The following is a 72089-nucleotide window of genomic DNA, read 5'->3' as shown; positions in this document are numbered from 1 at the left end:
ACATCTTTTTGGGATTGTAAGGTTTGGGATCTAAGTCCGAGATGTGCTCAATCTTTCGCTCCTGGCAGTTCACGTTCAGGCCGAGGTCTGAAATTTGGAGATTGCAGGTGCAGGCAGTTGGGCAGTCTAAAGGCACGGGGGATTTGGTTTGATACGAAATGATCTGGCCATAATTTTGTGGCTTGTTAGACGGGATGCGGGACGTGGGTCTTGATTTTAATTTGCCTGACTGGCGAGGTCCCTTTGTGGGTCTTGATGAGGACCGAGCAATCCCAGACGAGGTGAAGGCGGCTGTGACTAGAGCTGGCGTGGTCCTATAGTATGCATCGGTGCTCAAATGTGGCAGGGGTGGCATCTCGTATTCAGCGATGGCCCTCCTCGGGCACAACTCCTGTTTTGAAACCTCATCAAGATCTCTCCCGTGAAGCCGAAAAGGGAACTCGCAAACAACATCGCCAACCAAAGCCGTGTACGATATGCTCTCCAGCCAGGTTTTCAGGGCGATCAGCTCGCAGGAGCAGTTCCACGGGTTCTCCTCCAGCTGCAGCTCCACAACGCTGTTCATGTGCTCCAGCAGACCTGAGTAGGGGAGCACTTTGAGCTGATTCCCCCGTAAGTCCAAATGAGTCAATGGTACATGCTGGAAAATGTTCACAGGCAAAGCAGATATTAAGTTGTCATTTAGAATCAGGACCTCAAGATGTCGAAGTCTGCTGAAGGCATTTGGCGCCACATGAGTGATGTAGTTATAATCAATTTGAAGATACTCCAGACTTTCAAGGCCAAAGAAGAACTCTTCCTTCAAGGCATCAATTTTGTTGTTGTTGAGATGTAGCCGCTTTAATCCCTGAAGTCCATTAAAAGCTCCTGCTTCAACCTCAGATATGTCATTATTCCCCAGATGTAATATTGTAAGTCCTCTGTACTCAACAAAGTCATTGGCAGACAGCTTTCTCAGAAGATTCCCTGTAAGCAGCAGATGATACTGGGAGAAGTGCACCGGGCTGATGTCTGCGAGACTTACTACTCCTCTGTTTTCACAGCTCACCGTGAGTATCCCCTCTCTCTCCTCGCAGGCACACAGTCTTTGACATATTTCTCCATAACTGCCAAACATCTCAACAGTGCACACTGACGTCGCGCTCAGCAAAACACACGAAATCCAAAGATGCATTTTCCCCGCAAAAGCCACGGCCCGAGCTCACAGTCCTGCTAAGATATCCTCAATGTCATCTAGAAACAAAAGACACACAAGGTGATGTGAAACAGACTTGCAGACTGCAACGGATGCAACTTCCACGCCTGCATGAGTCAAAGCCTCGTTTGCTGTTACCCAGAGGTAACTTCTGGCTGTGCGGCTGCTGATTTAAAATGGCTCAAACAAAAGCGGGGCAGAAAGCAACTCCTTCAAGCTATGTAAATAACACACACACACACAAAAAGCAAGGTCAAAGCAAGACATTAAGCGCGAAACAATGCTCCAAATCCGGTGCGAGGAGGATGAGACGTGTCGCGTTTGCTTTGTTAAGACGTGAAAGATGCAATTAAACACTGGTTCGGGATTTGAGGCTATGCAAATGACTGAGGGTTAGCTGGAATTCGTGCATCACAGTGCACGCCTTGTCAGACATGAGACAGCCCGCGTAATTTCTGCTTTGACTCCCGCTGGAAATGCATACATACATACCTCACGCACATTGATGAAGATGTGGGCTCGTTAGGTGTTCCGGTGGGTCTTTTCTTTTTAATCCGTCAAAAGAAATAAAATAAAATAAAATGAACCAGGGAGCCGGATCTAGTTATTCATCGCGGGCGCGTTCGTCGTCTCTAACGCACCGGAGAGGATGAAAGAAACGCTGATCAACCATAACTGCCAAATGCTTCTCTTTCACCACGCTGCGCCCGAGGAGACGCAGCTATGCCTGGTAACAAAGTTGCTTATTCTCTCTCTCTCTCTCTCTCTCTCTCTCTCCGTGGAGGCTCGTGCACGCACGCGCACGGACGCACGCTCGGCGGTCGGGAGCATGTCAAGTCATTTCATGCACAAAGAATCAGCTCACTGGAGCATCGTACAGAGATACCCCCCCCCCCCAAAAAAAAAAAAAAAAAAAAAAAAAAAGATGTTGACCTACCTACAGAAAAGATGTCCCAAAAAAATATCAATAATTCACCGGGGCTGGGCGCGCTCCTGCGCTCGAGCTTCTTGTTAAACCGCTTATCGTGTTATTTATCCTGAGAAAGAAAAAGAAAAAAAAAAGCCTTCACCGGAATGCCGAGTTACATCATATTTCTGTGTCCACCCTGTAACTTTAGGTACCAGACACAAAACACCGGTGACACTCTTAATTTCGAGCTGACAGCAATTGATTGCATCTCTCCAGCATCACACTGACGGTGCAGTTTATTTACATCCCTGCTGCTATTTTTGGACACGTCAAGTCACAGTGGCTCTGCTGATCAGCCCACCCCCCCTTTAACTTTCTGTCAGTATCAAAGCTGCCCATCAGAGGTCAGAGGTCGTTTGGGGTTGAGCGGTTTACGCTTCAGTCAGAATACTTTGCCAAAATCCGCGTAGCAGCAGACCCCTGAACGAACTGTCACACTGATCCCATTTCAACTCCTCAAAAGCAGCACTAAAGTGCTTATATGGCCTGCGCAGAGCAGCCTTAATAATCATGTCATCCGCTGCATAATGCACCAACACACCGGGGCTTTGCCTTGCTTTGCTGGGTATTGATCACTCTGTGCCAGCAGACAGCTTAATGGTGCAATATTTGCCTGGTGGTTTATCAAAATTAAACAGTAAACTATGAGTCAGAGTGTGACTCATCGGCCTAAGTGAGCGTGTTTTCACCTGAACTTAATGAAAACGAATCAGTGCTGGAACGAGTTCTCACAGAGGTTTGATTAGAGAGAATTATTCAACCCCTCTCTCCTTAATTTACCAGATGCAGCATCTGAGCTGGTGGCGCATGTTGGTTTGGTGACAGGGCGAAAGGTAAAGAAAAAGACCTGTCATGCCCCTCTCAACCTGACGCGACGGCACTCATGTGGAAACATGTCAAGCATCGTCGTGTATCTCTGTGTCCTCGTGGAGCTATATCCATCATCCTCTCCACTTGGCTCTTGCTCACATGGGAGGAGAGCAGGCACATCAGGGACACTGCCTGTGGCTCATATTAAAGAGTATGAAGGCTGTATTCAGCCTGCATGCGATTCATTTGTGCTTCTGTTTCCTCTGCCTTCAGAGATTTGCGCTGCATATTGGGCTAGACCCTCAGCATTAGCTAAACCCCATCATTACACCACTATTTTTGCATAAATTAGCATTTATGTTTGTTGCAACGTGATAAGCAAATTACGCAGCTGGCTTATATCTTATTTCACTAAAACAGCTGCCACTGCGAATATCTGAATGAGGGGTTTATATGTTGTTGGGTTTTTTTGGAATATAAGTGAAATAGTCTTTAAAATTCAGTTGTGTGAATTTTGATGATGTTCTCACATGTGTTTGCGTTACTCTGCCATGACACTGAACATAACATAATCTTCTCCAACTGGGAGCAGAAGACGGCACTCTCTCCACACACATACAGTACACACACACACGTGCATATGAAAGGAATCAGCATAACAAATGACTGGAAGAAAATGATGATGACTAACAATTATGTGCTCCAAGGTCAGAAATACACAAATGGAGTTGGAGCTGTGCCACAGAGGATGATGGGTAGTGCCTCTGATACATGTTCCTTACAGATGGTGTGTCAACGGCGTCCAGCTGGAGCGTACAAGAACACTCGGCATCCCAGTGAACTGTTCTGCTATTGTCTGGCAGGAACATTGCTGTCAGGGCTCTCACAAGCCTTTGTTGCATCAGAGGGGATGTTACAGAGAAAACAACTAGACAACACAGAGTTTATGTCAACACATTATGCAAGGATGTTTTTGGGGGGAGGGGCTCACAGTAATGGTTTTTTAAAGGTTTTGGCCCTATGAATAAATGCACAAGTGGTCTACGTATATATTGAAAACCGCTTTAGTCACCACTTCCTTATTTGGAACGGAAACAACCTGCGAGGAGATGGTCAGACGAGGCTTTGAGAGGCTGCTTCAAAGGAGGCGACTGAGGAAAGTGGGCTGCGAGGGGAGGACGCTGCAGACAGCCTGACACACTTCATCACGCATAATCTTTTGAAAACGTGTCCAGCAGGGAGGTGCAGTGTTTTTCAAGTCCCGGGTCCCAGAACTGAAGGCTCTGCTGAATGACAAAAAGAGGTATTTTATGTGAGGGACAAAGAGGACCCGCGGTGGGTAGAGAAGAAGCAGAAGAGGAAGATCAGGGAGGGCACCGAGGACAGGCTGCAGCGGAGGAATGTGAGTGGGTTTGTAGCGGCGTGAAAAACATCTCTGGGTACAAGAAATCTAACAGCAGGCGGTCAGAAAACATGCCCATCCCCGGCTTCCCTCCAGGAGGTGGGGGAGAAGAAGATGATGGCCACATTATCAGCCATCATGGACAACACCTCTCACCCCCCATGTGGATCCCTAAGTGCCCAGGGCAGCTCCCTCTATAGCGTGCAGCTCCATAAATAAAAGCATACTCCAACATGGTTTTCATCTCTGCTGCCATGGCGCTCCACAGACCATAATAATCCCCAGACAATAAGATGTAATTTTACACAATAATGGGTTTTGAACCATTAATATGAGCGTCCACTATTATTATCATCCAGCACTGTCTGCTCAAACATGTGTGCCGCTGTTGACTTTGTGGACGCTTGGTTCTCATTCAAATGCAAATTCAAATTATAATGGTTGCATCCTGTTTACCTAAAGCAGTCTGCTATCTATGAACGCTTCCCCCGTTTACTTCAGGACAGTCTCATAAGTCTTTTTTCATGTGTATGCGACACGGTGTGATGGGATGTATTTCTGTTGTGCACATAATGTGCACATGATGCGAAATCTTTTAAATTTCATCTTGTTTTCTTTAACCAACATGGCTGCTCTTTTCAGGAGGCTTCGTCGTGCTTTAAGCGACCTCTGCGCCCACCACAAGTCCACCAAACTGCACGCTGTAACCCGACCTCGGACATGTCTCCCAACACCTCCAGCCCGGCAGCCTGGACTCTGTGAAGAACTGATATTGAACTGGACTTCTTCCATTTGACCTTCAGAAGACTTCCTGTTGTCTCTTTTATAACTGGCATTTTCCCAACCGCAGCTTCTATTACACCCCCAGTCACCTGAGGGGGGGATGGTCTCTCTTTGAATTAGAGCTCCTGTGGTCTTTTATATATCTTTTTCAGAGTCCCGGGGTGTTTTTGTAAGGATGTTTCCTCGAGCTGGGTCAGGAGCTGCTGCCATCCTGAACCCATAAACCCTGCTGAGTTTTTGATGTCGTGTTAGCGGATACAAATAAACTTGACGACAATGGGAAAGCGCAGCTAGATTAAGTTTCTTGTTCACTTCATTTCTTATATCACAGCACAATTTCTATACTGGTTTAGCACATTCTTATGTTTTTATATACATTTTTGGTACATATGGTTTTTATGACCTGTAATATTTCGCCACCCTGCTGCTGTGTTACTATAATTTGCCCTTATGGGATCTATAAAGTTTGCCTTATTTTATAGGGGTCCATAATTTCACAAACTCATAACATTTTTATATCAAGAGCCCGTCGATAGATACTCCTTTAACTGTGGATGCCCATTCATGCCTTAGATGCATTTTATACCGTCTGTTTATGGTGTGAGTGGTAGAAAGCCATTCATTCTTTCCAGTTAAAGAAAATAAAGTGAAAATAACCCGTAGCTCTCCCACATTTTGTCTGAGGCCTCTGCTGTTCTGTGAACCCCCAGTGTGGACGCCACAGCTCGTAAATGAAACAGAATCAGACTCTTTGTTTTTATGCTGGCTGCTATGGCACCACCTGTTGGTCAAAATCAAGAAATACAAAAGGAGATGGGGAATAAAGGCAAAGTGAGGCTTGTACCTGAGAGTAAAAAGGCCTGTATTCAGACGTATCTGTACGTGTGAGTGAAACTAGTCGCCACAGTTCTGATAACCACCATCTCTGCCTGTAAAGAAAAGTTCTTTACACTGACGGAACATCACAAACGCATTTTTCTTCACATCACATCTTGACATGGCAGCTTCCAATGAAAAGTCTGCCTACTGCTGGTGCCGTACACCTGCACAAGTGGTTGGAAAGAAAAAAAAATCACTTTTCATCACAGATCAGGTCAAATGAAACTGCACCTTAAGTGTTCGGAAGATTAGATTTCAGACAAGAAAAGCTGGATTTCCTTTGGCTCGCTTAACATTGACGTGTGGCCTAAAGAATGCAAGCGAGGCGCCTGTTGAAGAGGTGAGTATACATCTGAAGCACCTGGGTCAACAAGAAAGACAATCATTGCCGACCATGGTCAGAGAGGGAGAGCTGATGCTGTCCTTCGTCTCTATGACATATGGAAGGAGGTTAAACTGCGGTAAATGGAAGTGACTGCAAGCAATTTCCCTCCAGTTATGTCCATTTGCTTCAGTCTGATCTCTGACAAGGACCAAGAGAAGAGAGTGATTCACAACAGCTGCAAGTGTGTAATGACTCAGCCGAAATCTTAGTTAAATATACATTTCATTGTAACAAAAAACACATTTCAGTGGCAATAATTGCACCCCCACTACGTTTATTTAATAGCTTTATTTGCAGGTTGCTTTCAGATTCACATTATTGACAAAAAAATAAGAAGGAATGAATAAATGAGCTAATTAAGCTACACAGCAGTATATAAAGTAATTCAGATTAGCCACACCTTTAGCAGCTGCAACAACAAGTGGTAAAACATTAATGCACCACTAATTATAATTATAAATAATTCAGTAATATAAATCTGAAATGTGCCGTCCTTGCACAATGAGTACTTTTGCTTTTGGTACTTGAAATATATTTTGATGCTAGTACTTACATCCTTAAATTATACTCCATTTACATTTCATTTAAGATCAGAGTCGTTCGTCCACCGCTGATCAAATGTCTGTTGTCGTTGTTTTCTTCTACCCTTTTCATTTTTTCTTATGTTTCCTTCTTATTCTTGTTCTTTTACCTTCCCCTACTCTCACTCTGACTCTCGCCCTCGTTAAAATTATATGATTGGGCAATTATCTTTTAGTTAACCTGAACCAACCCATGCAATCTAGAAAATGACGTGTAATTTTACCTCAAACCTCAAGGTGTCACTGCAGACTTAGGAAAGAATCTTGTTAGTTTACCTTGACTATTCCTTCCTTTGTTATTCCTGTCAGTGGTTGGGGTTAGGAACATCGAATGATTCACAGATGGAATGAACATGAAACCAATTTGGACTGAATATGTCAAACCAAGACTCATAGATTCACTAATTCAGTGTCGATGGACCATCTGATCAAATGCTCAATGCAAATCTCGATGCTTTGATTTGCAGTTTTTGTGTAAAGCGAATGGCCTCATTGTTCAAAAGCAGCACAGCGCAGAATCTGTTTCTGAGAGTATTTGACCTTTAAGTCTATCAAACACAAGCAGCACAGCTCGGGGAAATGTTCACTCTTAATTTGCTGATAAATTGGTGCTATTTGTTTCATTTTGTCGCACATATTTGAAGTAAAACACAGCAAACTTGTTCGTTTGGTTGCCCGCGACACTCATTAATTAGCGTTTAAGTAATTTAGCCAGGAACACAACGCATAAAATAATGTCACCACGCTCGGATGACATGTAACACCCACAACACTGAAAGCCACCACTTGAAAATCTGAGTCTGGTCGAGGAAATCAAAAGGCTGTCTGAAAGCACAGCTATTTACTGTCTTCACAGCTCCTGCTTGGGGCTGATGGGAGCAAGATAAAGTCTTGACATGATCACTAAGGTCAATTGCTGTGTGGTGTCTGTATGTAGCCAGATACCAGGAGGGCTTCCTACCCTCTTAATTAAATACTATTCACCTTATCTCAGTTCCTCATGCTGACACAACTCTCCCGCAAACTAAAGACATCTTTTCTTTGGCTTACAGATCAAATGCTAATGAATAACAAACAAGCAAAAATCACCATGCATGTCTAGACTGAACAACTGTGCTGCAGCTCTCTAAGGATTGCAAAAACCACACTGCTAATCTGATGCAGAAAGATCTCTGCGGGCTTTATCTCTGACTCCGATGACTCAAGAGCCGAGGTAATTACCTTGGTCAGAGAGGTCGTTGTGGAACATAATGGAAAAGGAGTAACTGTGCGGGGAGTTGAACTTAGTTACATTTAACCAAGCTGGAGCGAGGACACAAGATGAAATTGCAAGAGAAGAAAGAATATGTCAGCTGTGCCACGGCGTTAAATCAGTAACGGAGTGAACAGAGACACAGCCGCGTCGCATTGTTGTTCAATTACTGTGACCTACATGTGTGACAATCAAAATTTGACGGTTTTGTCATTTTGTCTTTGGAGTAATTGTTTTAAAATTAAATTCACACGGAGCTACTTTGTCGAGAGCTGATACTTTGCTTTACTTTACTTTCCCCCACAGAAACAGGTTGTTACAGAATTCCCCACAGAGAAGAGACAAACAGTGTATTGTAATAGTGTGGCAGCAGGGTACTTGAGCTTTATTTAGCTATGTGCCTTTAATTCTCAGGGGGACTGGGTGCAACGCTGATTGTTCAAAACCACAGCATTAAAAAAAAAGGGGAGACCTCTATGATGTTGCCACGGTAACACACATTGTGCCTTTAATGACAGCCTCTGCTCACATCTTTTGGTTGATAATTTGCAGCCATGATAGTATCCAACTTACACCACACTGATCCTCTGTCTATATTAAATAAGTTACGCGGCTGCATCTGTTTTACTCATTTTGTATGCATTTTGCAGTGGGAAGCATATTGTGCCATGCATTTGTTTACACATGATAATTAGCTCACAGTGTGGCCATTTGCATGCATGCTGTGTCACGTCGTGTGACAGTGTGTCTGCGGCGTGCTTGAGAGTTTTGCGCATGTTTGCATGCATGTCGCAACATGTGTTGCCGTTGCTCGGTGTTATGTCCCTGTTCCGCACCAGCGATGATCATTCAGCTGACCATCACCTCTCTCCCTGCTCCCGTGTGGATTTAGTTACGAAGCAGGGAAGAGCACGACATAAACAGCTTGAGTATTTCTATCACGTTTATCAGACCATCCACCTTCCAAACATTTATGGAGTTGCTTTCATTTTCAGCTCATATTTGTCTAGCCTCAGGCAGTTACCCAGAGTAATACCTAGTGGCAGGCAGGACTGAGTCCTAGTTGTACATCAGTGACGTATTAATGTCTCTACTCAATTAAGGTGAGAGTGCATGTTATTGAAATGTTGTGTTGTGAAATGTTATTCCACCTAATAGCTCAGGTTTCTTGCTGCCATTCATAATCAATATTTCATCTGGATATGAAACAGCCGGTACATTCATTTTGCCTGAATTCTCTGTATAAGATGACAGTCTGTGCTGCATACTTAATTGCAAATTCAAAGGATGAGGGGATAATAACTTGAGTCTGCATGATGCTTGCGCATGTGTGAATGTGTGAGAATCTGCAGCCGGCAATACAACTCAACATCTTCCTAAAATAGAGACAAATTTTCATTTTAGCACATTATCACCCTATTAAGTCATTTAGAGATTGGTACCAAGCACTCTCTTGAAAGCTCAATCTGTTCATCTCAGCACTGCGCTCTATAGATTTCAGACTTTATGGTTACCTTGAGGCATCTGTGTGTGTTTGTGTAGTCTCTTTAAAAAAAAAAAACAGTAAACAATGGTGCTGTAATGAGGATTCAGTAGGAACACTGTGCTATGAGTGCAGAGATAATTTTTGGAAGTTGAATTTTGGCCTTGGTGCACCTTTGCTCAAAGAAAAGGTTTGTGTATCGTTTAAGATCCTGGAAACGACATGCTTGACGCTTTTTCTTCCTTAAAACAATGTTCTTTTGGGATTTATTCTGACCTGTTCGAATTTCAAAGAGAGAATATTCCGGCTGGGGGCTACCTCGTAGGACCCCGAATACTTAAAAGGACCATGTACTCACATGTTTGGGGATTGTTTGGGGGCCCTGGATTTTACCAAGACTTCAAAGAATAATGGGATAATTATTGCACTTACCACCAGAGGGAAAGAGAAAGAGAGGCACACACTGAGACAGACAGGCAGAGAGAGAGAGAGAGGGAGGGAGGGGAGTGGGAGGGAGTAATGAGTGTTCAAAATAGGCAATAAATCTAATAGTGTGCGAATTGAATGGAAGTATGCTTTCACAGGAACATCAAATCTGTGATTATTATTATCAACTTTGATGCTGTGATCTTGTCTTGTTTTTTCTGCTGTTTTTTTTTTCAGAGTTTCATACTGTTTGAGTTTGAAATTGCTGTTAATATTTTTTTTTCCCCCCCACCATAGAGAGCTGAGCCCAGGTAGCGCAAGAAACAGCCCGGTGCAAGCGTGGCTGATAGCAGCATGCTCACGCTGATTAAATTGCAATCGATTTCTAGAAAATGTCAGGAAACGCTGGGGTCCAGTGCCATTTAATGTGCGTCAGATGAGACCTGAAGGTAAGGGTCTGTGTTATCACTCATATGTCACAGAATGTGGAGAATGACAGGATGGTGCCAGGAGTTTAATTGGCGTTAACATTTGTGGTGCAGAGCGCAGGCTGAGTCTCCCAGGCAATGCCCAGTCAATGCGAGTCAAGAGAGGCGCTCAACAGGCTTTGAAGGGAAGCAGTTGTATTTACTTACTGAGATGGATTTTGGGGGGAATTTTTATAAAGCCTTACAACAGTCTGGAGAGTGATGGAAGGTGTGAAGTTCAAAAGAAACAAAAACTGAAAACAATAACTTGAGTACACACAAATCAGGATCCGCCAACAGTGGGGCACTCCTGAGAAAAAGAAATCCTTAGCAGATAAAAACTGATTTTGTTGACTAATAAAACAGAACCTATGATCAATATGCCTGTAAATTGCTTTTGTTGGATAAGGCGCCACTAGAACTGAGCAAATATCATCATGCAAAATAGCCTCTCTAGCTCCGCTGGTTATCAAGGACCTATTCATACATGCGGCTATTATTGCAGCTGCAGAGATGAGCGCACAGGTTACTATTAAATAAATCGAGTGCAAAAACAAATGCAAAGACAAATGAAGAGCTACAAGACAAAGCAATTGACTTAAAAACATCTTGGCTGACAAAAACCATAAATACTAATTAGCCCACTAATTGACTAGGAGGGGAGGGCCCAGCCCTGGTCGACCTGCTTGGTTAAAGGTTTCAAAGACATGAGAAGATTATTCTTTTGGATTACCTAAATGGCTTTGCAGGGAGAAAGCCATTAATCAAAGGCACCCTCTGGTCAGGAAGTAGCTCCATTGAAAATATCTACAACCTTCTCATTTCGGCACGGAGATTTCTGGCGAAGCTATAAAGCACAGTGTCATGAATGACTGGCCCCACTCCAAACCCATTAATGATGTGATGATTGAACTCTCATTCGCAGAACAACCCAAGACACTCAAAATGTCACATCAGGTTTGTCAGCAAAGGTTGTTCTGACAGACCAAGGTCAGGCGCTGGAGATGTCGCTTGTTGACTTCCCGAGAAACAATGTGGAGCGTCATTTTATTGCAGCTGATAGACAGCAGGTGCACACACACCTCACAGACGTGGACCTTTAATCATTTTGTCCATGCATAATGATTTCTAGAGCACATAAAGGTGTCCAGGAAACAAATCCTGACTGATACGATATGTTGGCCCATTAGCTGCTGTCAAAGCAGAATAACTCCGACATATACTATACGGGCTACAATGAAACACACCGCACCATCAGTCTGAAGACGAATCTATTTCCCTTGAGAATCTGTTGTCATGAATTTCATGGTCATATGAATTTCCCTGATGATAAGTTGCTCTCTCAGCCTACGCCACTAATCCTGTGTTTCATTCATGTAAAACACTTTCTTCTGGATGTTGTCCTCCTTTGAATCGACTGGGGGGATCTCCAAAATTCCCACACGAAGCATGACAGATAAATAACATGGAATTCCGCTAGAAGTCGTCTCAAACATCAGATAATTTATTCTCCTTTTGTGTCCTTGTTGTTCCTCTTCTCCACAAGGGGTAGGAAATGCAAACATGTGTGAAGCAATGCTCCGCAATGAGGAGGAGGATCTGATGGAGATGATGCATGTCTTAAATGCATATTCTGCGCCTTTTACTTCTTGCATGTGTTTAATCAGGATTCTTTATGAGTTGCGAAGCTGCGAGAGTGATGATGGTGGTGTGGGAGGATGAGAGGGCGAATTGGATGTGGGGGAAGGTGTTTTGTGTATTATTTTGCATTTTTTTTCTCTATAAGTTGTATAAATGTATTTGTGCCTTTCTGTGAGGCTGGAATGAAACGCTAATAAAAAGGCGGTCACACAAAAGGCTTTATTCACATCCTATAAGCTAATTTGCAGCTGTAAGCTATCATTTTTCCTCAACATTTTGTTGTGTACAATGAGTGATAGTAGTTTCTTGCCTTTAAATTCTCTATAATTCTGGAAGATGCAGCGTTATTATATTAGTTCTCTTCCCCTGAAATGGCCAATTACCCTCTGCACTGCAGTGCTGATTCCTATCAGTTTTTGGCCTGTAGAGGGGGAGGACAGCCGCGACTTTCAGGGATCAGTGTGCCATCAGAGCCTCATGGGAGTAGTAGTTGTTGAATGCTGAAAAAAACTTTACATTAAGGTTCACATATTTGCAATTAACTAGTTGCTTATTAGCAGGCATATTAGCAGTGTAATGTCTCTTTATTAGTCATTATAATGTGTTTTTAATGCTTTATTCTGCATGACTATATTCTACTAGGCTATTAACTAAGGGTTTTCCCTCAATAACCTCCTAATTACTGCTTTTTGATAGTAAGTAAGTAAGTTGATGTACATTCATTACTGAGTCTTAGCCTAGTCCTAAATAACCCTGACCCCCAGAATAAGGCATTAATACGTGCTTTATAATGACTGATAAAGAGCCAACGTGCTACTAATATGCATGCGAATAAGCAGCTAGTTAATGGTGAATATATGTACCTTAATATAAAGTGTGATCATAATTGCTGTTTTATTTTAGGGTTCGGAAGAAGAGGTGATGAAGTCGTAGCAGCAAGAACAGGACTAAATTTGGCTTAGCATATTGGACAGAAAAAGCCAGTTATCATATTACAGCCTTTCAGGAAGGCTATAAAAGACACTCTGTGTGAGAAAATGTATTGTGGAGTTGGGGCCAGTAGAACAAAGGCTTGCTTGGAAAAGGGGTGAGACATCTGCGCTCTATGCAAAACTGCCTTAAGATAAAGTTCTTAAAGCTGGCTGTCAGATGCTGCACTGAAGTCAGTAGTAAAACTCCCATACACTCTAAGATTCTCCACTGCTCCCTTTTATTTCTTTCAGCCTGCGACAAACAGCACTGTCCAGGAAGGAGGGAGATATTGCCGTCCCCGCGTGCCCTTTCTCCCGCAATATTTTAAAGATGACACTCAATTCAGGTGTCAGTTCCAACCATTGTCACTTCATTATATGCCAAGTTTTCTTTTAGCAGGATTGTTATAGCACTGCGGTGGTTTCTTCCCAACTCGCCGTTTCTCTGACGCACGTTTTCTCGACTGACGTGTTTCCATCAAGGTCGAAGGGAAGGGGTCATGAGAAGAAGAAAAAGAAAAAAATGAGAAGGGAAAAAGCACAACATAGAACTTCTATAGAGTATTCAGATCCGGTCTAATCTCCTTTCTCAAGATGACGGAGGAAAAGGATCACACATGACGGAGGAGTCTTTATAATGGATTGGGGGGAAAAAAAGATGACGAGAGCCCACGCAATCACTCCACCCTCTGGTGCAAGAACTAAATCCCCAAAGGAAACTCCTCATAAACATTCAATTTGTTCAAGGATGCTCAAAATGTGTTCACTTTCTCATTTATTGTACCTTTGGTGCATATCCAGTGGAGCGCTGTGGTAGCATGTCGACCACTCAAATAACCTGGAAGCAGGTTTGCTGCCTCTGCCACGGCTGTCATGGTTTCCACCCAGGCCGTCCAATATGAGTCTCAGTCTGGATAACGAATGCATTAAATTAACTTTTTACTAATTTAATTTGATTTGGGTTTAATCAGTGGCGTGATTTGTTTGTTTGGATCAGCAGGAAGGTGCACAGAGCCGCTGGATTGCGGGATTTAAACGTCATGCTGGGTGGTTACGTTTCATATCCCTCACTAAAGGGAGAAAAAATAAGGGATCAAGGGAATGTAAATGCTCCCTCACCTCATCTAAGCCAGAATGAAACTCCACTTTGGCTGCCATTTTCATCCACACATGTGGAGTTTTCAGGAAAGGGAATGGTGAAAAGAACACATTTGCCTTCACAAATTGCATGAAATCCTGCCCAGGATTTGGTGATAAGGGTTGAGGCTTTGACGAGACACACACGTTCTGTCAGTGAAGCTTTTGATGCCGTTAATATTTTTCTAGCAGCGGTAAAATAAGTGACCTTGAGGAGGTGGTTGTCTCACCAAAGTAATAGTATTCAGAACAATTAGAGCTGGAATGCGCAGGCTTTTTTGTTGTTTTTTTTTTTTTCTGGGTTAGATGCGGTGTCCTTGTTGCAGACAGGCTGCAATGAGAATTGAAATCAGAGTGGATTGGACAGGAGGTATTGCATCAGGGTCTAATGTGGAGCCTGCAGTCGGTGTCAGTTAAAGCACGCATGCTTGAAACGGGGATGCAGTTCATTTTGGTTTAGCCGCCTCTGTTTTTGGCTTTGTTCAGGCTCTCGGTAAACAGTAAACAGACCACGCATGATCTGGCTTTGGACGTTTTACAACGCAATTATTTCGCGAAAGACCTATTTGCAAAAACCTAATTGAAGAATGTTACATTTCACTGCAACAAATTCTGGAAGGAGAGCGGGCCAGATGGACAGGAAGGAGATCTGTCTGAGCTGAGTCTCACTGTAGTCGTGGCTCTGGGGTCAATATTGCAAACAGTGTTTCGACTCCAACACAAACAGTTTTGATCCTGCTGCTCCTACTGATCCAAACATTTACTTATCCAAATTCACTTCCAGTTATAGCCTGAAAAAGACAAAGCAGGCCTTTGCCCGGCAGAGCGTGGATGCTGTTGGAAGATGTGACAAATGATTGATGACTTAGCGCTTGACACGGTTGTCTGTCAACCAGTTCTTTGATTGTGTTTTATTGCTTTCATGCCGTGCCCCCGCTGACACCAGCTTGAAATTCAGGTCAACATTTAGACCTTTTATAACCTCTAATCAGCATAGATGTAGCACCAAGCGAGCTCTGAAGTTTCTGACTTTAATTATGGACTATTATTATCAGTGTGGGATGAACACAGAGGTCACTGAATCTTTGCAAATTGATCCTTACTATTCGTCTTTTGTTCTCAGCTTAGACTATTGTTCTCCGTGAGGTTTCGGTGGCGTGTGAGACGGAGAAGCATGAAGAGCAGGGCATCTTTCACTCCTGCATCTGCGCTGCACAGCCTGTGTGAGCAGAAACCCTTGATGAAAGGCTTTATTGTCCATTAATAGATACTTCCAACGGCGGGCAGGCTTTTACAGGAAACTCATGTCATCATCTTTTTAGTTTGGTTTTCAGAAGGTATAGTGGCGATGAACAGGACTGAGAAGAGAGATATAATACCATTGCATGCAATTAGATTCAGACCCATGCAAGAGCTGAAAATGGATGATTTCCCAGGGGGTTATACTAATCCACTCAAGTGCCATGGCACCTTGTCATGCACTTCTTTAAACAAATCATATTTATATCCTGGTGTAAGGTCACACTATTTACATGCATTTCTGCAGCTGCCAAAATTATTAGAGTTGGCATCTCTTCTTAAAACACTATAGGCTGTTCTGGGTGGAAATTAACCTCAACTGGGCATTCATAATGAATCCATTATACATCTATAAATGCACAGTGCTACGCAGCAACAGAACCGCAGGACATCCGGGTCAAGTCTACGGGTCTCCAAATGGCATTGTACTCGATGAAAACACGAGAAAATGGAAACGTCGGCGTCTTTCTTCAACTCTTCAAGTGTGTAGTGAGTGTCATGACTGAATAGGTTACACAGAATCACAATGTGATCCACTGTAACAAGAGTGATGCTCATCATGCACAAACCTCTGCTGATGAAGCACGTGTAGGAGCTGTGTCAGTGGCCTCATGAGCGTGATTCTCATTCTTTAGATAACCTCACTGTTGGGTCAGTGTATGGAGGCGCTATAACTGGCCCTTAATAGTTCATATAGACAAACACTCTCATTATGAGTTTAAGAGGCTTGGCTTGCTGTGATATTTACCCGACTTGCACAGCGCCATGGTTAACCTACTTTGCTCATTCACAGAGGGAGGGGGCAGCTGGCAGCTGCGCATCATACTTTTATGCCAACGGACTGATCTATCTGTGAGTGAAGTGCTGTGATAGGTGGATAAGGATATTCTCTTAAATGCTTTATTTATGATGACAGTGCTTCTCATTTAAGACGGGTATCAAAGTTGCATGAAAACAGCTTAACCTATGTACCTTCACTGGGCTAATAGCCAGATTATCATTATCAAAAAAGCTGCCGGCGTGTGAGAGACAATCTGTATGGCTATATGTGGAATTTCCCAGACTACCAGTGGCTGCAACCAAGCTTTTAAAAGTCTATGGCTTTTAGTTTTCTTTGCTGATTTGTAACCAACAGATGACCCAGAAAACTGTGACATGTTTAATGTTATACTGACTAAGCTGTGCAGTGTAGTCATAAAACTGTGGCTTTCTCATCCCTATAAACATTCCTTCTAAAGCATTACAACGCACAAAAACTGAAGCACATCAGTAGAGTGGAAAATCCATGTGCACCTACAATAAACAAGTCAAAATAGCCAATTCTCGGAAGCGCCGCACCCCAGAAGAAAGCTGTTTGTTCTTGGGCAGAATGTTAAAGACAGTGGAGGAAAAGGCAACTGAGGAGTAATTAGACCTCCAGTGCTAATTTAAGGGTTGAAAACCTAATAACAAAATAATTATCAAAATCATAAATTATTAGTGTTTGTTCACTGGGATCAAGGGAGTTTAAATGTTCCCTCGCCTCGTCTGAGCTTTGTGTGTTCTTTTCACGTCTGTAATCTGCTCTGATATTTTACATAAAATATGAAGACGAGTCTGAGACAGGTAGCCCATTCAAGTGAACTTTCATCTCTTTAAAATGCTTTGCTTATACATCTATTTCTATTTATACACATAAATGGTACATTCAGGTCTTTTCAGTTATTCTGGCCTGTCAGACCTCTGTCGGATGGACCTTTGCTGGGAATTATGCGAGGTTGCCAAACTCTGCATACTAATAATCATAAAGGTATAAACCAACTGAACCTAACAGGTGCAATAAAACAGGAGAGTGAGGGAGATGTCAGTCGAGCACTCTTCTGCACACCCCCGCACAGTCATCAGGCGAGGTTTAATCAGCCAAAGTAGGTGAAAACACCTGCGTGGACCATGGGTGTACAAGGGCTTTAATGTCAGTGGAACTGCTTCAAACTTTTAAATGCAAGAAAGAACCACTTTGCATTCTTTTTCATCCATGTTTGCTTATTTTCTGTCTTGTGGGTTTGATGTCACAAATGTAATGTACTGTATGAGTGCTTCTGAGTGCACTTAAAGCAAAGTTTTGTACAGCCACAGCTGCCGTGCAACACAGCGATGAGCAACTCTGACAAGAGCAAATAAATGTGCATTGACACTGCAGGCTGTTTCTGAGATGTTTCAGCTCTCTGCGATTTGATTTGGATAATGAACAGAAATGGATCGAAACTAGTATATAAAGTAGGAACCTAAATGCTCATAGAGTTGATTTGGTAATGCATGCAAACTCATGCAAACTTTAAAAAGGCCCAACTTACTCACACTGACACCAGCTCCAAGCAAGGTGGCTGTTGACTATGTAGTGTATGACCCAAAACATAGTGCGTCAGTGTAGTATGTCAAAAATACTAGGATGTCGGACTGCACCCAGCTGCATTTTGCAGTGTGCAAGCCAACATGTCAGCGCGCTGAGAGCAAAATTGTGTAGCTTTTCTTGTTACTTCATATTTCACACTGCAGTCTGTGATGCATGTATAAGCAAGAGGGTCAAAGTTCAAGGCGCAATCTTATGATGACGTACAGAAGTGTGTCTCAGTTGCATACTGTAAGCAACAGTACGCATTTGTAAGGGCAGCTGCATCAAGCACTAAACATAAAAAGCATGCGATTTGGAAAGCTGCATTATGATCTGCAGAGCTAAGTCGCACTAAACGCTGTTGACGACTCTCGACTGTAACGGCTATAAAGGCTATACAGGATGCTCCACAGGAGCCTTGTGAGACCCTTACCTTTACGTTTACCTTAACAAAGTCGAGCAGCTGAACAGCGTGGAGGCCTGCTGTGTCTGAAAAGCTCAAGGTTGGTGCCTACATGACACTTAATCGGCCCGTCCTATTTAACATCTACCATTTTCGGCAGACAGACATGTTTCACACTAGACCAAACTGTGTATTGATTCAATAAACTGTCTATTGATTTTAAAAGGCTGGCAATGTTTCTACTCTCTGTCTCTCTCTGTCTCTAGTGCCCCCTTTCTCTCTCTGTGTCTGAGCTTTAAATTTTCCATCTTATTTGTGATGGCAGACAAAGCACTTAAAGGGTGAAGCTTTTTGTGCTCAGGACTTTTGAGCATATGACAGAGCGCATTAGCTTTTCCACTTTATGCAGATATTGGCCCACTTTGTCACTAAAAAGGCGCGTAGAGGACTATTTTTGCCCAATTCAAAGTGAGGAAAGTGTGTCATGACCCAGTAACACATAGTGAAACCTGTGTGAAGTCCTGCCGGATCGCTCCCTCATGCTATATCCTTTCTTGGCGTTGAACATTAATCGTGATTGACAGATTGGCGTGCATTTGAACTCCTCCCAGAGGAGAACGCCATAAGTAACACCTCTTTTAACAAGCACTCAAAATGAAATGGCTGTGTAGTCGGGAATTTTTCTGTCAGACGGGGTCAATAAAAGGGGTGTTAATTCCTGTGGGTCTGAATGAAAACTAAATGCAGTCAACAGTGTCATACTCCGCTTAGAACGGGAGCAAAACAATGTTTAAAGGACAGTGTTTTGCAAAAGCCTCCCAGACTGCCCTGTCAAGTCTGTCTGCAGCCACAAAGGAAAAATAAATTGCGCAAGTGCAGCTGCTTCAGCACATGCATATCTTACTGCGCTACTCTGAATCCAAATTAAGGAAATCGTTGCTGAGTGGTGACAGTTGGCATTTACATTTATTTTTACGTCACAGGGTTCTGGATGATTTTACCAATACATTAATCCATTTGATCAACGGTGTTTTCTCTGTGTGTTTTCAAGTGGTTTTAATCATCAATCTCCTTTGACTGGTGTCATCATTTGAAAAGCTTTGTCTAGTTCTGAATAAAACTATTGCTTTTCTTGGCTTCCCAGTGCACAAGGATAAGAAGCTACAAACAAAGAGAAACAGAATATAATTCAATATCACTGAGTAACAGGATAATATTTCTCTGGAATTTTTATGGTAACCTCAATAAGGTCTGGTAAGATCTTGCATGGTTAAAACGTGTAAGATTTTCTTTTGAGATCTTACAATTTGCTTTATAAAATGAGATAAAACCGCAAGTCGGCAGTGGAGGATTGCATCTCTATCCCTGTAACTCAAGCAACCTAAAAAGATCCTGTGCTCCGTGGTCTCAGAACGTGAAACTGACTTTGAGGTTTGGAAACATAACTAAAACCCCCAAACTAAAAAGAGTAGTTTGATATTTTCCCAAATGTGTGTGTCTGCTTTCTTGCCGACAGTTAGATGAGAAGATGCTATGCTATGCTATGCTATGCTATATATATATATATATATATATATATATATATATATATAAGCATTAATCAGTGGGCTTCAATGGTGGTGGAGGGTGCATTTTGCGACACAGCCAGGCCAGCTGTTTCCCCCATGTTTCCAGTCTTTGTGCTAAGCTAAGCTAAGTGGCTGCTGTGCTGCAGCTTCATATTCACTGCACAGACATGAGCGCAGTGTCAATCTTCTCATCTCACTCCTGGCAAGAAAGCAGAGAAGCACATTTCCCGAAATGTTGAAACAGTCTTTTAATCCGTGCTTAAAGGAATTCAAATGATTCTTAAAGCCTAAAAATAAATCAGGAAACCTGTTAGTGTCGTTCGTATCATGTCATGTCAGTGTGATGCTTCTGGTGGTAAAGGAATATGACAAAGGTTTGCACCAGCGAGTAATTCTAGTGCACTTTGAATTCTTTCATTAAAAACGGATGCGTGCGTTAATGAATAACCAAATGAATAAATTAATTGTGTGTATTATACAAAGTGATTCTCAAAGTAGCACCTCTTTAACATTAAATTCAGAGGCGTCACATTTACATTACCTAATTGGGCACAGTTTTAGCTATTTATGTGCTAGTTTGTTAAAACAAATATGCAAATCAACCTAGAAGAAGCGTTTTAATATTTTTGCCCTGAAGGCGCGCATGCTGTGTTCAATGACATCTCTCAGTTAAAAGGAAAACTACACTCTCAATATTGTTTATGTGTTGCGTTCACTGTTGTTTCCCCACCAACAGTTCTCAGCCAAGTGGAACCATCTCCCATAGCATTTGGTGGAGGTGGAAGACAAGCTCTTAATCGGCTGTGTTATTGAATTATTGAATTAAAAGCTTAAGTACTCAGGGTGAGCATGTCAATTTTTCACAACTGAATGGTACACTGCTCATTCCATTTTCATCTGAATAGATCATTTGTGTATGTAAAATGTAGAAGAATGGAGGTATTACACAGATCAGTTTCATTGTCTGTAATTCCCTTTCACTGTGACTGTAATCATTCTGAGAGACAAGTCATATTCATCCAGCACTGCATGCTAGTCCTTAATCTGCATTCAGCTCCCCTCGACAACATAGCACTTTTTTTTTTTTTCAGGCAGCTGTACTGTAGTACAGTCTTAATTAAGAAAGGGTTTGCTTCAAAGCAAATTTTGCATAATTATGGCAGAAACCGAAGTTTAACCTGCTTTACATCCCTGTGATGTAAAACAATGATATAGAGTTAAGAAATTGGAGGAGTAAGAGTCGCAGCAAATGGTTCAGCCCTTCTCTACTTGACATTCCGCTCACCTGTCTTCATCCCCCGTGTTCTGAAACCCCGGGACTGATACAGATAAAATGATGTGATGTTTCTGTCTGTATTTCAATGGGATGAGTTGCTGTGACCCACGCAATCTCCCTCTCAAAGAGTATTTCAACTTATGCAGATGAGCTCATCAGAGCCGCCTGCTGAGATGAGACATCTAGGTCTGGAATTGTGTCAATACCAGCACCAAAACAAATGCAAATCAAAATCCAAATTAATGTGTTTTCCCTGAGGAGAAACTGAGTCGTACTTATAGTCAGCTCTCAGTAGATGACAGGATTCTGTTATCCCGAGCTCGCAAAAAACAAGGCATTCTCAAACCGCTCACCGAGCCAGGGTACAAAAGTCAGTGTCTCCAGATGGAGAAACTACACTAAACTAAGTAAAAAAAAAAAAAAAAAAAAAAACGGAGGCTTTGTGTGATTTTTTTTTTTTTTTTTTTTAAACAGAAAACACTTCTACGTTCTTCCAGGATTCTGAAGTTAAGTGATCTGTCTTGGTAAACATACACCCATGTTTATACTTAATCGTTCTATATTGACCATGTCAAGCAGATGTGGCGGATATGCTCCCAGTTTTCCAAATAGCATTACTCAGGTCACAGCAGCATTCATGTCCCTGTCTAATGCTTGCATGACTAAGAAACAGCTATGTGAAAAAAAAAAACAGCTTATGTTTGGAAAGAAGTGTGAACAATACACTGTGCATATACAGTAAAATGTCTCCCAACCTTGAAATCTCATCACTGAAGCTGCTACGTTTTCATTTGTTATATAATTCTCTTTCGTTTTTTTTGTATCTACTTGTCATAACCTTTAATGCACTATTTGTTCAATCCTTTGCTGCTGCAATGACCCACTTTCCCCCACAGGGATCATTAAAATTTCATTTTATCTAATCAAAGAATTCACTGTGAAAAGTGTTGGCTTGTAGCTGACAGTCGCAGCCGAGCGTTAGCTTTCACAGGTTTGCTCATGGTTTGTCAGACGCATTCGGAAATAAACCTAAAATCACAAGCGGGCATTAACTGACAGCAGCTCGGGTGACTCTGGATTTGAGAGTGAGAGTACAAAAGCGTGAGCGGGGTTTCCGCCTTGTGATGCACGTACTTCCAGTATAAGCAGAGGGAGTCAACTCGTCTTCTGTTGGGTGCACTAATACACAGTGCATGGTTTTATTTGAGTTTTTAAATAGAAATAACCGTGTAAAGTGTTGATTGTGATTTTCATTTAAAGTTCCCCCAACTAGGATCTAGACTACTGCAGATAACATGTGCTGGTATACAGTATAATAGCTACAATTGGCACGTTTGCAGAGTGGCAAGAGCTTTTTGTCATTAACACGCATTAAGCACCTCGTAGACATGAATGCACTTCTTTCACACATAGACATGACAGCTGCGGAAGTCGTCGCCAGTCAAAAATAACCGCCTTCCATGCGCACAGTGTATACAAATTTAATAAAATACACAACGAGTACAGTAGCCCACATTCACGTGTAAGCTCAGCTTATTTTCACATAAACTGCAGAGGACAACAATAAAATTACAAATACATTCTTAAAAAACTGTTTTTATAGGAACCTTCAATGGTTTTATGAAAAGGGACATTCCCTGTTGCACCACCATTAACAGTTCGTAAGACACTTCACTTTTGTATTTAACGTCACTGATATGTATTTCAGTTGCCTGTGATATTCAAAGAGATGTTCCTTAAACACTAAATGGAGACAGAAAGCTTCACTGTACAAAAGCAGACAGGACTCAATAGCTTAACAGTAGCAATTTCTTCAACAGCCTCACAAAATTGGAGCTTGAAATGTGTAAAATACAGACATCTAAATTGACAGGTACAGTACACAGTGAAAACACTTGAAGTCAGGTAAGCACTGAATCCCCCCCTCCCCCCGCACCTTCACAGCAGTCAAGGACACATATTTCACTTAAACACAACAAGTCACAAACTCAAAAAAACATACAAAGCAGATGGTTTTTGGTTATACAATGCGTGTCTGGACACCTCTGTGGGTCAAAATAAATCGCCTCTTGGTCATTAATCTGTGATATCATCATCACACCCCTGGCAGGTGAGAGCGAGCGGGATCGTCTGACCTGTCAGTTACCGGAGTCCAGCGGGTCCAGAGCGCAATCTGACCCCCCACACTCCTGGCTGATGACAGAGCTGTGAATGAGACTGCTTGACAGGGACTTAGGCCTGAGCTCGCAGGTCAGGTAGGAGGGCTCCTCCAATTCAGTGTGCAGTGGGGAGCACTGGCCATCTGGAGGTCCATAGGCACTGATGTCTGAACCGCCCTCCCTCTCCTCTGTGGACTCTTGGTTGGCCAAGTCCAGGGGCATACTATTCTTGGTGGGACTAGTGGACGCAGATGGACTCTCCTGTAGCGGTGGGCTTAGTGCACGCTGCGATTTTAAGTAAGGTTTGACATTGGCCACAAGGATTGTACTGTCCCGCTGTTCCTTTCCAAACGTGCTGAGGGTTTTTCTGCTGCTGCAGCTGATGGTGCCATAAATCTCTGTCTCTACCATGGCGTCCATTCCCACAGGGATGAAAAGGTTGGTGCGATTATCGGCGCTGTCTGCTTGGCTTCCTACCCGTAACTTTGGCATCCAGCATCTGTCAGAATGTCCCAGTGCACGACATTCATCGGTGCAGTGGACTGATTTGTCTTGCTCTGCAAAAACAGTTAAACATTTGTTATTGGAGCCTGCTGGGGCAGGAGTAAACAACATAAAAGAAAATGCAGATGACATTTTGAAGGATGAGCCACCATAATAAAACACTCCAGCGAACACAAATTCCAGCCCTATTCTTAAAATCCTGCTACCAACTATAGCTTCTTGGTTGATGTGAGATATTTAAGATGCATCATGAGAATGTTTCAGCAGCCTGTTGCAGCAGCGATGGGAGAGTTCAAATTTAGCAGTGCGGTTTTGATTACTAAAGTACAGATGCTTCTAGTCTAGAAATCACTCTCTCAATGCAGCCTTAAAGGAACAACGTCGTGCTAAGCAAAAAAAGTTTTCCTTTTTGTGTTTTGCTGGTCAGTGCGGCGATCGAGTGAGACATGAAGCTGTTTCTCGACGCTACTCTCAAACGACTTGTGTAGGTGTTTTCCTGGAAAATATCATCTGGTGCAGAGGAAGTGATGTGTTTCTCATTTACATTTCCAGCGGCAGCAGCAGCAGCAGCAGTTTGTGTGGAATTTGCAGAAAAAAAACAACTGTAGCATTTGCATGAGCAATTTGCATGAGCATGAGTGATATTTGCCATTTTCTGATCTGGAAGTTGTGAGAAACGCTGTGGTTGTAGTATTGTTGATTATCATATTGTCAGGGGCTCATTATTTTCTTTTTTCTATTTTTTCCAAACCAATTCATAGGGACAATTTATAGGTGCTTGTTTATGTGGAAAAAATGGTGAAAATGAGATATCTAAAATGAAAAATCAAGGCGAGGTTGGGTTTTGAAAATACCATTTGTAGCGCAAACACTCATTAGTTTGACCTTTGGTAATTCTTCTAATGACTCTGAGGGACTCTGGTGTGTTCTCAGCAGCTCATTTGCATTTCCTGCCCATTTTCCATTTCCTTTCTTATTAGTGGACGTTCATTGTGACCCGTCCTTGCCAAAAGAGGACCTTGTTTACTGTAGGACGCTTTCTTCTCGCTGCAAGAAACACAAATCATTTTGGAAGCGTGGAAACATAAAAAAGTGAGAATAAATTAAATTATATGCTTCTTTAAAACAAAATCTGGATATGCTTTGGGTAGAATTGGCAAAAATGAACAAAATGAGCAACAATGAGGCGCAAATATAGTCCACATTACACAAGTGTTACCTCAGGGCCACTAGGTTAACACCAGTAGTAGAATTTCAAATGAGGATGGTTATTAATGTCACTTGTTGCAAAGAAAACATGCAACCTTTCATTCTTGATTGAAGTGGCTCCCTGATTATCTCATGGCTGGAGCCGCTACAGCTGCATTAGTTGATACTGAACACAAAGCCAAACGCCACAGGACTGTACAGCATGTGCGAGGGGCTGCATATTAGTGTCAGCAGCAAAAAGTGGAGCGATGGGTAAGGCTGTCGTTGTGGCGTAAGTCAGTCTTTTACACTTCACACCACATCTAACCCTGGTAGACATGAAATAAGCACACAGAGAGTGACACAAAGAAGGAGCCAATTTCCATGGCGTTATGATGTAGAGGGTTTCATTTTTTTTTCTCCTGCAGCCATTACATTACGCTATCAGAATTAATTTGACAATGATCCATTGAGGTATTTTGCATGTAGAGGCATGAAGCAAAATGTCAAATGTGTCTTTGCAAATTGGTGGTAAATGACAGTTTTCCTTCATTTGTTATACATGAAAACCAAATGGCGATTTGATTTGTAAAAGTCTAAATTTATTCCTCCTGTTGTTCTGATGAATGATTTAGCATTAATAAGTGTGTTTTCTTTGCTGCGATGACATCCTTTATGCCGGCTACGCGAACAAATTCAAATAATGATCGCTGGATCAATCAGAATTTGGTTATTGATTTAGGTTTTGTGCATTGTTCTTCCTGTCAAAATCCCCAACTGTAATAATGAATGGATGGAAACGCACGAAGACACAGATAGTACACGACGCATCTAGAAATTCTCCCCGTCTGTCTAGGTGTCTCTCCCACAGGACCCAAACCTTCCTGGTAAAATATTATGACAGAAAAATCCAAAAAATTCTCACATTAAGACAGAATCGCACATTAACGCTTCGCACGCCGCCTCTCGTGAACCCATCTCCTCCTCTCATGGGACACAAAAAATTCCAACCAAAAGGTTAAACCTGGTTTTTAATGGGAATAACATTTCAGCAACATTTCATGCGATCGCAGCACATGGCTCGATACTACACTGATAAGCTCTCGTAGCTTTGGTCTATAAATAAGGCTTCTCCATCTTGCTCACATGCCATTATGTGATATCAAAGACAATGAGTAGAAAGTGACTAACTGCGAATGAGACACTTGATCTCTTTTTCAAACCTGGCCCCGATGAGGATGAGAATATCAGCCTGGAACAAGGGGAAGCTCCACATGATGGGGCGCTTCCTGGAAGAGGTGTGTGTGTGTTGAGGGGGGGGGGGGGTTCTCTTGTTCAAAGGCAACGGTACCTTCCTCGTTCACCAGTTTGCTAGCTGGAGGACGCACAACCCCAAGGGGGGAAGTTCAAACCCAAAAAGAAAGATACCATCTCGCACCACAACCCCCAAGAGATGTGAATACTAGCGCCATGTGCAGCACTGCAAGCTCATTTGCAAAGTACAGGCCACCACTATCAACTGCTGGTGCACAAGTCCATGAACACCCACACAAACACACACCCACACACACAGATGCAGCCATAGGACAAGATGGATCTGTTAATTATTCTGCAACTAGATGGAGATTTCACACGTTAAATGGGGCTGTTGACGTGACGGCGTAACTGTTGGAAAGGTTTCTTAAAGGATGCTTACATTAACGAAAAGTGCCATTTCTACATGTTCTCACGCATATTCTATATACCCTCATAGGCTACAAGTAACTTCTTTAGTACATTATGTGCTTTTATGTGCAGGAAAAAATTTTAGGATAATGGGAGTCATCATGTGACATATGTTATGTTGCCTCGATGTGGAGTTTGCAGGTCGAAATATATATATACATATATATAAATACAGTATATATGCATATTTTTGGGGAGATTGCAAATTGCACTGTGCGAAAAAAAAAGGCTCTTCTTTGCCTTTGAATGTTGTGCTGTTCTGCAGCTGTACCCAACTGGGGATGGCTGTGCACACCATCCGCCCCCTTTGATTTACGTACAGAACGTTCACATGGAAACACAAATGTGGTTTCTCCCTCAATGAAATCAAATCAGTCGCCTTTGACCGATAACACAACAGAAGCTAATCTGACATAAAATTCGAAACCTCGGAGCCTTTATTAGCGTGCCGTTAAATAATGTATGGAATATTACATGAATTGTGCTTATTTATTCAAAGCAAAGTGGTGAAATTTACATGAGTTGGAAAAACAATAGATTCAGTAATCTGCTCTGAATTTGACAGAGCCGGCTGCTGTTGGTGAATCAAAGTCCATTTCAAGAATCTGCAAAATGATGCTGTGCTTTTAAAGATTCTACTTTATTTTAGGCGGTGAAATCATATCTGCTTACACATCTTAACTGGATATTGACTATAGACTTTTATTGCATCTTGGCTGGATTTTGTCTATGTGTATATTTACTGACTGATCTGTTTGTGTTGTTTGCATTCATTGTTATAACAGAGTTTCTATGCTGCCTTCTTGAACCCATCTCTCTGGAAAAAGGGATTTTAATCTAAATGAGACTTTTATGTGGTGAAATAAAGCAGATTGAAAAGGAATATACGTGTGAATGTCTCATTTGTGATATAAATGAAGTTAGTTAAAGGGCTTAAAACAAAGTTAGATCACAATATATATATATATATATATATATTAAAGTTGTATCAGGTCAAGGGCCAGCTAACCAGTTAGAGAAACATGGTGATTATGGTTCAGGTAGTTGTTGTAAGTGATCATCACTGATTGGCTCCTAACCTCAGTATTAAGTTTGTGGTGCAACAAACCGTAACTGTGCCTATTTTCACATTACTGCAAGTTTGTACAAACCATTTATACTCTTTCTGAAACAAATCAAATTTCTGGGCTGCATACTGTGATTTTTTCCCTGTCATGTTACATATTATGCGAATTTACACTGATACATTCAAAGCATAAACCATTCTGGTGCTCTCTTTGTCAGGGCTGAGATCAAGAGAAAATTCGCATTTGAGTTCAAAATGCATTTTACATCAAAAGGGAGAACTAAATGATGGCTTTGATTTGGCAAAACCGCAACACAGATCCTGCATATTATAAGTGCTACGCTTTGAAGCATCTACACCCCAGATTACAGTTCTGTGGCCCTTACGTTTGTGTTTCTCCATCTTTCTTCTAGCGCCATAAAGAAAAGTATTTCTGAGGCACAGATACACAGGGCCAGAACAATAAGCATGAGCATGGGGGAGCGGGGAGATGCTGAATTCATTTCCATGCTACGGATCACTACTGCAGAGGAGCTAGCAGATGATGCTGATGCAAAGCGATGTATGTGCTTAGAAGGTTGAGCAAAAACACAGAAAGGTATTTTTGTCATTGTCCCATTTGTCTCGCTATACAACCAGAAGCAATTTAAGGATCATGTCTGCTTGTTTACATAACATTAAATTCCTAATGCTCACAAGAGATATGGATTTTTATTCTTTTTGCTGCCATAATCGCACCTTTATGGCCACACGGTAAACTTTTTCTGTGACAGAATGTTTTATATACTGTTAGAAGCTTTATAATTATTCAAAAACAAAAAATGCAGAGGGAAGCAGATGAGGAAGGGAGGGTGCTTTCATCTATTGTGCTTGTCATTGGCTTTCCATTTCCATTTTCCATTCCATCACTGAATAAAAATTTGGTTGAATAATAGCTCTAAAATTACAGCGTTACACAATGGCCTTATATAGTCCACTGCATTTACATAGTCACAGAATAGAATCATGACAAAGTGACAAAGTGGCTGTGATCTTATGGGCAACTGTGAATGGAACAATAACATGTTCTCAAAAACAAAGAAACTGCCTGCCCATTATAAATAGAATCAGAGAAAGCCTAGCAACATACCCACTGTGCATCTGGTGTCTGTGAGGGTGAATAAATATTCAGAGTGCATGATAGTGGAAGCTGCACAGGTGCATACATTACCTGTATCAAAGCAGCCAGGAGACTAGAGGGATGGTAAAGGTAAAGACATAAAAGCAATACTACTTAACCCACAAGCTTTTGTGTTGGTGCATTTGGAACTAAAAATCTGTGGTGTCTCCATTTTGGATAATAGCGCTATCTTGTCAAAATCCGCACAACAGTGGCTTTGTTGTTCAATAAATGTGCCTGTACGTATGCGCGCGAGCGGGAGACAGAAGGAGTGTGTGGGTTGCGGGGTGATGTTTTTGTGTGATCAGGTCTAACGCATAGTGCATAATGTAGATCTTCCATCTAGTGGTGAGCAGAGACTGACACCATTTAATGTTCGACTGACCAACCCGGAGAGAGAAAACCATTTAATGTAACCATTAGATTTGCTTTTTAACATTATTTCTAACATGCAAACAGGAACGGCAGCAACAAAAAAAACACCCTATTAATATTAAAAGCAATGCCCCACTTCTTTGCATTTCTGTTATCTTACATGTGCAGGTCTTTAAATTAACTGACATTGCCGTCAAGCAAGCGTCAGCGCCGCACATGTAAATATTCAGTCTTGCATGTACAAAACATCTCTTTCAATATGTGTCCATTTGATTGGCCTTAGAACTTGGGCTGAATCAGATTCAGAAATGTGCTGCGAAAAAATTGTGATTGAATTTACACCTCCCACAGAGTCAAGTTTGGTCTGCCATAATTCCTCATAGCACACGCGCTCACACACACACACACACACACTCACACATATACACACAAAAGTGAGAGAGAGAGATAGATAGAGAGAGATTCACACATCCGTCTGGCAGCCGCAAGAGTGTTTCCATCTCTGCCCTCCTGAGCATGCCACAAACAAACAGTTCATAGCAATGTAAATGGTGTGGAAAGTGCTGCATAGGGACCTGATGACCAGAGCCATTCTCTTCCAAGGCTCACACAAGGAAATGAGAAACATCACCACTTCACTCAAGTCCCCTATTATCTTTTATCTTACCAGTGAGAGTAGCTTTCATATTTTTCAGTTTATATCCACAGCAGCTAAATATATCAGTCTCTATCAGGTCAGGCAGGTTGCAACGGATTGACAATCATCTATGATTATACTCCTGGAAGTGCGGATTGTTTGAGATTTCGTGAAATAAAATTCAACATTTCTATTTTCAGTCGTAAAGCAAAGCTCCTCTCGAAATGGCGTAACCACTGCAAACCCGCTAATAACTGAGAAAATCTTTCCAAGCGAAAGGTGGAAAGACTCTTGTCACGTTGCACCAGAAATACCTGTCATTTCGCACTGCAAGTGTCTATCATGCTTCTCCTTGTCTCTGTCGTGTTATTCGAGACATGCATGCGGTGCATCTGTGTTCAAATAATGACGTGATCAAAAGAGGCGCAGACGGAGGTACACTTTGCCATGCATATGAGCTTGTTTGATGGCAGAAATCAGACAGAAGATGTTTGAACATTCTACCTTCAGCCAATGGACTCTTTCATCCTTTAAAGCTACCATCTACCTTCCACTCTGGTGCCTTCATGTCATCTTTGAAACAGCTCAGACTGCCTGCATTGCAAGGCAGTACAAAGTAACACTACCGGCATCTAACAACTGTGGGTTTACCTCCTCCATGTTAAATATTTGCCCGCGTTGGCTGCACCCGGGGCCCGGCGGACCTCTGCTTAAGACGCCGGCGAGCTGTGTGCACGTTCTCGGCGCATAGAGCATAAACAATGTCCGGTGCGAGAGTCAGTTAGGCATCTTCAAGATGTCAGGAAAAGAGTGCATCCACTCACCCTGTTCAAAAGGCTGGCCATTAACTGCTGTTGCTTTCATCTTGAGGGCCTCCCTAGCAGACGTGTCGCAGTGTGAGCCTTTATTAGTATCCTGGTCACTATCAGCCTGGTCACTATCACCATGGCCACTGTCTCGGAGGCTTGCTCGTTCTGCATCCTTAAATGTTGAGCTGCAGCAGAATAGAAGGAGGGGGGGGAAGAAAAAACACAACTTGCCATTACCTCTGCGTGAGCACTCCTATTTGATAGCCATAGTCAGCTGGCTTGATACAAGGATGAAGAAGCTAAATGCACTGGTCAGGAAGCTTTTGGATAGAGCTCTTACCTTTGAACAAATGGCTGCCTGCTGCCAGCATAATTGGGTTCTGAGGGGAAATTTTCCGTCTAGAAATGAAAGGGAAATAATATTTTCCATTGGCCATGTTAAAAGTTTCATGCAATTTTCAACAATAGCCTGAGTAACATGAGATTCAGACAGGGAAACCTATTTTTCAGGTTCTTAAATCTTTATTATAGCACCTGAAAGATGTCAATGAAAGCCATAGAGCACCTGCCAGTATTGACGGCATGATAAGAACAAATCTCCATTGTGACCATATGTGACTCCTTGGCAAGGCGAAGGAGGAAAGCATTAGCCAGTGTCATCGGCATCCTTTTCCCCCTATCTTGAGAATAATGTGTTTGTGTTGATCACACCCACATACCCTAGTGACTGGTGACAGTGCCAGGCCTTGTCATCTGTGTTATCATCTCCAAATGAGACTGTCTGTGAGACTGTCCTAGATATTTACATCGTTTACAGCGGATAATTCTGCTGTGCTAAACATCACGACAAGCCCATGCTGTCAAATTAGCATGTTAGCTGGCTCGTGCACACAACCCTGCCATCTCTACAAGGCGAGGCCGGACCCTATTAATGGCCTTATCGTGCCAACTTCGGATGCGGATGGGTGGATCTGGCCCATATTTGCGGGGAGCGAAAAATGCGATTGTAAGGTTATGCTGTGTGCATCTAGCTGTCTGGTGCACGTTGGTTCAGTAATGTGATCGGACAAGCTGCTCAAACACCTGTCCAATCCCACATTTCAGGCAGGGTTTTGTTTTCACTCTATAGCAGTGGATCTGGCAGGGTCACAGCAGCCTTGTTCAAGACTCACACTGTTTGCATGTCTAACTGAGAGGACTTTCTGATTATGCAGACCACCTGTACCATTTTGCAAGAGAGAGGACTTACAATGGAGCGCTTTCTGAAATGATTCTGCTTCCTCTAATGCAGTTAGAAAAAGCTCCCTTTCGTGAAATGCCATTTACAACAGATTAATACATTCCAACACTAAGTTGCCAGATCATGCAGAGAATATTTCACAATGTCATAACAGGGGAAAGAAAAAGCAATAATAATGATGTCTGCTCACAGTGACAGAGTTTCTTTTTTTTTCAGTCTATTACTTTTCTTTTGTCAGATTTGTATGACAAAGCAGCGTGTGCAGATAAGGGAGAATAAAGGGCAGATAAAGAATACGGTGCAGCATCCTCCTTACCTGTATCACTGACATCCTATTCGCTGGAGTGTCTGCGCTAAGCCCGGCAAAGCTGGAGTGGCAGCCTGCCCTGGGGACTGTCAGGCTGTTTGGGGTGGTTTTCAGGTACATGACCTCTGACCTGGGCAGCGTGAGCGGCAGAGGGCTCTGGTAGTCAAAACATATTGGTGAAGTGATGAGAGAAGGGCTGCTCACCACATTCATCCGGCTGGCAGAATCTCTCTCCTCCATCTCACTCTGCACCAGCATGATGTCACTCTTGTTGATCCTTTTCTTTTTGCCTTTCCCCACTGGAGGATTGGAGTACTCAGCCATGCGGCAGTTATAATTCCCAGTCTCCTTATCTTGATGCTTGGACTTGACAGCGATGGCGGTCATGACTGCTAAGAGCATGACAGAGATAATGCAGAGGGTAACTATGAGGGGCAGGGATACATCCCAGTGCTGCTGTTCCCCGCTCGCGCTGGAACCCCCTCCCGCTGCCGTTTCTGTGTTCGCCTTAATGATCAGCTTAGCCACGGCAGATAAGGGGGGCTTGCCATGGTCAGTTACCTTCACCACCAGCTCAACCACTGGGGCGACCTCCTCCCAAAGAGCATGAGCAGTCCTGACCTCCCCTCCAACCGGATCCATCTCAAACAGGTGGTCGTCATTCCCCTCTGTGATCTCATAGGTCAGGTGGCCGCTCTCTCCGTGGTCGTGATCCACTGCTTTCACTGTGGCCACAATGTATCCGATACCTACGTTTCTAGGCACTGGGATTTCTGCTGTATCATTCAGCAGAAGGGGTAAAATGATAACCGGGAGATTGTCGTTGACGTCGAGGACGTTGACCCTGACTGTGGAGGTGCTCTCCATGTGAGGCGATCCTCCGTCCTTAGCCTGGACTTTGAACTCAAAGGATTTCGTTTGCTCATAGTTGAAAGACCGTGAGGCATATATGGCTCCATTGGTGGGATTAACAGACACGTAGGTGTACACTGAAACGTCTCCGATATGTGACGGAAGAATGGAGTACGACACTGTTCCGTTGCGACCTACATCTGGGTCGTGGGCCAGAACGGAGCCCAAATACTCCCCCGGGATGTTGTTCTCAGGCACCTGTAGCACGTAAACTGTCTTTGTGAAGCGTGGCGCATTGTCATTCTCATCCAAGATTTTCACAGTAAACGACTTAGTGTAGTTCAAAGACGGGATCCCATTGTCCCTCGCCACTATTGTCACATTGTATTCGTCTTTCATCTCCCTGTCCAGGGGTCTGTCTGTGAGCAGCGTGTAAAAATTGTCATTGTTTTCCTGCAGTCTGAAGGGCACGTTACCCTGCACCCTGCACTGAAGTTGACCATTTCGGCCAGAATCTTTGTCTGTCACCCTCACCAGCGCTATGACAGATTCTGGAGGCGCTGCCTCGCTGATGGCTCCCTGCCGGACAGAAACAAAACTTATTATTGGCGAGTTGTCATTTTTGTCCAGCACTTTGACAGTAATTTTACAGTGGCCTGGTATCGGGTTGGGCCCGAGATCCTTAGCCTGCACGTCAAACTCTATGATTGGATTATCTTCATAGTCAATTTCTCCCTGGACCTTGATGACGCCAGTATTGGGGTCAATGGAGAACAAATCTTGGATTCTCTCAGATGCATACCCAGTGAAGGAATAGACCACCTGCCCGTTGCTCCCCTCATCTTGGTCGGTGGCGTTTAAATCTATGAGTACTTTCCCAGCGGGGGAATTCTCTGCAATTTCAATCACATAGGAGGATTTTTCAAAAACGGGGCTGTTGTCGTTCGAATCAGTCACCCTGACGTTGATTTGCATGGAGCCTGATCTTGGATACTCCCCACCGTCAATTGCTGTGAGGAGAAGGGTGTGATGGCTCTGATCCTCCCTATCCAGAGGTCTCTGAACCACCAGCTCTGGATATATAGTCCCATCGCCCCTCACTTTTAAATCCAAAGAAAATGTATTGTAATCGTCTCTCGTGACCTGGTACGTCTTTATCCCGTTTTCCCCAGAATCTGAGTCATGTGCAATAGTCAGAGGGAAGCGAGTCCCAGCAGCTGCGTTCTCTGAAATATCAATATTCACATGATCTGAAGGGAAGCTGGGCGAGTTGTCGTTTATGTCCTGGATATCAATCTTGATCATGCATATTTCCTTGTCATTGGCAAACACCTCCATGGAGAGCTGGCACTTTGGGTTGCGCCTGCATAACGTCTCCCTGTCAATCCTTTGTTTGGTGAAGATTAGTCCACTCTCCGGGTCAACATCCACCAGATGTGGTGCAGAATTCTCCAGCACTCTGAAGTTGGATTTTTTCCCTCTCTCCATGGTCCCATACCCGGCATCTTTTGCTATATTACCTATAACAGTGCCAGGTCCTTGCTCCTCTGGGACGGAATAATTGAGATTTTTCAATGTCAGGGCTTTAACCCACAGCAGAAAGAAAATGGGTACAGAGAGACGCATCCCTTCAACTGGATATGCGGTGGTGGCAGACAGAAAAAAAAAAATCCTCGTTGACTTTCAACCTGTTGATTACGGCAAACCTAGAGGACTAAACCCAAATCAGGCGTGTGGTAGACGCCGATCCCCCACTAATTAGGCATTAAATCGATTTGTGGAGCGTTATTGCCGTTTCATCGATATTCCAACCTCTTTCACATGCCGCTCGGCTATGATGAACTCTTTCTGTAAACAAAGATGACCGCCCGACGACACCTTATGCATGAATTAAAGATCAAATTCAACATAGTGAGCGAGACACGCTTTGTTTTTTTTTCTCACAGGGGGGACTTAATGAATAATCGATGACTATAAAGTATTAATATTCCCCACTGCATCCAAGGTTAAAGCGTTTGAATCTCTGTGGTGAAGGTTAGACCGTAGCTTACAAAAGCGCATTGCCCTCATGCGACATCTACACCTAAGCTACAGCAAACACTGACATGCCCGTTCAAAATGCAGCATTGTCCGATGTTACCATTCACGATGCATTTACTTTTTTTTTTCCCCTCCTGTGCGGCACACTGTTGCATATGGGTTCTGCTCGTGCAGCACAGCCTGCCCATGCCACAAAGTGGAATAAAAGCAGGATACGGAGCCGTTAATCCCGTCCAACCTTTTGTGTGCGCGTCATTCAAGAGCATCTATGGCACGGCTGCGACTTTTGCCCGATGATTGTCCTGCAATCAGTCCAGTAATCCCATAATCCAGCCCAATTGGACCCAGTGCTCTTGCATCCTTCATTCGGACAATGCTCATCTGCACTGCCCCCGTGAACGCTGCCCAAAAAAAAAAAAAAAAGCAAAGAGAAAAAGAGAGGAAAAAAAACGCGAAACAAGGAGGGTGCCGGAAGATTTCAGATAATCAAAATTAATCGCTTTTCCTGCGCTCAGTTCTCTCCGCGTCAACTGTTGAAACCCGCTCCCTCGTTCGCAGTGAGATCTGACCGGAATCCTCTCGACGCCTTTATGACAGACTCCGGTGTCTTTCTTGGTGCATTTAACATAGTTTCTGATCGTCTTCCAGCAAATGAGTGAGCAGTGACAGATCTTGCCTTGGGGGGTTTCTCCAATAGGTCTGGCAAGATCGCATGAAGAAGGGCTGTTCTAGTGCTACGTGATTCATTTACTGATGTGCGCGCGCGGAGCAGCAGCAGCATCACAGGCAGAACGTGCTGCTGGTGGATGTTGCTCCTAATACATGTGGATGTGAACTAGGGATTATGAATAGATCGATGAAATGTGTTTGGCTGGGATGTAGTGGGAGCAGTAAGGACCTGACAAGTGGTCAATCTCGGGGAGAAGTGGATCAGATGGGCATCTCGGCTTGGAAAACGTGAAATGCAAGATGACAAATTTGTTTTTGAGAAAGATTAACTGGGTTTATTCCCCTCAGAGTGCTCTGCTCTCAGTATCAGTGCAGCTCGTTTGGATATTCACAGCTTCAGATTCTTATCAACAACTGAAAACAATACCACCTGTCTGCTGTATTGTACCTTGTTATCATTATGAGCCATAAGATAAAATAAGAGACAGACCGTGGGTGTTTTCAGGATAATCTCTGCAAAGGACATAAGAGAATTACTTATGCTTCGGAAAAAAAACAAGGCTCATTTCACAGCTCAAATATCACAGCTGTTGGTATAACCTGCCTCCTGCAGCTATCACACTTGCCTTCAGTAGCCTATCCACATCAATCTCAGATCTCATATTGAAGAGATGGACTGACATTTAGTTCACTCAGCATTTCGACAATATGGCATTTGCATTTTTATTCTCACTTGACCAGATCTCAGTGATGCGCGGGGGCTCCTTGGCGATGCAGGTAACCCTTGAGAGTGATTCTGAGAGGGAGCTGAGTCAACATTAGGGCAGGAGCCGTGTGGCCTGGTTCCTCGTTTAATTCCATGTAGCCCAGGATCTAAATCAACCTTGAGTTGTCCCCGAGTTCATTTCCATTGTCTGAAACATGGCTGCTTTCCTCCTCTGGGGAGCATCAACTTTGCCTGGCCAGGGTGCAGCCTGCATAAATTGGCCATTTCTGCAGGTAAGAGATAAGGACAACAAAGGGAAACTAATTATCATTCACTCTATGTTAAAACCTCAGGAAAGGACTGCTATTGACAATTGTGTCTGCATTGTCACAGTCATGCCATTTAATATGATCTGAACTCTGAATGAGAGGGCGGTTCATATCCATAATAAATAGGCCACATCCTAATGTGTGGCTTGGACTGCCTTGTTTTTCCAGGAGCTGACGAGTTTGTCATGGATAACTTTCCCTAATGAGGCCACCTCACCTGCACCGGAATGAAGCGCAATCTCTGCTGCTTTTGTTGGCACTAAAAACACTCGGATTGTGTTTCTTGTTTCATGACGAATCAATTTTTGCTTGAAAGCACATTATTCTGCTGGTGTAAAATCATACCTGTTGTACTGCACAGAGGTTGAAATGACAAACACTAGCTATGCTCATTTAAGCACGCACGCACGCAATATCTCGCCATCCCTTTCATGTGACTCACTTACCACTCGGCGCAAGCATGATTAGAGGTGAGATTAAGTTGTTTATCATTCTGTTTTTGCGCCCGGCGACGGTTGCACCACACCTCGAGGGGCGCGCTGGAATACTGATGGCGGTGACTGGGAATGATCATCAGCACAAGTTGCTGATTCTTTGCAGCAGAGCAGACGCATGACAGAACAAGTTCAGTTTGGAAGAAATCTCTCCATGAGACAATGTGCAAACATGCTAATTTCACACATTAAAAGAAAACACATACAGCAAGGTTTTTTTTAACAGTTGAGCAGGATTTTAGGAGGGTTTTGTTAAGCCACAGAGGTAAACACAAGGCGGCCTAACAAAAGCAACATAAATTCCCCAGGATTGTCAAAGCAAACACAAATAAAAGTCAATAATTAAATACTAATCCTGCTACCATCACTGCTACCATGCTACCATGATAAATGAATATGGCTATACAGTTTCTTACAGTTCACTATCATGCATCTTCGACCTTGTGATAATGAGCCCTATCCTTGCCTAATCCATGCACTCCTCTGCAGAGTGCTCAGTGTAAAGGGTCAGTTCGCTCAGTGCACTCAGTTCACATACGCGTCAGTGTTTTGAGGAATCCACCTCTGAAACTTCTGCAGCACTGCAATGGAAAAATATATTTAAAACCTCACCAGCAGCATGTTTTCCAGACACAATTTCGCAGTTGCTTTGGATAATCCACAGATCACACTGTCCACACTTTCCATGGGGAGCATTTCCGTAGTAGAAAGTGGTTCAGATGAAAAGTGTCCACAGAGGCTGCGAAGATATCTGCAGTGAGCAGGGCATTGTTTCTAGAGGGACGTTTGCCGTTGCATGTAATTTTCAGACGCTTTGACCACCTGAAAGAAAATTAAATTCTCTCGCATTCCGTCGGGGTGGCGGCAGAATGGGGCAATTTGACACTGCGGCAGATAAAACTGACACTATGTGCACGGCTCAATACCACTTTGGGCAAGTGGGTAAATGTTTATTTTGTGGGCTGACTGTTTAAAACGATACTTTATCTGGTGTGGGGGTGTCCAGAAATGTCTTATTTTCATTCATTCAGTGTTTGCAGCACAAACTAAAGTATAAATGTGGTGATGCTGTATACAGTATTTTTCCCACAAGGACAAAACCAACAATGAAGAAATCCTACTAACGAGTATAGCCTGTATTGTCAAAGGCTGATATAGCTTATTCCTCTGAGCCATGGATCTCCATTGATGACCAAAGGAAGCTAAAAGCTTGTTAGTGAGCCGTCTCATAGAAAATGTATAAACTAGACTGTTGCATTGTGATGGCAAATGTAATCGCTGCCTGAATCATGTTCAGAGGCTGTTTTTTGGAGCAAATGAGCCATTTTTGTACTCTGAACTTGACATCCTGTGTCCCGTCTGTGGTCCTGTTTAGGCAACAAAAGCTCTTTGGTAAAGGTTATATTTTCCTAACCTTAGCTAATTCTATGAGTGCTTAAACACAGCCACGCCAAAAGGATGCTTTGCGAGATTAGGGATTTTGGCAGAAAACAAATGAAATCTAATGTAACTGAATATTTTACTGCTTTCAGCACCAATGCGTTTGCAACTTGCCACATCTGTTAATGAACAACATTTCCTCATTGTATTAATAGAAAGCGTGTTCCAACCTGGCATTATGTTTCCTTCAAACTGTATCTACTGCTGCAAATTAGCTTTGCATAAACGTAATGTCTCTGAGACACGGTTGACACCACTGCACTGGGTGTTCCTTCATTAAGATGATCATGGGTACCCTAGTTTATTTTCAGTCAATCCCACCATCCTGCTGTCATAACGCAACAGCGTACCAAATGTGTATTAATCCACAGCTGAAAATAGCCCCCAACAATTTGCTCTATTTGCTCCTGCTGGAGTAACATTTGCTAAAAACTACAGCTAGTGCGCAGCTGTTTTAGGACCTTATTTAGCTTTATTTTATTGTTATCAACCTGTAGGTGTTACTGTTTTCACACACTTGCAGTATACAGTCAAACCTAGACTGGCACAGTCCTGAGGCTGTGTTTAAAATGCAAATATAAATCCTAAAAGGAAATATAAACAATACAAATTCAAAGATAAAGTATTGTAAAATATGCATAACATAAGTATTAAAATGCTAAAGCGTGCAGTGGCTTTGTGTGAGCTGTTGACAATAACAAAACACAGAATATCACCAGCTTTGTCCTCTGTACTGGTGGGTTGATTTGTCGTATTTGTACCTGAACTGACATGCAGCAGGATTGTAATCTCGACCGACTGGCCGATTGTTTTCTCTTTGTGCTGGGGCGTCATAGCCCGGTGGTGTAAGGTGCGGATCATGTCATCACATCACCCCTCATTTGACACCAGCTGGAGACCTTTGTTGCATTCTGTGCTGCTTGCTTTTTTGTTGTGTATCTCTGTCCACTGTAGAATAAACGCAAGCAAATATAGGATCATCATTGGCTTCTTTACACATAGCATGGCCAGAGCTCAGCCATGCATTATAGGTGGACACTTGTCAAGTGGGTCTTCTGCAGCCACCCTAACAGGCAGAGCGACTGTGGATACAACAAAAGGAGCCTCACACATTTCAAAAGCCTTGTTATCATTATACATGTAGAATAAATTATTTTTGTTACAGACCAGCTGTGGATTTGCATGTGAATGCAAATCCTCAAGGGTCAACGTGCCAATTCTCCAACATTTCAATTCTGAGGCAAAACTCAGGAGTCGAGTCTTGCTCTCCAGAGCGTGTGGGTTAAAGAGTTGATGTTTTTGCATTAGATTTGTAGAGAAACTCTCTGGGGCTCCAGAAACGAAGTCAACCTTCTGCCAAATTATCAAAACTGAAAGTCTGACTTGAAGGCATTTTGGATTCTTCATAGCATCCAGTGGAGTTTCGGTTGGTGGTCGGTAAGATGGGTTTAATAAATTCTGAACCTAATCTGCATTTGTGGGGGAAGGAGCTAAGAGTGTGACTGTCTGTTGAGAATGTGCCTTTTAAAGGGTTTATGCAAATATGCACCTAAAAACTCTCAAATTACCTGCTCATCAATCAGTCTGGAAAACAAGCGTGTAATACACTGCTCTGATCCAAACACAGAACACATTAGGACTGTAAAACTGACGGGTGCTTTCTGGAACAGAATTCACATTCAATTCACATCAAACAGTTGCGACTGGACTCAGTTCTCAATTCTGAGGAACTAGAAGACGAACCCCCACAACCTGTGATGCACTAACAGACAATCCTTTGAGTTTCTGCACTGACAGTAAATGAAAAGCAGCCTCTGAACAACCAGAAAGTCTCTTTGCTTTTCAATGAGCCAAAATGTCAAACATGTGAAATAATCTTCGTTAGGGTCTAAGGCTCTAAACCTTTAAGTAAAACTAGTCAACCCAAGTCTAAAATGCTATCAGATCCAGTCAAATATCATCTGCCTCTTGTTAAGCTGTAAATGAGAGATGGTCACTGCATTGTAACAGTGCATGCATTGTAAATATTGCAGCCAATCCATACTATTTACCATTTAATCAACTAGGTTTTATTAAGGAATGCGGTTTTGTATTACAAATTAGTCAGGTAATTGTAAATCGCCTGGGCTGGAAAGGCTACAGTATTGCAGTTGTCAGGAAGAATCACACTCACAGAAATGTATTGATTATTCTTCTCAGTAATGACCTCATGTCCTAACTTGTTAAACTTCAGTAATCTGCAACCTACCGTGTAGCTTCAGAGGCTCCGGTCACGATTTGCTGCTCAAGAGTCTTCGCCTGCGATGATCATACAAATGCCATATGATATTTTTAAGTCTGAAATTTTGATTCAGGCCTTTGGCAAGAGTTGGCAGCTCGGTTTCTGCCTGACAAGCCCATTGAGCCGTCAGAGCGTCTGTGCCACAAGTCGCCAGCAGTGTTCACTTACCACAAGCCATTCAACACCTGAAGATCTGTGCTGGTCGACCCTGAACACAGATCTGACACCGTCTGAGACCGTCCTTCAACTGCTACGATCAGTTTCACACCATGTTCACGTGATGACAACGGAAAACAAACCGTTTGCGGTGAAAAGCTCTGGAAACTGCTAGTAAGTGGACCTATAGTTAAGATAATATTGTCAGACTGTTTTTGCGGAGGGGGATGCACAGAAACAACCTGAAAACAAAGCTAACAATACATTTGCTCCCACATGTAGCACTTAAAGTTTGAAGAAGGCAACAAATTATGGGCTTTGGTCCCCTACAGGGAAAAATCTTCTGAGTCACCCCACTTCGTCTTTGTGTAAGATTTTAAAACATAGTTTGACATTTCGGGAAATCTGTTGATTCACGTTTGTCGAGGCAGGTGGAAGATGAGATTGGTACTACTCTCATGACTGTGTGAGACTGGAAACGAGGTTAAGTTAGCCTTGCTGCCGGGTTTCTTCTTTCCGGCCCACTTCTGTGCAGCGTCCTCGCTGGTCGCCTGTGACCTCAGTGTGATGACAGGACTCCAGGTAGCCGAGAGCCACTGACTGGCATTCTTATATTTCAGCTTGTGTTTGGAATGAACAAACAAGAGCCTGTGTGTCTGTTCATGAGCTTTGGAGGTGCTGTTAGCTATGTTTTTAAGCTTGGACAGATCTAGGCTAGCTGTCTTCCCTGCTTCAAGCCTTTATGCTAAGCTAAGATAATTTCCTTATGTCTTTTCGACACTTAAAGCGCAGGCATGAGAGCGGTATCAGTAATCTCATCTGACTCTCAGAGAGAAATCAAAGGGCATTTCTCAAACTGTTGAACTATTTCTTTAAGAATGGTAAAAGTAGAGTGTAAAGGGTGTTATTTAATGGGACTTTGAGAGTACACAAGCTGAGAATAAACTTAACAAAGACCAATAGCAAATGTTTAAATCTATTTTTAACTGTTTTCTCAAACTCCGCTGCTCCGTTTCGAAGACTGGGTTTGATTTGTGCCACAAAAGATCCATATATTATCAAGATAAATATAACATGTGTGCCACTTTATTTCTGGGGCCTCTGTCTAAATTTCGCTGGGCTGAATCTAGTGCGCAGGCTCATGAAAGTTGTGCCAGATGCCTCGCCTCACTCTCAGCTCAAGTGTCCCACATACAGTGTGAGAGAATTGCTGGTTACACTGCTCTTAGGACTGGCAGAGAAGCAGCAGGTTAGGAAAAAAAACACCTCCCAGGAGAAATGATTCAAGGTATTGGAGAGCCGGAGAGGCGAATAAAGTGAATGCAATTTCAAAGGGGAAATAATGGAGGTCATGGTGTTTGATGTTCCTATGCTGGCCACGAAAATGACTTGGTTGACGATGGAATCAATCACACCTCCGTGGCACTGAATGTTAATGAAGATATGTTTAGCTGTTTTTTGTTTTTTTGTTTTTTGCATTTTTAATAACAGTGTTAACATCAAACCTAGCCATCCATTGCTCCAGACAGAATGAAGTGCAGTTATCTGCAGCCATGCAGGGTGATATCAGCTGACTGAAGCAATAATATTTGAAATGTGACGGGTGTGTGGTTTTTTGTTTTTTTGTTTTTTTTTTTGGTGCTGTTCTTCTCTTGTGTTTTTGTTGTGATGAGTGAGCACAAGGTCAAAATGGAGTTTATCCTCTGATATCACCTGCCAGTCCAGACAAGAGAAATGCTCACTCAAGGTGACATTACTTTGGTGTCTGTACTCAGCACGCCACTACATCTTTCATTTCCTGTGAGCTAAAATTTACAACTTATCCTCTGACAGGAGGAGTAAACATCTCTAATATGACCCAGGCGGTGATCTTCCAGGGTAAACAAAAGAAAACCTGCCTGAGCCGCCGCGATCCTTGACAATCCCAAAGAAAACAACAAACAAAGCACTTTTTTGCTTTTATATATTTTAAATATTTGACAAGTCAAAAGCCCTTGAAAAGTGCCTTTAAAATTTCAGGGTATTAAAGAATCAAAATGAATTCATTGTGAGATTTGTGATGTTAACAATGACTAGATTTCTGTATTCTGTGTTGGATTACTGGGAGGCGAGAGCCATGCTATGAACAGTGCTGACACAATTAGATGGAAACAATGATAATAGATATTTACAATAGGAGTGGTGTAGGAGAGCTCATGACATTTCCTTATTCTTTCTGCAGCGGCACTTTATCTCAGGCAGGGAGAGTTATTTAGTATGCAATGGATCAATCACCATCCTCAAAAAGTCATTTAAATTAACTTCTCGGGCAGATATCTATCCGGCAAAGTGGCCGACTGAGGCAAGGGACTATCAGAAAATTAAAAAGGACATAACATTTTTCTGTGTGAAATAGAACTGGAGCAAAACTGAGCAATCCATCGGCTACGCAAACATTCCAAGATGTTCCCTAACAGATTGCTTTTTTTGTGGCTGTTTTTCTTCTCACTCTTCCTCACATCCACGGCTCGCCATCCTTGTTCCGACAACACGTTCGGTCCCTGCACTGACAATCGGACCGGCGGCCCGCCGATTGCATCCTATAGCACGCCACTGATGTGGTAGTCATCAAAACTGTGACAGCTAAATTCATTTTTCAGTGAAACACTGTCCAACTTATTAATTCTTAATAAGAACTGAGGGTAAAACCCCTGCACGCAGTCTGGCTCAGTCTCTCATTTTAAATTAAGAGGAGTCCAAAGTGAATGTTTGATTCTTACTAAATAAAAATAAGCCAATGGCCATGCAGTGCATGTCTAATTGCAGATGAAGCATCAAATTAAAATGTCAGGGACTAGTTGGAGAAGCAGTGGCTGCACAGTTAGCGTTTGAATTTATGTTCGAGATTATGCTATTTTCAAGGAAGGTGTAATTTGTGCAGCAGCATTACCAGAGCAACACCATGTTATTAGTTTTGACAATTCTCACTCATGTAAATGTCGGGAAGGAAGGAAGACAGCATGCCACCTACTGGGATGTGAATAACCCATATATCTCACCACCAATTAGTATAAGGCTGTACTGTAAAGTGACAGGAAACTAATTCTAAATACTGTAGCGACATGAAAGAGGAGGGAAGCCATCCACAGAAGAAAAATAAACTGTCAGTCCCATACAGATAGGGGAACATCAACGGAGCCTTTCCAATTACTTCAAGGTTAACTGTGAACCACTAATAACTTCAGGGAACCGGAGAAACAAAACATTGTTAGCTAATTACATAAGCAAGTCATTTAGACTGATTGATGCAACATATTATTCTGTGCACCCTTTCTCTCTCTCTCTCTCTTTTTATCCCTCTCTCTCCCTAATTTTCTCTTCCATATAGCAGAGAGCAGCATAAAGGCTGCGTTTCCTTTGGCAGCTGTCTCCATGACGGCCCGCACTGACACAATGAGACACTCTCCCGGCTCAGCAGTAAACCACAATCAACTGGTGAACAACTGGCACAGATTTATCATCATCAGCTCAGGACCAAAGCTCTATGTGTAAGCTGACACACTCTGCAGATACAGAGCTGCAGGGACTGCCGTCGCCGTTTAAGACAGAGGTCAACCAGTCTGTTACTGAGGTGGGAGAGCGGCACTCGCTCCATGTGTGCATTTCTGCAGCGATAAATGAAATTAATATTCCTGTGGTGGCCGGCCTGATGGCACGAAACATTCTGCTTTTGAATTGGTCTATATAGACATCATATAACAAAGAGGCTCAAAGGGAGATCGTTTATGTTTATTGTTATTTTTTTGTTGCCTCTTCCGTCACTGAGGTAACATTCAGAACACTCTGTTCGCTCACGCACGCAATGCTACTTGTTATTTATAAAGATGCATAATAACAGCTCGTCCTGAGCACAAGCCCAACCAGGATTAGAGCTTTTGGTCCACAGTATTATCAATATGCTCGATAGGAATGTGAATTAGTTATCGCCAGTGTTTCTAAGGAATCGTGAATATGATTTGCAGTGAAGGCAGATGGTAGAATGTTAATTTGTTTCCATACTGTGTGTGGGTTTGGTTCACGCTTCTGTTTAAGATGAAGATTAAAGAGCAGAATATGGAACTCGTGGCACTGAATGGCTTGTAGATGTGCTTCAGCTTGAAAATGAGCACTCGATGCTCTGATTGCTGAAGCCCCTCAGAGTGTGCTCATCCTTTGTTTGTTCACCACACATGAATGCAACGTGTCCTTAACCCTCCAGATGATGCAACCCCGGGCTGAGAAAGAGAATTCGCCGGTAGCCCTTAAACGGGACAATACTGCCGAAGCTGCCATTGAAAGCAGGCGCCATACAGTGAGATGGCACTGACACACTGACACAAAACTATGCTTCTGTGATGGCATAGCAAGAGCTCATGAATTACACATGCCTGCATCAGCAAAGAAAGTCATTATGAACCAATAACACTGGGAATAAATTATCTAAACTGTTTATCTTGTTAAAACATATAGTTCTTATCACATTTTGGTCAGGTTGGTCCAGAGTGTAAATAATGTTTGGGTAGCCAGTAATGCTCTGAGGTTGCATAGCATGATGTTTCCCCCTAGTGGTATAAGAACTAAAATAGAACATACAGACATTGGTGATGTTGGTGCTGCTTTAGGTCACATGCAGCATTGGTTAATCAGGCAGTAATGTTTTTTTTTACCTTTGCTTCACCTGTGTGAATCTATGTTTGCCTCACAATATTCTGCAAAGGAACGTAAGAGATGATGATTGATTTTCCAACTTCTACACTGTCAGTCCCAACATAGCCAGTTTTCCTTTATATCGCTCACTAAGTCCAAATAATGAATGAATTCCTGCCATTTTCACCTGCCTGGGACTGTTTTGAACATTTATAAACGTAGGGAATTCTTGCAGAAATAATGCAAAAACAGTTATGATTGATGGGGCGGCTGAAATGGCTGGAAGACTTCTGCATCATAGCTGACAACATTTGCTTTGAAATAGGTTGTTTTTTTTTTTTACGATGATGAACTGATGTTAGTGCGGCACTTCTCTCTCTTTGTCATTACCTGTGTCTGACTTTGGAGATGCAAAAGAAATCTAGCACGTCCTATTAAAGCCATAAATATATCAAATCAATCAAATCGAACGACTACCTTCAAACCCAGGGGCCAACTATTAGTGGATTCAAAAAAAGCGGTATAGAAGCACAGCTGCTTGTGTTTCATGTCTCTAAATGTCTATTCATAGCTAGAATTGCTCCCAGATTTAGAATTGAATGGACAGACATAACTATGACTATGTTCTGCTGTATCTTGCAATCAGCGCTTCCAAGTTTAGCTGCACTTTGCAGTTCTCAGAATAGTTCGTATCACACTATAATGTCATATGAATGCATTGCAAAAACAACACACTATAAATGTGCTAACCTCACTCTTGAATAATAATAGCAATGGTGCAGCGGCTGAGCTTAAAGAAGCGCATATGATTTACATGAGGTTGCACCCAGTCATGACATAAGTCTCCAGATTTCCATAAAAACAGTACAGCTGAAGGAAAATGCTTCTATAAAGATGAAATGAGCAATTTCTTTGGCCGTCCATATTCTGAGTAGCCAATTTTCTTAATGTCTTTGACTGAATTTAGAAGTTTTTGCAATTTGACAAACCATTTCTTACTTTAAGTATAGGTCTCCTCTTTCTGCAGATATTACAAATCTAACCAGACATTTGAAGTCTACAAAACAGTATAAAACAGCTCGCCTTTTGCATACCAAAGCTGTGCGACAATGTAGCTACTATACAGATAAACTAGTGCAATTCAGAATCAGTATAATACCTCGAATTAATTCAAATCCAAGTGTGGAGACGCAGGGAGAGCAGTGGTGCGACCGAGGGCAGCACCATGTGACCACAGTCTCTGACACGTCCGATGCACAGGGCGGCCCGGTGGTTGTGATCCAAACCCAGACCCGCAGCTTCGTGTTATCACAGGCACAAACTATATGAAGTCATTCGGCAGAGAGAGAGAAAACAATGTTCTCAGCTCGGATTAGAATATGAAGAATCAAATGTTTATCAAATGATTTGAGCGTGCAAGAAAACAGAGGAAAGTGCGTCCTTGATGGGTGAATTTAAGGTTAAAGGAATAATTTGACATTTGGGGAATTAGATTTATTTTGCTCTCTCGCCAAGAGTTAGATGATAAGATCAAAAAAAAAAAGAAGAAAAAGAAACACTCACGTCTGTCCTTCAGTGAAGCTGGAGCCAGCAGCCGGTTAGCTAAATTTAGCATTGAGATTAGAAGCAGGGGGAAACAGCTAGCCTGGCTCTATTCAAAGGCCGCCCACCAGCACCTCTAAAGCTCAATAATTACAATATATATATCCTGTTTGTTTAAATCAAACAAAAAACAATGCGTACAAGCAAGTCAGTGCTTTACTGGGGGGTGATGTGCGGTGACTTCCTGGAGTCTCAGCTGGTTGTCTAGCAACCTCAGAGCCAGGCTAGCTGTTTCCCCTTCCTCCCAGTCTTTATGCTACGTGAAGCTAACTGGCTGCTGGCTCAGCTCGATATCGAATGGGCAGGTGTGAAAGTGGCATCGACCCTCTCATCTGACTCTCAGCAAGAAGGAGAGTGAGCATATTTTTCGAAGCGTTGAACTATTCCTTTAACTCACTGTGCGCGGAAAACGATTAATCAAAGCGAGGCCTCCGTCTGTCAGCGATCAAACGGGACCCAAAATATAAACTCCCGTTTGTAAGACTTCTGTCACGGTTCATTCACATGTTGAGGTGACTAAAGACTGAAGCACAGGTCCGTCCGGGCCATCACAGAGGATGATTTCTATCCCCAACATCCGGACAGTAATTACAGAGGGATGACAATGCCACAGTGATAGCATCCCACAATTTGGTAGAAAAGCTTGCTTTCGCCTTTTGCCTAATGTCTTAACAATCCCAAAGTATGAGGCATTGATGTGGGAGTGAACTTCCTTTGATATAACTTATTGTAAATGAAGCAGACAACGTCTTAATGGCAAAAGACACAGACAAAGCTTCTCCTCCGAGACAAACTGTCAGGCGGAAAACAAATGGTGTTATTTTTTTTCCACACAGCAGCCCTGCAATTCAAAGCATCCAAAAGTCAATATCCACACTTGGCAGTTGAGACAAAGATGAAGATGAGGCGCGAGCGACAAAACATTGCATTGTGGGACGGGCCCGAAGCACCGAATGACATCGATTCGGGAAGGCTCCGTCTTTACACACAGGACACGCCGGGGACTCGTGTCTCAAAGGCGAGTCGCTAAGAGGCCATAACAGCATAATCACAATCGTACAGCGAGCCGTTTTTGGTCAAAAATAAACCTGACGCCAACAGGTGCAGGGGCTAGAAATGACGCGTGCAGATCTGACACATTTGTCAGCGGACTACTGATGAGCTGAGAAGCGACTCCGAAACGCTCATTTTCCATTACCTGGGGAGATTTGAAATGTGCTGCGAGAGCTGCTGCAGGACGTTAATGTGCGGTCCATTTGGATGAGCGCAGTGTCTGCCAGCAATGGCTTTTCAAACAGACACACATTTTTATACCGAACTGTGCAGATGAACATACCTTGTGGCACAAATTGTCAGGTCAATGCACAACTATTTGACCTACAAGGAGCATATAAAGCAATGATGAAGGGAATCATATTGTATTGATTGATAAATGCATTTTCCCTTTCTGTGCAATTGGCTATCTGTCAGACCAGTGCACATCACTGGGGGCACAAATATGACCTCCTTTCTTATTGCTTGCCTTTTGTACCGCGTGCCCTTGAATCTTCAGTGGACTGCATGCCTAAAATGAAGTTATTCACTTTGCAATTTCCAGAGTGTAGTGACTTTGCAGTGTAGGAGTATTAAATAAAAAAAAAAAGGTGCATAGGACAGATTGAACAGGGAGCACAGTTTTTCAACATTGTCCTCTGTTAATGAGCCATGTTGTGGTAACATGTGAGGACTCTTTTGAGTGCTTTACAGTTATGTAAAAAGGCATCTAATCCACTCTATTCCAGCTTTTATCACAGCTATCAAAAGCAGAAAAGCAGGTATTTATGCTTATGCAAATGAGCACTGCTCTTAGCCCCCTTTTTCCTGCAGATGAACAGAAGAGAGAGAGAAAAATAATGGCTCAGCCTGCCATCAGTTTCCACTGATAGCTCTTCCTTGGCAGCAGTTTTGGGAACTATTTATTCTATCTTCAGGACTGGCCCTTAGACGGCTATTATGTAGTTTGTAACAACACTTTAGTCTTGTCTCATTTGCTTTCATACATCACTGGCTCATTTAAAGCGACCTTAAAAATAACGAGGACGGAATGCTGCGACAAACTTGCGCATGAGCGGATGAAAACGAGCAGGTATTTAATGTATATTTTTCAGGTAGCCTTCCAGCCACTCGACATGAGAGCAGAGTCTTAACAGCGGATGAAAAGCAGCATCAAAGCAGGCCGGTCCATTTTAAGTTGGTAATGAAAACACTTGGACTTCCCCGTGGACGCTGCGCCTTGATTGAGAGATGTATTTAATTGATTTTATCTTGCATAATTCAGTTACAGGCTTTCTTGGGGGGGATTGAATCTGTGTGTCCTGGATTTTACTCGTGTAAAATTCTGGTGCTGCTCTGTTTTGGGAGATGCAAGTGAGAAAATAATGCAAATTTGTATGCTGCTGCGGCTAAAAGCTCAACAACTGCATTGCAATGTTTGCGTCTGTTTGTTAGGGTTTTTAAGCTCATCAGTGTCTCATCAATAAATGATTCGGGGGCCGGAGACAGATTGTTATTCATGGTTGTGAAAGTAAGTGCACTCATAGTGACCAGTTTTTGCAGTACAGCAAGGCAAGCAAGTGCCTTATGAATGACAGAGCATTCAGTGGAAGAGCCACATGAGGTTATTTCACAGTATAGTTTGCCAGATTTGTTTTTCTTTTTTTTGCAGGTAAAGACAGCTACCTTTATATACAACAGATAAACATTTGCCCCTCATAGCAGCAAATGACAGTCAGGAATTTGTCAAGCAACCTAATACACGCTGTACTGAGTTGTTTACAGTGATGTAAATTATTTAGAGGAGCTGAAGCAGGTGTGACAGCACCCAACGTGATTCTGTCGGAATAATGGTTTATACTTTATTTTCCACTTGAGCACCAGCTCTACCCTCTCATTTGCATGCAGGAAACTCCGAAAGAAAAACCGAGCAACCAGGAGTCTTCAAAGCCGGTCTCCCAGGTAATGGAGCAGCTTGAGATTTTCCATCTGATCATCACTGACTGGAGTCTTGATCATGTAGATTCAAACTGGGGGAAGAGTTCTACATGTTTACAATTCAGACTGGAGCTTCAGCCGGCGAGGGAATACTGTTCGATCCTCAAAACACAATATTCCTCAATTAAACTGATGTGTCGTGTGATCTCGCTACGTTCGTCACGTTGTTGAAAAAACGCCATTTTTCATCATTTCATTCGTGCTTTTATTTGGAAAAGAAACACCAGCGTGCATCATAGAATACGGTGTGCTGGAACTTTAAATATATAACATGAATAAACATAGGCTGTACTTTATGAAAAGGAGAGTGCACTCAGTAGTGAGGAGGTATCTGCCGGGTTGATCACGGTTAAGAGGAGCGAGGAGTCATCGGTCAATGGTGGTAGAAACAGAGCAGTCAGCAATAAAGGTTTTTCAAAAACTCAAAAAAATCACTGCGACCACGAGACGCCCTGAAGCACACAGTCATAAATGTATCCAAAAAATATTAAGCTGATGGGTCCAGTAGTATGAGAGATTAGCTGCAGACAGATACACACACACACACACACACACACACGCACACACACACACACACACGCACACATACACACACACACAATCCCCTCCAGGCTTACACCTGGCGGAGTTGATAAATTCTTTCAACTAAAAATATGTACACCTGTTAACCATCTAGCAATAACCGGTTCTACAAATATTTACATCTTCCAGGTACATCTCAATTAGCTTATCAACACAGTTTTTAAAAGATAGTTGCAACCTCTAGTGCCGTAGCCACAGTTACAATATTTGGACTCTGTTTGCGGATTTCAGCGTCTCCGACAGCAGCCTCGCGCTGCTGCTGCTGAGGAAAGTAAGAAGGGAGGGTCCCGGTCCTGGAGAAGGTCTGCATGCTGCTCCTCGATTTTGGCCGATTTGTGCCATAACCAGAATCCTTCCAAGAGTGGGGGTACCCGTGAGGGTTGCTAAAGACTGGCACGGGGGAGAAGCCAATTGTGTATGCATTGTCTCTGGGGGCTCGGAAGCTCTGTGGTGGTACTGCGCAGTAGGTGCTTTGGCAGTCCCCGGACAAGCTGTTAGCAGCGCTGGATGAACCTGAAATACCAGTGAAATGGATAAAAATGAGGATGAGAAATTGCTGATGCAGGTGTCACCATTTATCATGTATGTCATTCTGTCGGATATTTGTGTTTAATTCAGTCAGGTGTGATATCAAATCTGCGAAACTCGGAGAGGAAAACTCACTTTTTAGCCTTGGATGGAAGGTGATGAAGTTCTTCTTGCCTCCGTCGCCACTGATATCAGAATCGCTGTCATTAAAGTCGCTGTCCCCTTTGCCGCTGTCCTTCACGCTCAGCTGGTCGGTGTTGCCAATGCCACTGCAAATACAATCAACAGATACAGTATGAGCCACCACTGCACCACATTAGCCTGATTATTGATGTCTTTTTGTCACATAGCAGGCCTGTCCCTATCCTACCCATCTAACCTCATTCCACAGGAGTGCCACCAGCAACAAAAGGCATGCATGCTGCATGTTAATTACCCTCTGTGTTCGCTCGGATTTGACTGTGAATGCAGCATATCCTATTTGAGAAAAGAAAATCACATGTAGTTGTCTTACCTCACTTGCAAGCAGTATTTGTCACCTTGCCACACAGATGTTGCTTGGAAATGCTTGGAGGGCAAGAACATCTAAGAGAACGAACAAAATGACAGCAGAGAGCTTAGTTTCCATTTCTGGCACAAAGATCAAGGCAGCACTTGGGAACATCTTGTGCATATGAAAATAAAAGATGAAAAAAAAAGAGAAAACACTTGTAGTTGACGCACCTTTGTCTCCGAGTCCCCGCTCCTCTCCTCATACAGGCAGGAGTCATCCAGAGATGAGGAGGTCCTCTCGTGGAAGAAGCCCCGCTGGCCGGAGTATATGTTTGGTTGTGCTGAGCCCGGTATGGGCATGGGCCTGCCGTCAAACAGACTGTGACACACGTCTCTCTTGGCGCCGCGGTTTCTCCCCCTGCGGCTGAGTTTGCATGTGATCACGACCACCACTATTGCAATCAGCAGCAACGCACAACCCCCACTGAGCATGATGATGACAATTAGTGAGCCGTCCAAGCTGAGGCCTTCTTCATCGCTCGACCGCAACACGATGACGACTTGGTCTTCAGAGGGCTCTGCGTCCGAGACGACAAACCTAAGGGTGGCGGAGCTGGAGAGCGGCGACCTGCCATTGTCACTCACTGCAATTTTCATTTCCAGAACATCCCCAATTTCGGCTGTCAGCCACTGTTTTAAAGCAATCTCCCCCGTGTCTTTGTTCATTGCGAAAAGCTTTGGGTCACCCTGTACAATGTGGTAGGAGAGCTCGCCGTTCACTCCCTCGTCCTCATCTTCAGCTGAGACGCGAAGGGCAAGGTAGCCGGCGGGGGCGTTGAAAGGCAGGGGGATATCAGCCGAGTCATTCAGAAGGACAGGGAAGGTGAAGTATGGATAGTTGTCATTCTGATCCACAACTCTGATCCTGATTGTCGACGTGCTCGACAGGGAGGGGGAGCCTCTGTCTTCAGCTTGGATGACCAGCTCGATCTGCTCGAGGGTCTCATAATCAAAAGACCTCAAGGTGTACAAAGAACCTGAGTGTGAGTCCACAGAAACATACGTGGACACCGGAGAACCTCCTGGCACCTCTGAATCTATCACTTTGTAAGAGACCTTGGCGTTCTTTCCCACATCTGGATCCCGGGCGACGACGGTGGTTACATATGAACCTGGGATGTTATTTTCCAGGACTGAAACTTCATAAAGTGACTTACTGAAGAGAGGGGGGTTGTCGTTCTCATCTGTCACGCGGATGGTGTACTGTCTCACTGTTTTGAAGGGTGGGCTTCCCAGATCTTCTGCAACCACGGTCAGGTTATACTCAGGGATCTTCTCTCTGTCTAAAGTAGTGCTGGTTGTAATCATGAAAGAGTCCCCATATGCCTGCTGGAGGGTGAAATGCTCGTGCCCGAGCAGGCTGATGCGCACGTACCCGTTGGAGCCGGAGTCCCTGTCCGAGGTGCTGATCAGAGCCACGAAGCTCTCCGCGGCCGCAGCCTCTGTGATGTAGGCGACGCCGTCACTGCTGGAGGTCATGGGTTTGATGCTGATTTCGGGCGCGTTGTCGTTCACGTCCACGACGTCGATCACAACTTTGCAGGTGGACGGGACGGAGTTGGCGCCCGAGTCCGAGGCTCTGATGCTCAGCTCGTACGACCTCCTTTTCTCAAAATCCACCAGCGCCTTCAAGGTCACGTCCCCGGAATAAGGGTCGACGTGGAAAAGGCGTCCGACTTCTGGCGATGACCCGTCAGCGAGCGCGTACATCACCTCGCCGTTCACACCGTCGTCCGGGTCAAAAGCGTGCACTTTGACAACTCGGTGGCCCACCGGAGAGTCTTCATTCAGCTCAACCTTCAGCGAACTGTGCTCAAACGTCGGGCTGTTGTCGTTGAAGTCCAGCACTGCGATGTTTACAGTCATTGACCCGGACTTGGCGTGCGCTCCTCCGTCTGTAGCAGTGACTTCGATCGAGTAGGAGTCCTCCACCTCCCTGTCGAGCTCCCTCACCAGCACCAGCTCGGCAAACTTCACTCCGTCCTCACGGTCGCGCACTTCAATGGCAAAGTGACTGGAAGGGGAGATGTTGTAGCTCTGGATGTAGTTTTCACCCACGTCCTGGTCGAGAGCGATCTGCAGGGGGAACGTGGAGTGGAGCGGCACGTTTTCCACGATCTCCAGGCGCGTCTCGTTGCGCGGAAAACGCGGAGCGTGGTCATTGATGTCTTTCACTTCGATCTCCACGTGGATGAGCTGAAACTTTTCCTGGGAGAAGGCCACAGTGTCGAAGGTGATGAAGCACCGCGGAGACCTGGGGCAGAGCTGCTCTCGGTCGATCACCTCGGCGACGCTCAGAAGTCCGTCAGTCTCCCTCATTTGGATCACAGAGGAGTTGTTTTCCTGCATGAAGCGGAACGACGTGTCGGGGTCATCAGCTGGATCGATCTTTAAATCTTGGGACAAATTCCCTATTTCCGTCCCGGGCGCATCTTCCTCATAGGTGACATACCTTGTAGTTGTGCACTGCACACAGTTAAATAAAGCAAGCATCGTGCACAGCCCAACGCCTGCAATGATGCGAAATCCCATGTTGAGAGGTTAGAAAATGCTGCTCCAAAAAGTCATAAGTGATGCAAACAGTCCACTGCTGGTGCTATGACAGGTCGAATCTCAACTGGGTTAAACTCTGACTTTGCTGTGGGACTATAAGCCCCGGTCTATGCAAATAGGCTGCCGCAATCGACCAATGGCCTTCCAGCGGACCACCAGCAGAGAAGCGTTTGGGCTCTGCAGCAAAATGCTCCACACAGTTTGTGTGTGCAAATGGTTTATTAGATAAACTGATTGTGGGGTTTAAATCAGGCTGATAACACCGTTGCTTAAGTAAATCTGCTCATGGCAATTAATTAACCAACTAAATCACTTAGAGGACTGTATTTGATAGGCCTAAGTGGCATCAGAAGAAGGCGAAGCCTACCTGTTGGAAGCCTGAAGGATTGATTGGAGTGTGTTAGTCAGCCAGTTGCAGGAAATTATGCGGAAGCTGAGGTGGAAAGAGATAAAAATGCAGGAAGAAAAATCCACATGTCAATGAAATTCTGATTGCTGATAATGTCTGACAGAGTAAACACGCTCACAACATCAGAAACTATTATGAGCAACACTGGTACCCTGAATTTATATTTGCTTTGCTGTACTTCAACCAAAAGTTGTACATCAACATGTACAAATGCTCAGTTATATATATATATACAAGTCCTGAGGTAACAGTCCAGAAACAGTATGAGCAAAATGTACTTAAGATATCTAAATAAAAGCACTAATGATGCAGAATAGCTGCTGTATTAGGCTGATATTATATTATCATATTATTTTTATTGATGCATTAACATGTTTCCAGTGCTGAAGTGGAGCTGGGTTTTAATTATTCTATATATATTGCATGTTGGGGTTGTTTAATCCATAACAATGCATCATATTATAAGATTATCATCTAATTAGTTCACAGTAATTAGTGAAGTTGTCACTATAGCTGTGAGGTAAATGCAGCAAATGAAACGTGCAGGATTTCCTTCTAATATGCAGGTGAGTTAAAGTATAATATGGTATAAAATAGAATCCCAAATTTTTTTCAGTACTTTTAATTAATGTAATGCTGAGTTACTTTCCACCACTAGGTAAAAGCAGTAGGAACACTGCAACAGTGGAGAAAGCACCTAATAATTGTGGAGCTGCATGAATTTCATTGTTATTCATATACACCTATATATTATAATCACACAGTCTCATCAAACACTTCACCCTGACATTTAGGCTTAATAAAACCCAAACCATGAATCCATAAATATTTATTTTAAGACTTTTTCCTCTCAATCAGACCTATTCATGTAAACACGGCCCATAAATAATCTGCATAATAAAGGAAAGGCAGAAATCTCTCAGTCTGTCGCGCAGCTGTAGACGATGTCTCATCCGCTCAAATAGCAGAGGAGGAATTTCAATGCAACGCAGTAAAGAAAACCCACAAAGCCAAACAAGTGTCATCTGATTAGTGTTGTGTTTCGGACACCCACAATGTTAATCACACATATCACTGTAGCTCCGCGTTAGAGGGAGAAAAAAACCTGCCTGCATAATCACGACCATCTGTATTGTAATAAATGCTGAAATGCACTTAAATTAACCTTTTCAACAATAGTTCTAAAAACAAGAGCCTCAGAAGTCAGGAGACAAAAGAAGTCTGGCAAATAAACTGCTCTGAATGAGTCCCCCTCCCACCTCAGACACACACACTCACACACACACACACACACACACACACACACACACACACACACACACGCTAGAAACAGCTCCCCTAGTGATAACAAAAGAGCATGAGTCAACCAGACCTTTGTCAACCATATGGGTGATTAGCTTCTGCTGATTAAAAGGCGTCTGTGGGCCTTCAAAGGGCTCTTGACACCTCTCAAAAGTTTGGAGCCCCCAAGAGGGCACATACAGGAAGGCGTTAAAATCACACAATAAACAGCCACAGAGAGGGAGACACTTGTGATACTGTGTCAGCGGGAGGTGATAAGGAGCTCTGCGCTGCCACATTCAAAGTGTTATACAAGTCCAGCTTTGCTTATGTGCTGTAACACCATGAGATCATTGGAGGCGCACAGCTACGACTCCCTTTAAATGCCATGGTTGACCATTTCAGCAGTATCTTCTCATCTGCTTTAAATACTGTTTCTGAAGGTTAAAAAGTGGCCGGCCGACAGACTCCCCCTTTGCTAAACATCACCGTGTTAATAAGATTAAGAGAATCTTTGGAGAAAATAAGGAAAACTGGGCTCACAGTTCACTGTAATATATACAAAGAAGCCAAGGCTGTCTATAACAAAGCAATATGTCTGGAAAGACTTTTCCAAGGTTATTACAGACGCTGCTGGGAACTGTAGAATACTACTACTGACCAGCTACTCGACACAGTTCTCTGCATCAAATTGTGAAGAACTTGCATCGTTCAATGTCAAAATAACCTCAATTAGAGCCAGCATTGCTGCTGATGACAACTCAAATGACCTCAGCAAACTCTGTCAGACAGATGTAACCATGCAAGGCTGTCACTGAGTCTCACTCGTCCATGTGTTGACCCTGTACCCGCAGCAGTTTTTAAGTGGGCGTTCGACAGTGTTTCAAGCCGTGTCCTGAAGATTTTAAATACATCTCTCTATGTGTCTCTCTCCCAGCAACATTTTCCAGTTACTTCTGGGGAATCGGCATTCTCAAGCCAGATGAATCCCTCCAGGAAGTTCTGGGTCTACTCCGGATGCCGGAACCACCTCAACTGGCTCCAAGTAAGCCTGAAAGGCCTCCTTTTTTTCAGCTTGACTTCCTGCCTCACACCTGGGGTCCACCAGCAGGTTCTCAGGTCCATTGTCACGCCACAACAGGCACAGATGACCTTCTGAACACAAGTCCGTGCAGCCGCCTCCACAATGGAGCCTTTGAACGCGGCCCACTCATGTGAGTTAAAAACCTCGCAGACAGGGGCCTCAGCCAGAGCTCCCAGTTCACCCTCACCACGAGTTCTTTTCTCTTCACCGCACCGTCCAAGACATGCAGCCGCAAACCTGGTGACATGACCACAAAGACGATCATTCCGGAGCCAAGTACGCTTATGAATCACCCTTTGCTCGAGCATGGTGCTTTATATGGCGAGCGCAAACAGCACAGAGGTCCAGTAACAAAGCACCGGCCTGGTTCAGACTGGGCAGGCCATATTTAATAAATGTGATAAATGTGAAAATTGATTTTCTTTTTCACATTAAGTTGCCCACTATTCTTGGCAAGAACACCAGTCAGCGTGAACAACACACAAACCGTCAAAACATTTTCCATCTGAGGGGGCCAATTCATAATGTATGCCATTGAAAGCTGCCGTATTTACATACTGAACTTGGAACGCGCTTCAGTCGGATCACATTACAGCAGAAGCGGATGTTGAGAGTTTGTTCTCAAATCCACAAGACACCAAACCAACAAGTGGTTTTCCCAGATGCTTGTATAATGTCACAAACCATTTAACTGAGTGTTGTTTTATGCGCTCGGGCTGGCCAATACAGAACCGAACATAAATCAGCAACCTTGCACGTTCAACAGCATTGAATCATCACTTGTGACGCTTAACACTGAGTGAGAAATATTATGACGCTGAGTTCAGTGCATCTCTCCTAATCTACTCCCTTCTTGGTTATATTTATTCGCTCTCTATCTCTGTTTTCATCCTTTATTAAAAACAAGATCAAGCTGAACATAGGAACACTGAGCCAGAGGGGGATCAAACATAAGATACTTTTCTGCCATTACCAGACACACAAAGCCTCCAGCACAACAGTCCCATGCTGGCTGGGTGTTGAAATCCAGGATTTTATGGCTATGAGGAGTCAGAAGGTAAGGCAGAATTATTAGCCAAATTAGTTGTTTGCCACTAAGAGGATTACACTTTAATCTTATCAAATGTCTCACGCACTTACCACTTTGTGCTGCAACGGTTTCAAGGTAACAACTGAGCAGCAGCTGCAGATGAAAATATTTCAGAAGCGCAGACATAATGACTAAAGCAGCAGCTGCACAGGCGCTGACGACTTTTTCGCCTGCGATCGTGTTCATCTTGCGTGTTCATCTTGCGCCCCACGCGTCCCCACTCGCGTGGGAGCATTTCTCCGATCAATGCGCCGCTGCAAGGTCACTGGAGGCCTGACCACAAGCAAAGCCTGGCTAACACAAGCGTGATACTTGTTTGTCACCTAAGTCAGGTGATTAATGCAGATCACGGCTTGATTAAGACGTGTGTGGTGACAGTAAGAGCATTAGAGCAGATTAATGGCTTTGGCCATCTGCTCCTGCACTGAGGTGATTTTAATTAATGGTAAGAATATTGTTAATCTCGAATTGGCAGTCAACATTGCAGCGATCACAATGATGGGCAGAAATCAGCCTGATGGCAGCCAGCCTCTGATCTCTTGAAGGCCATTTGAAGATCTGTCTGTCTTCTCCGCCTCACAGGCGCCACCAGGTAGGAAGGCAGGGGAAGCATTTGGTGACACTGGGAGCAGTAATCCTGGCATATGCCACTGGGAACAAATGTCTCAAAGGCCCACCTTTTGGATAACAGCCACCGTGCCACCCACTGCTAGCTGTCAGCTAGGACTTCTTTTTTTTTTTCATTTTCATAGTTTCCTGGTTGTTCCAATTGTGAGTCAAATATTTAGAGCTGCAGTAAAATGCTAAAGAGGCTTTAAAAATAGTGCTATTTTTAATGTTTGTTTTCTATTTTGTATGTTTTACAGTCTAATTTTGTCGGCAGCGCTGAGATTACTGTGGGGATTTTTATTTTTAACAATGCAAAAATATACAGTTAAAGTAATCAACAGGCGAGGTGGGAACTGTTTTATTTATGAGTTTTGGTCTGTCCGGGTTTATTCTGTTATGAAACTATATTAATCATATACTTGCAAATATATACACGATAAACAATAAGAGCACAGGCGCAGGGTGGAGCCACGGACATTCAGGTGGGTGCACAGACAAAGTGGAAAATGAGCATGAAGCACAAACAAGCTGTTGTGTGTAAAACTAAAACATGACAAGTATAAAAACACTAATTAGCTTTGTTTGCATAGTTTTTCTGGCTCGAGCTGGTGACAACAACAGAGACTGCTGTGCTACATGTTGCACCAGCTACTTAAACGGAAGTTGTGACATGCACGTTCAGTTAGCGTAAGTGCTGCATGCCGTCACAGATAATGCGAGCATTACAGTTTATAATCGCTCACCTCTGGTCATTCCATTCGCATTCATGGCAGGTTTTTACACTCTGATGGATAACATCATCCTATTAACTGTTCCAAAACTTAATTCTACTAATACCAAAAGGATCTTAATTAAAATAGAAACTGCATACACAAATTTTGATTGGAAACTGGCCATGCTACCATACGTGTGCTGTTCTCTGGCATGTTTTAACACCTGTAAATCGCCTGGTACCCGCAAGCCCTGCTGCTAATTACCTAAATGAGTCCTTCTGATAACGATACAACCTTGAAGAGAGATAGACATGCATTCATGACACAGCGTTTATTAAATTCAGACAGGCACAGACTTCTTGCTAAGGCTGGAAACTCGTCCAGCCATTTTCGGGCCAGCCCCTTATCAGTTTCCTCATCTCACTTTAACCTTAGGTGCTCTAATAAACTGGGGGTATACATGTCACGGCTCTGGCCGTGAGGGTCATGAGGAAGGTTTAATCTCGGCCATTTGGGCTGTCTGAAAGGCAGATAAAACAAGATTATCCTGTGCTTGGTATTGGCCCTTGGTGTGAGGAGAGGGTGGAAGCATGTGAGCAGCAGCTGTGGAGGTGCCAAATACTCAGACTGGCTAGTGGTCTCTGTTGCTTTTGGCACCTCCTGCAGCGTTACAGGCACAGATAACCCCCCAACCACAGCTCATCCTCGCAGCTCTCCAACTGATTACAACTGGCCAAATGTTTAACATACTGTCCCTAATCACACTTAACATTCTGTCACAATATGCTCCTAAATAGCTTTTAGGGCCATATAAATCACATAGGTACTTGTAGCCTTGATGCTATTAGGTCTAATTGTTTTTTCTCTTCCTGTTGGTTTCTTTTAGCCTCTGTAGCTCTGTAACTAATGCATTCAGATGATTTCAGGAGGGATGAAATCTCATTTGCACAGCTACTGAATTTAGGACATATGAGGGGCAACTTAAAAAGATGTATTTGTAAAACAAAGATCAATTATGGAAATAAATGCATAACATAAGAAAATCATAAAACTTTCTTACTATTTTATGATAGATTAATTAGTCTATTAGGGCCAAACATGAATAATACAGGGTTTGCCTGTAATAAGATCTCAGTGGACTCTACATGTTTTAAACAAATTCAGAACATTAATATGGATGCCGTGTAAACATGTTTCCAGGATTTTTTCGCGTTGGCCACAAAAGGCTGAGTCTATTAAGAAATTTGGAAAGACAGATTTTGTTGTTTAAATCTCCTAAAAGCCGAGGCAGATCAAAAGAGGCATTAGTATTCAGAGACAAACCATGTTTGGCTGAGGTTCCTCTACCCCCACTCAACTCCAACCATTCCCCACTGTGTAACTAATGCTCGCTGCCTGAGAACGATTGGAACAACAGTTGCTAGCTGCACATCATTATGCACAAGCATTTTTTGATATACGCCGTGGCCATATGCACAAGCAGGTACGCCACTGCAGCACACAGGAATATCTGTCATTGCAATTTAAGCACCGAGTGAAAAACTGCATAATCCTGCCTCGTCGCCATTAACAAAATACCTGCTACAGAATCATAATGACAAACAAAGCAACACAGGTTTTGGAATTGAGGCCAGTCCTTTCAAAATGGGGAGTCGACCCTAAAGGTTTGGATTAAAACCAGGGATGAGAGTGCCATCTACAGGTTGAAACTTTGCCATGGTAACATCAGATGGCTTGCAAGCAATAACAAAGCCTGGAAGCATGTACGCTTTTTCACACAATACTCTTCACACAGACACAGATCATTAACTCTCTCGCTAATAAATGATAAATCAATATTTGAAGCACCTGTTGGAGGCGACGTGTTGTCCTGACGGGGGCTAATTAGTGCAGGGGCAACCTGGAAATGCTGCGCCGACCAATTCGATTCAACTCGAGATCGGCTCGCCTCCTCTTAGTGTGAAGTGTGGCCTCGCCGTGTGTGCTTTATACTTTCTGTTGGTGAAAGATCCACTGTGGGTTTCAGTCCAATTATCATGACTACTTCACATTTCATGCTTCAGATTGAATTTCACCGCCTTAAGCTACATGGATGAGGGCCCCAAAAGATCAGCGGGCCTGCACATTAACCTCCAGTGATATTCTGTGTGTGATGATTGCAGGCACATATTTGACTTGACACAACCATATCCAACTTTCACTTTGATTTCCATTTTCCACGTCACCGCTGAACTGGTCATTGTAGATACTACGGTACTGAAAATCTCCTTGTTTCTGTGCGTCTGCGGCGAGGATGTACACACTCGTATTCCCACGGCTCATCGGCTGTTACTATATCAGGTGAGGTAAATACGAATTTGCGTGGTAGTCCGGGCTGTGAATAAATTTGATTCTCTCTTGGACGGTTATATTATTCAAAGCAGGGAAGATTAAGTATAGCCTCCTTGCTTGTGTGTGTGTGTGTGTGTGTGTGTGTGTGTGCACATGTAAAACTGTCTGCGCATGATTATATTTATATGTGCCTCTATGTGTGTGTGTGTGTGTGTGGATGTGTATGTCAATGGTAATTTGTGCCTTTTCAAGGACCAGGTCCCTCTCCTCCTCCTCCTTCTTGAATATATTCCACATCTCCATATTGCCATCCTAGAATGTCGCCTCCTTGAAGCAATTTCCTCTCAGCCATTATCTGATGGGTGAGAACTGTTTCCCATTGGCAGGTGCAGATGACACTTGGGCTGGGCAGGAGCTGGCTGTTAAACGTGGGACTGGCTCCTTACCAAGCTCCAGTCTGCCTGGTCCTGACAGCCCCCACAGGGCTGGCCACTGGGGGCGGACTGTTGGGCCAACTGGCCACTGAGGGGTGTAATCACTCCCTCTGACATATTTGGCACAAGCTCCCCATTTGCTCCACAACAGAAAGGCCTGTGTGAGCGCCTTGCTTAATCCTGTTAGGCCAGGAGATGGCAACATTGAGGTGGGTGATGCGCATTTGAAGCACTTCAACCCTGGAGTGGTTCATATCATAGGGGAGGCTGAAGGAAGCATGTAAGGATTTAAGAGCAGTGACAATTTATGAAAAACGTTCCACTTGATGGTCCTCTATTAGGTTTTACTCTGTGTTATTTTGTTCATAAGAAAAAACAAAATAATGGTGGAATGGTTGCAACACCACCATGAAACGTGACACTTTATAAGCTTCACAGATACAGCCTGTTGCAGGGCTATTGCATTTAATTGCATTATATGTAACAGTGCATGGCCACACACGTGTACGCTCTATTTTAAAAGCACATATTCACAGACAAAAGCTTCTTGGAGTAGAGATGGTGAACAATGTAGAATAGAGACAACACTCCCTTATTTTTCTGCCATTACTCAGAGTGCACAATTAGGAATGCAAAATTGCAACAAAGGCAGTGAAGAGGATGCCTATGGTGTTTAGCGTGTGCGTATGTGCACGAGTGGAGCAGAGAGATAGATTAATGTTGAGGGGCATCAGCTTAGAGGATGTTTTGTTTCCCCACTGTGTGCCGAGTGCAGAGGAGAGTTAAGGGATTCCAATCTGGTCGTCGAGTCCTGCGGTGCGAAGAATGTTTGGAGTGTGCTTGGTGATAGCGGACTCCATTACGGGGCTGAGTCTCAGGGTAGCCTGCCATTGTGCCGGCAAGCGAGGAGGTTAATCAGATCCCGGCTCCATTATGAATGCTTGCTATTTCTAAAGGGCTCTATGAATAGAATACTGTAAGCTCTCGTAAAAATGAATCTGGGCTCTGTGCTTTTACAGAGCAAGGCCTGATAAAGACTAGTGTTGGTGTACATTTGAGCAGATTTCACATTCTCCAGAGCAAAACCAAATGAGTGTTTTATGGGGGCCTACTTATTAATTATCTGAGATTAAGAAATTCTCGTTTCAGCTCCGCGGCGATGTTTTCCAAGTCTGCTTTGTTTGCTGTTGAGGGCAGATTATCTTAATTGATTTTTTTAAAGCATTAAATTAATTTCTTATTGTGAGTCAATGACATCTGCTTGCGCAAATTGGCTAGTATGTTATCAGTCCCTCCTCATTAAACCGGGACACTTTGCTAAACATACTTTTTATGCTTTCTTTTGTTGGCTAATGAGTATATTTTTAAGTTTCACGAGTTATCCTGCACATGTGTTCTGTTTAGTAGCTAAATTTATAGCTTTGCTGATAACCTTGGTTGGCAGGAAGGACCTTAGGATGAACCCTAACAGAGATTCATGTTCCCTGCTTTGAACCCTCCACACGTAGCCACACACACATGGCAGGCAGAGGGTCAGCAGCATCATTGGACATGCTGGAACACACTCTTTGGTTTTCTTGGGCTGCTGTGAGCTAAACTCACCAAAACATCAGCAAGAGGACGTCCTGGAGAACACCACATATCTCTGCTCCAACAGTCAGATGTAAATCTTTTAGATTAGGAGGCTGGTGAACGGTGCTCCTGTGGATCTGATGGTCCTGTGGATTTATGACAGTGTACCTAATGTCCTGTATGCTAATCATCTGAAGGGTCCAACTACTGATGATGGCACAGAGAAATGATACGTCAGACTTTCTAATGTTTTGTTGCTTCTGCCTCTATACTCATTTGTTTTTGGCCAATTTTCTTCACATTTGCTCCTGTCTCTTCGTCTCATTTGTCTGGTGAAGCACTTTAAAATACAGTTTGAAGAGTGCACTAAAAATGAAAGGGAATTATGAAGGCTGCAATTACATAGTGTGCTTTTGGGACTGGAAATATTTACCATGGATCACAATCCAGCTCACAATGTCGCATGTCTGAGGGGTGCAGTGAATGAAGACCACAATAAGGCGTGACTTTTGGGAATAATGCAAAGAGGAGATTCAGCAGTCTGCCATGAAGACAACACACACTAACTGTGATTTAGAGAGCAATAAACGTACGCCTAATAGGACAGTTCACATTTCACGCAATTTGTAGAAAATCTAATTTCTTTGTGAAGGCACAGAAGCTAAAATTCAACTAAGCTTTGCAGAACAACAGAGCACTTATATGGGAGGAAATGTGTTAACAGGCTAGACAGTCCTATTCTCAGCAAAGAGGTATTTAAGTACTGAAGATGAAGTGAGATGGAAAATCTCATTTCCATAACAGAACAGGAAAAACAGTCTGGCAGAAGGTGTTTTCTTTTTTTCTCTCTCTGCTGAATTGTCAGAGCAATCATGGTCGAGCCACAGCCAGGGCAGCAGACTAAAAGGAGTATGGAAGGGGGGGCAGGTTGGGGGAATGGGTTGAGGGGGTAGGAGGTTGAGCCCTCTTTCCCAAAACACATACTAATGAACTTGAACAATCTCATGCTTGCACACACACACACACACACGCAGCAGTAGATACACATAGATGCAGGGATGCACAAACAGTGCTTAGTCTCTGAGGAGCAGACAGTGAGCACATTATGCAAACAGAGGCTTTGTGTGTATGGCGCTGAACGTGCCTGTGTGTTGGAGAGAGAAATTAGACTGATTAAAAATCAGGGAAAAAAATCACAAACTGTTAGATGGATCTCCTAGGGGCTAATTAGCATGTTGAATCTTGAGCCAAAAACACACTGTTTAACAAATCTGGAAATGTAGGTATGTTCATGATTTGTTTTCTGAAATCTATTTTAAACGTGGCACATGTTTACATTTAAAATGCAAAGCGGTGCAGCACGAGAGCGTGCCATGGAGGAAATAAAAAGTGTGCGATGCATTTCAGCTGCAGACTCCCCCCCCCCCTCCGTACAATCAATTTCTTTGCCATGCTGAAGCTGAATGTGTAATGCAAGGGTCCTGTGTTCCTTTGGGGTACGAGTTATAAGAGTTACTGTAGCATGGAGTGAAGTAGAGAGTATGGACAAAGAGCAGGGGCCAGTCAGGCTGCAAGAATGAGATCAACTTTCATGTTGGGATCCAGGTAACAGCAGAGTACATTTTGCAGCTTCAGGAGCAGGAAATGAACTATTGTTAGCGTTTCCATTGTGAGTTATGTAATAGAATGACTAGAGGAGCCTGCAGGAGCAAAAATTGAAATGACCCCTCTCAAAACAGAATAAATATTTAATCCAAGCCGAAGAACAGACCATCCCAGAATGTTTTGTCCTTGACCAGAAGCTGAGCCCTGAAGATATTAGTTCAAGGGAGAGGACAATAATCAGCACACGAGCCGATTCTGTTCACCTTGTAAAAGGGAAATCCAAACAGTTCCCTGCTCTTCAATCTAACATTTATAAACTTTAGATTTTTAATGTACCTGCTATCAGCACAGTCAGCCAGCCCATATGAATATATTCAACAACAGACAGAGACAGCGAACAGAGGGAGATCTGTTTTATGTTTGGAGTGCAGGCGGAATATAGTTTAATATTTAAACCGTCTTTTCTACAGTCTGGAGCTTTCACTGGTGCGACTCGTGAATTCCTCTCTGTACTCCTCATGTTAACAGAGCAACGGTGCCCAGTAGGTTGAATGGCCGTGACATGACAATCAGTTGCACAGACATCAACTGTAGATGAGAAAGGCTATCGATGCAGAATGCATTCAAATTCCGTTCCGATTATCCAGAGCTTTAGACTAGAAATGGAATGCATGCATGATAGACTTCATAATGATGTTCGTTTATTCTAGTTTTGCTGCAGCAGATACAGTGTAGATTTAGGCTCCACTGACACTGGCCTCAGCTCTGGAGATGGATCTACAGCGCCGTGCATGAAAAGAAGAGAAGTATACTCCATGTTTCAGAGCACTATTAGTTCTCTGCTGCTGTGGTGGAAGAGTTGGTTTGTATTCCTGGAGAAAATCTGATGTTTGCAGTGAGAGGTTTTTACTGGCTGCCTCCGTCTTTGCTGGGAACTGGTGTCTCCGCTTAAAGCTGTATGGCCAGCAGGGCACACACTGAGCTACGGAAACAGCCACGAGCAATCCAGCAGGTCAGCGAAGCACACCTGTGCCTAATTAACCTTTGTGTGTCTGCATGTGTGTGTGCGTGTGTGTGTGAGTCGAGGTAGAAAGAAGGCTGAGGACCAAACCAGGGATGTACACCAGTATACAAGGCTGCTACCGCAGACTGAACGCCACATGAGGAACATTTGGTTAAAAACAATGGAGGTAACCGAGGTAGAGGAGCACTGATTTAAACATCAGTAGCCTAACCTACTACATTCATTTATAAATGAATAAAGCAGTCAAATGGTCAACTGAAGCGCTGTTACAAGCAGTTTTATTGATCGGATGAAAAGGATAAATCTGCAGGTGGTGCAATAAAAGAGGCAAAAAAGAGAAGACAGAAACTGACAAGAGGTTAACAAACTATCAAAACACTCTTCCTGTGTGACCCAAATTTACCACCACACACCTCTTCTCAGTAAATGTCATGAGCCACACCTACATGGAAACTGTCCCCGGTGCACCCCACAGTCTGCCACCATGGAAACCCAACAGGAGAACCAGTCTTAAAATATTTAAAGCCCACAGTGCTATAAAAAAAAGGAAAGAAAGAAAGAAAGAAAGAAAACAATCTAGCAGATAATAATCTGTGCTTGGCTGGAAATAAAAGACAGTGACAGCTAGACAGGAGTACAGCATAAAAGTGAATTATTTCACATGCCCTCTGGCTTGTACATACTGTCTGTTTCACAGATATTCACCCAGCGCAGACAGCTACAGGCCTGCGTGTCCTTGAGGCGCAGGCCCGGTCTCTACAAATCACTACACAAGAAGCTAGACCATCAGCCAGCACGCGCTTTATATTCGCAGCATATTAACAAACATTTCCTGACGCACCTCCACAAAATACCCCATGACTTCAGATACTGACCTGTTGAGCTTGGTTTTAAACTACCACTATGTGGTCTTCACACCCTCCCAACAAACCGGCTTTCTTATGAGGAGTGCAAAGATTTGAGTTAACTATTCAAACTTGTCAGCTTTATGTAACATCCTGCCCAGCATTGAACTTCACACACGCAGTGTCCTTCATGAATTGCTTGAATTGAATGAAAAGAGGTCTGCTTCATTCTTGCCTCACCTTTTACAAGATGCACACCGGTTTCACTGAGCCACTTGACTGTAGATGAACCTGTAGATCAGGCATGTCCAAACTATTCCATAAAGGGCCGTGTGGCTGCAGGTTTTCGTTCCAACCAAGGAGGAGCACACCAGGCCAACCAATCAACATCAAGGGATCCCTTAGTTATCAGCTGAAAAGTGAGATCAGCTGATTAAATGAGTCCAGCCTGGTGCGCTCCTCCTTGGTTGACATGAAAACCTGCAGCCACACGGCCCTTTATGGAATAGTTTGGACATGGCTGCTGTAGATGAAGATCTTGGGCCGATACCCAAATTTAAGGAGCGTGTTTTCTCGTGTGCAGCTTGAGGTATTCGGTCATGCCGGTAGTTTTGACTTGTTTTCTTAGATTATCGTATTTGTGTTAATGTGGAGGTAGAAATTTGATAGATGCGTCAAGACGTTTGGAAATAAAGCCAAAACTGTCTGTATGAATCAGTGGTGGGCAAAGAATAAGAGTGATACTGTGTAAGTGTGACCATTTGTCCACAAGTTCTTTAAAAACACCAAAACCAACAATGAATTGATGACAAGTATTGTCTCTGTAGCCCAAAAGCCTGATATGCCATCTCATATTCCATTTCTCCCCAAAGACTATTAAAAACACATCAATAAGCCAAACAACTGTACTGGATGACGTGCTCCATTATTTAAATGAACATGGATGCTAATTCTAAGTCAAGCCTACATACACTGTCCTGGTGCCATAAATACTTGCCTGAGCACCAAAGCCGCAGATGAAACTCCACTGTTCCTGTTGTTTGAATACAGTTGTCTAAAGACTGAAGAGGCCAGCTGTTATATGAATTGGTGTGTTGACCTGTTTTTTTAGTGGGAACAAGTGGGCCTGGGTCTGAGAGCCGTGCAATCCTTTTAGTTTATGTTGGGCGACAAGTATACTTTGTACAAGGACTCAAAGCAAAATTCTCCACTGTTGTTTCCTACCTGTACACTCTGAGAACTGTCACAGCCTGTCACCACAAAAATCAAGCGGAGAGCTCTCTTGTCAGCCTAAATCACTTCCTCTGATGCTCCCTCATGTTCGGCGTCTCTCTCCCTCGGTCGCATGTTTCCATGCAAACTGCTGTGCACAGCGAGACACCATGGAATCTGTGCGGTGTGCTCGGGCTACGCGGACACGCTGTCGAGAGTGATGTGTTGAATCGAACTGACAATTCAGACATGCAAAAAAGAAGAAAAAAAAAGAAATACCCGAAGATTTTGTGGATTGAGGACTGATCGTCTTCAAAACTAGTCGGTATAAGCGTTGATAGCGCACTCTAACCAGGCTGGAGGAATGGTCGTGTAAACTCGAATCTGTGTGCCCTCCAATGGTTTCCCTTGTAGCTTTTTGAAGAGCACGCAAATCTTCTCAACACCACAAGACATTTCAAATAAATTCTTCATTGGGCTGTCAAAATGCTTTTCCTCTCCCTTCAACACCAGCAAGAGACTGCCGTGATCCACTATGAAATGGCCTCATTGTGCAGGGCATCAAGGATTTCTACGGCTCCATCTCGGGGTGTGCTGTGAACTGTGAATTTCAGATTCAGACAGCCCAGGACCCAAGGCCATGAGCCGCCAGCGCTGCTGAAGCACTCTGTTGCTTCACACGTCTGAAATTGGCTGACATGTCTTACGTTGGCCGTACCTTTGCTCAATCTCTGTGTGATTGCTCTCTGGAAACCATGCAAAGCCAAGTGACTCAAGACCTACATGTGTCAGGGCAATGAAGTTCCCCCTTCTTTAATTTTAGTCCGCATTTCCAGAACTGCCATATATGCACATTTTGATGAGATTTATGGTACGTGCAGAATGGGCTGTGAGACACATCAGCATGTAACGTGGTAATCTGTGAGAGGATATTTGACAGATAGTTTTCCATTCGGCCTCACTATCCCATGGTGCTGTAATCCCTTAATATCTTACCAATAACTATTAAGGATTTAATGTCACCCGTACTCTGTCGGGGTTTGACTTGATTCTCCCTCAGTTTTCCTGAACTCAGGACACAGCTGAGACTGACTGAGCCCATAAAATCTTTAAAGTCTCCACTCACGGGTCGCAGAATCAGCCGTGCAGAGACTGCAGAGACAGGATGTTCAGACGCTGTGTAGCAGGAAGTCAAGGTGACCATTTCGACCTGAGTCGGCACCAGTATTAACCGTGTCAAGTTAACCTCCTTTGCCTCTGCGGAATATGAGAATAAAGACATGAGGTAACATCCAGCCGGCACGCAGCAAATGAAAAAGAAAGGACGTTAATATCTGGCCTGAAATAAAGAGTTTTTAAATAAAATTAGAGTTGCTGTTGAATGAAGCTTTGTCATCCAAACTGTTTGTTTTCAAGCTCAGACTAAAGTCAGTCGCGCAGTGTGAAAAAATGTAGATCACAGCAGCTGAGATGGATGAAAAAAAAAGAAAAACTCCACATTTTAAGTCTCCTCAAAAAAAAAAAATCCCCCAGTTAATTTTTCATGGCCGTACCTTTTAAGAGACATGTCAGTTTGATTTAATGTTCGGCTGACAGTTATTGGTTTTTGGTGTTTACCTCTTATCACTTCAGAAAACTGGGGAGGCCAATTTACACTCCGGATGCACATAAAGCGGCATCAAAAATTAAGATCTTGACGCCCTGGAAACATTATAAAAGCTTTCTATAATGGCGCTCTGTGTGTAATTGGTTATGCACTTTTTGTGTGCGTGTGCGTGTGTGTGTGTGTGTGTGTGTTCAGAGGATGGCAGGCGTTTTAAATTTTATCAGTATTTTCTGTGTTTAGACTGACATCCCCCAGCATAATGGAGAGCCATTTCAAATGCTCCTCTTTTTCTTCCTGCCGCCTCATCTGCAGCTTCGCTCTGCACACGCTGGACGGAGGACAGTTTGCATCTGGATGATGGAAGTGCAGACTGCATGCTGTTGTTGTTGTTGTTGTGTTGTTTTTTTTTTTAACTCCCATTACTGCTGCCCAGAGCTGGCCTTTGTCAAGCTAGAATTTTACATAATAAACAACCAAGCAGCAATAAGTGTTCATTGACACATATGCTGGCGCGTTTGATAGAGAAAATCTTTAAAAGGGGGCTTACAGTGAAGAAATTGTCTCAAGTGGTTCAAAGGATTTGAAGGGGAAGAAGAGAGGATTGATGTTTGCGCTGGAAGCCCCTGAGTAGAACTGGCCCAGGGTCTAATCAGAGACCAACAACGCACCCCTCCCTCCACACAGCCATAGGATTTTCTCTCACTATTCAGGGGCTGATAGATGAGCCTCTCTTTGTATTTCAGCCATGCACTTTCTTAAATCTGAAAAGCCAATTCATCTTGGGCGAACGCGAGAGGAGGAGGGAGCAAAAGAAAAACTTCAAAACTCGTTCTTTTTTCTTTCTTTCTTTCTCCACTCCTTGCCAGCGCTCAAGCGTCATTCACCAGCTCTCTAAGCACTTTGTCTCCCCTTCGTTAATTGTCTCTGCGCTTCACCCGCATCACGTGCGTCGAAGAGGAGGAGACCGCAACCCGGGCTATTCCCCTCTCTCTTGTTCCCCACGTTGATAAGTTCACAGAAGATAAGGAACAGTCAGACTGTTTCATCTGGCGAGAGATATCACACCAAAAAAAAAAAAGGGGGGGGGGGGTGTTTATGCTTCCTGATGGACTGAATTAATCTTTGCTTTTCAGGTACAGTGCTTTTCAGACATTCAGGCACAGTAGTTTATCTACGCTTGCTGTCAAATAGGGTTCAAGCATTTAGTGGGCCAGACAAATAACCAGTGTAATAAATCATCCCTTTTTGTGCAGCAGGGCATCAGAGAGGCGGCTCTGCGGACAGGCTGTTTGAAGTTTAGGCACTTTCATTACACACATGTCAACAA

The 72089-nt window shown here is 43.3% G+C and overlaps 3 protein-coding genes across 3 annotated transcripts in view; all 3 read right to left on the bottom strand.

The window, feature by feature from the left end:
• Positions 1 to 1174, bottom strand: part of slitrk5b (SLIT and NTRK-like family, member 5b) — a 2604-nt gene extending 1430 nt beyond the window's left edge. Inside the window, exon 1 of the mRNA XM_041951294.1 lies at positions 1 to 1174. This exon is cut by the window's left edge and continues 1430 nt beyond it. Within this exon, the coding sequence (XP_041807228.1) occupies positions 1 to 1174 (1174 nt within the window).
• A 22263-nt stretch (positions 1175 to 23437) lies between these two features.
• LOC121616380 (protocadherin-17-like) lies at positions 23438 to 34946 on the bottom strand. Its single transcript, XM_041951124.1, has 4 exons — positions 32478 to 34946; positions 31262 to 31320; positions 30937 to 31106; positions 23438 to 24015 (listed from the first exon to the last, which is right to left on the bottom strand). The coding sequence occupies exons 1-4, from the start codon at positions 34944 to 34946 to the stop codon at positions 23438 to 23440; spliced, it is 3276 nt and encodes a 1091-aa protein (XP_041807058.1).
• Positions 34947 to 51474: 16528 nt separating this feature from the next.
• Positions 51475 to 54926, bottom strand: pcdh8 (protocadherin 8). Its single transcript, XM_041951443.1, has 4 exons — positions 52566 to 54926; positions 52357 to 52427; positions 51978 to 52111; positions 51475 to 51827 (listed from the first exon to the last, which is right to left on the bottom strand). Exons 1-4 carry the CDS (start codon positions 54924 to 54926, stop codon positions 51475 to 51477), a joined length of 2919 nt encoding a protein of 972 aa, XP_041807377.1.
• Positions 54927 to 72089: the final 17163 nt, after the last annotated feature.

The sequence above is a fragment of the Chelmon rostratus genome, chromosome 13, assembly GCF_017976325.1.
Source record: "Chelmon rostratus isolate fCheRos1 chromosome 13, fCheRos1.pri, whole genome shotgun sequence".
NCBI lineage: Eukaryota > Metazoa > Chordata > Actinopteri > Chaetodontiformes > Chaetodontidae > Chelmon > Chelmon rostratus.
Note: the sequence above shows the minus strand (reverse complement) of the source record. Positions and strands in the feature narration are given on the sequence as shown.

Excerpts from the sequence above, each read along its gene's own strand:
- LOC121616380 (XM_041951124.1), bottom strand. The coding sequence starts at position 34,946 with ATGCGTCTCTCTGTACCCATTTTCTTTCTGCTGTGGGTTAAAGCCCTG. Across the intron at positions 31,321-32,477 it reads ATAGGATGTCAGTGATACAG|ACGGAAAATTTCCCCTCAGA; the intron begins GTAAGGAGGATG and ends TTTCATTTCTAG. Across the intron at positions 31,107-31,261 it reads AGGCAGCCATTTGTTCAAAG|CTCAACATTTAAGGATGCAG; the intron begins GTAAGAGCTCTA and ends ATTCTGCTGCAG.
- pcdh8 (XM_041951443.1), bottom strand. The coding sequence starts at position 54,926 with ATGGGATTTCGCATCATTGCAGGCGTTGGGCTGTGCACGATGCTTGCT. Across the intron at positions 52,112-52,356 it reads AAATACTGCTTGCAAGTGAG|TGGCATTGGCAACACCGACC; the intron begins GTAAGACAACTA and ends TTGTATTTGCAG. Across the intron at positions 51,828-51,977 it reads CTTCCATCCAAGGCTAAAAA|GTTCATCCAGCGCTGCTAAC; the intron begins GTGAGTTTTCCT and ends CTGGTATTTCAG.